The sequence below is a fragment of the Lygodium microphyllum genome, chromosome 2 (assembly GCF_053477565.2).
Source record: "Lygodium microphyllum isolate KBCC chromosome 2, Lygodium_microphyllum_v1.1.10, whole genome shotgun sequence".
NCBI classification, from domain to species: Eukaryota; Viridiplantae; Streptophyta; class Polypodiopsida; order Schizaeales; family Lygodiaceae; genus Lygodium; species Lygodium microphyllum.
In genome coordinates this window covers 78,321,401-78,393,489 of record NC_141136.1, presented here as the reverse complement: position 1 = coordinate 78,393,489, position 72,089 = coordinate 78,321,401, and the positions used below count along the sequence as shown (strand labels likewise).

Here is a 72,089-nt window from a genome sequence, read left to right as displayed (position 1 = left end):
GAGGCAGAGGTAGAGCAGGCCGATCTGGAGGCCGTGGTAGAAATCAGAATATGCAGCAAACTCAAGAAAACCAGTCCTATGGAGGAGGACGTGGTAACTCTAGAGGCAGGGGGAGCCAAAGAGATCGTGGTGGATGGCAAAGAGGCCAAAATGCAAACAGCAATGTTGAATGCTACTACTATGGTAAAATGGGTCATATGGCTAAAGACTGCTATAAAAAGCAGAATGACATCATGAATGAAAAATTGCAACAAGAGAATTATGCATCTTCTAGTAGACAGGGTGATGAGAGAAATGAGCATTTGTTTATGGTGCAGCACATGAACAATTCTGTGACAAGTGCAGAAGAAAGTAACGATGTATGGTATGTTGACTCAGGTGCATCAAACCACATGACAGGTCATGCAGAATGGATGGAGGATGTAAGGAAAATGGAAAAACCAAGATTTGTGGAGACTGGTAATGATACTGCACATCCTATTGTGCAGATTGGAAAAATTCATTTGTCTATGCAGGATGGGAAAAAGAAATACCTGTCCGATGTATTTCATGTCCCGAATATCACTAAGAATTTGGTTTCTGTTGGTCAAATGGTTGAGCAGGGCTTGTAGGTCAGATTTAATCCTCATGGATGCTTTGTTGAGGATATGAAAAATAAAGGTCACTTGATAGCAAAAGGAAAGAAGAAGGGCAGAATGTTTACATTGGATGCAGACATGCATGAATTGAGTGCAGCAATGTTTGCACATGGGACCGGTGTAGTTGCAGATATTGATATCTAGCATAAACGCATTGGTCATGTTAATGTACAGCGACTTAAATCAATGCAGGCCCAAAATATTGTTGCAGGATTGCCTAAATTCAAGGTTGCAGAAATGCATAAGGTATGTGAAGCCTGTCAATTTAGAAAACATGCAAGGAAACCATTTCCTAGACATGTTCAAGAGAGTAAGAAGCCATTGAAATTAATCCACTCTGATGTGTGCACTACTAAAGCTGCATCTCTTGGAGGCTGTCATTATTTTATCACTTTTATTGATGACTATAGCAGAAAAGTTTGGGTGTATTTTATGAAAAAGAAAAGTGAAGTTTTTGGGCATTTCAAAACTCTTAAAGCTATGGTTGAAAAAGAAACAGGCATGCAAATAAAATGCCTAAGGTCAGATGGAGGGGGAGAGTACCTCTCAAATGAGTTTGCAAGGTTCTTGCAGGAGCATGGCATAAAGCAGCAATATTCATGTAGTCATACCCCACAACAAAATGGAATTGCAGAAAGGAAAAACAGGCATATTGGAGAGGTATCTCGTGCCATGCTCAACGAAAAAGACTTGCCAAATTTTTACTGGGCTGAAGCAATTGCTATAGCAGTCTATATAATGAACAAGACTCCCACTGCAACAATACATGGGATGACTCCAGAGGAGAGGTATACTGGTAGGAAACCAGATATTTCTCATTTGAAGATTTTTTGTTGCATTGCCTATGTTCATATGCCAGATAAGTTGAGATCCAAGTTGGATCCAAAAGCTGAGAAGTGCATCTTTATTGGTTACTCTCTGTAACAGAAAGGGTATAGATGCTATAACCCTTCTACTCGTAAGTTTACAGTGAGCAGAGATGTTGTTTTTTATAAGATGAGTAGCTGGTATAGACCAGTAAATGTGATTGATGATGTAGATGCACAAAATGGTAATGTTGCACAAAATTCACGGCAACAGTCAAAAAGTATTAGTGGACTTGGAGTGTCCTCTAGCAGTGGTTCACATTCTTCGCCATAGACAGGTAGATCATAATCAAATCGAGTTTTTGCTCCATCGTTGGTTCCGGTAGATCACCTTCGGCCATAAAATCTTCCATGGTTTGATCGGACATCCTGCAAAATTCCAAAAGACCTCACACACTTGAAATCTTGTTAGCGGGATGAGCGTAGCTCAAAGTCGGGTATACAAGGTTTTTTTTTTTAAATGGCCTTTTGTAGTATTTCTTCTTTGCGGATGCTGAAATTGATGTCACGGTCTTCTTCCAAAAGAATATTCGTGCATGTAGTCTGCATGTAGCAATCTTGTTTGCTGGAATTGAACTCTGTCAGTCCACAGGTGTGAATAAGGGCTTCGATGGAAGTCAAAACCCGTTCAGGACTAACTATATATGAACAACCACTATGGGAGGGGTTGAATCTTGATCGTTGGTAACCTTAGTAGCTTTAGGAAATAGTTAAGCTTTATTAAAAAAGCTTTAACTATCTTAATCGTTGACGTCAGGACGAAAGGATGTTCTCAATGGATTCGGCGGCGATCTAAAGATGTTGCCGCCGCAGTCGACGGCTTTTTGGAGTTATAAGGCTTTCTTTAAGCCTTTTCAAGCTTAATAATGTTTTTAACTTATAAAAATTCTTCTCTCTATCTGAGAACTTAGAAAAGAAAACGTGTTGTTAAGAGAACTTCCCAGGTGGTCCTCCGCCTGTCTCCATATATACCTCTTCTTGCAAATCACCATGCAAGAAGGCATTCTTTACATCCATCTGATGTAAAGACCATTCCTTTGATGCAGCCATAGCAATGACTGCTCTTACAGTTGCCATCCTTGCAACCGAACTGAATGTTTCTTCATAATTAATGCCATATGTTTGTGCATACCCTTTGACTACTAATCTTGCCTTGTATCTGTTCACAGAACCATCTGCATTGTGCTTCACCTTATAAACCCACTTACAGCCAATTGCATTCTTACCTTTAGGCAAAGGTACCAATTCCCATGTAGCATTTGCTTCCAAGGCATCCATTTCTTCATCCATGGCTTTCTCCCATTTTTCTTTTCCCATGGCTTGCTCAAAAGAAGTGGGTTCTGGTTCTTGTATCACTTTGACCATGTATGCATAGTGAATGGCTGTAAATCCATCATATTTCAGCCTATCCACAGGATACCTAGCTCTGTAGACCTGCGCAAAGTAGGTCCACTCCCAGGTGCTCTCAAAACATCCCTGGTCTTCCTTACTCCAGGTGTAACAATAGAAGGAATACCCAACTCATCATCAATGCTCTGTTCTGAGCCACTGGATTCACCATCCACATAAGAGTGACCTGCATTCACATCAAACATGGGCTGATCTACCTTCTCTTTTCCTTTTCGTGATACCTGCATACCACTATCTGCATTGCTTTGAGGAGATTCTCCTGGCAGCTTCAAGAGGAACGAAGAAAGCACGTCAGACTTTGCAAGCTCAATTGGCCAATCTGCACAACGATCTACCGCCGACTAAGATGGACTGCAATCTGAAGATCTTATATGACATGCGATCGATGCGACACTTGAAGCGCAATCTATTCGGAAAGAAACAAAGATAAATTTAAAAAAATTCAAATTTCGTACTTTCAATGGGTCATGCGATGGAAAGACTGTACTTGCTTTTATCAGTTAATTTGATAATTATTTCCATGAAGAACAGTATGCTGAGAGAGACAAAATTAAGTATGTCACTAATCATCTAGTGGACAGAGCATCCCTATGGTGGACTGTTGTCTGCAAAAGCATTAATTGTCCCACTACTTGGGAGACTTTCCAAAAGAAATTTTTGCAGAATTTCCTTCCACCCCAATTCCACGAAAAAGCAATCAAACAATGGAATCTTCTACAACAGAGGGATCATGAGCCTATTTCACAATATATCAAGCGTTTTTGGAATGCTTTATTGCAACTTCGAATGCTCGAAGATGTACCTTAGGCAACCCATGCAAGTTTATGTCTGTCTTACTTGAACATTTTTATGTGGACGTGAACATGTTCAAGCCAATGACTCTCGAAGATGCAATTTCCTTGGCCCATGACACTGAAGAAAAAATTCGAGGACGAGAGAAGTGACCACAACAATTTCAAACTAATGGTAACTTTGGTTCAAAACAATTCAATTCAAATTTTCGAAGATTCAATCAAAATCGTTTTCTTCCATCTTCATTCCGTAAATCTTGGACACGACCCCTTGCTTTACCATCAAACACAAATCCAAATCCTAAGCCATTTTTCCAGCCAAATCCCAACATTCCTAAACTTCCAGCTATTACCAATAATGTGTCTAAGGCCAAACCTATAGTCTATTACAAATGTCATCAACCTGGACATCTAGCTATGAATTGTCAATCCAAAAAGCCAACTGTTCACATCAACTATTTGGGAGCAATAGAAGATGAAGAACATGAAGAAATGCCAGATTTCACGAAAGACGATGACGATATCGGTACTACTTCGAATACTTTACTAGATATGCCAAATCCCCATTCTTTATTAACGATGAAATGTCTTATGCATAGTAAAGAAAAGACTGTTTTACATGATGATGGGAGCACACACGACTTTATTTCTACAAAATTGGTCAAAGAATTGAATTCACATACTATTTCCGCTCATTATCGCATCAAGGCTACATTCTTAGGCACTAGATACAATGAAACACAAGAAGTGCATGACTTAGAAATTAAAATTGGTGACTATGTTGAACGTAGAAATTTCTTGGTTGTGTCTTTACAATCTAGTGACATTATCTTAGGAATGCCTTGGCGTCATCAGTATAATCCCGATATAGATTATTCCACACATTCAATGAAGGTCCATTCTAATGGGAAACAAATCACATTGCATGGTATGCACACTTTCGATAATTTTTCATTGCTTAGTCATACACATGCTAAACATGCATTACAAAAAGGTAGCAAATCCTACTTAATATGGGTGAATGAAATTCAAGCTAAAGAAAATCAGATGCATCCTAGGCACGCACAATTTCTTTCACAATTTAAAGGTTGTCTTGCTGCTAACTTACCACCCGGTTTACCACGCACGTCCTGAAAATCATAAAATAGACTTAATTCCAAGTTCTCAACCACCATGTAAAGCACCTTATCGACATAATCAAATTGAACAGAAAGAAATTCAAACTCAAGTTGAAGAATTGTTAACTCGATGACTCATTAGGCCCAATAGTTCTCCATTTGGTGCACCTATCCTATTAGTTAAAAAGAAAAACAACACCTATAGGATGTGCATTAATTATCGTGCCCTAAATAAAGTCACTATCAAGAATAGATATCTGATTCCTAGGGTAGACGACCTCATGGATAAACTACAAGGGACTGCAATATTTAGCAAAATAGATATTAAATCTAGATACCATCAAGTACGACGTGACACATCTGATATTTTCAAAACTGCATTTAGAACGCAATTTGGACACTATGAATTCCTTGTTATGCCTTTTGCTTTAACTAATTCACCAGCCACATTCAGTCGTATGATGAATCACATATTTTTGAAGCATCGGCATTGTGTCATTGTTTTCTTTGATGACATATTGGTTTTTAGTAAGAATGAGAACGAGCATTATGAACATTTATCTTTGGTTTTCAAATTATGGAAAGAAAATCAATTATATGCAAACCCGGAAAAGAGTGAATTTTTCCAAACCCAAATTGAATACCTAGGACATATTGTTTCATCTAAAGGTATTAAAGTTGACCCTAAAAATATAGAAGCAATTTTGAATTGGCCGATACCTAAAAATGTGCATGAATTACGTTCTTTCTTAGGTCTTGCTAGCTTTTATAGAAAATTTGTGAGAATTTTTTCATTGCTTGCATTACCTTTGATAAATTTTTTAAAGAAAGGTATTGCATATCATTGGTCTGAAAATCATCAAAAGTCTTTTGATTTACTAAAACATGCTTTAACACATGCTCCTATATTGCAACTCCCTGACTTTAATAGACCATTTTTCCTAGTAGTCACTAACATTAATGGATCTGGAATATGAGCTATCCTTATGCAAGATTCCCATCCCATAGCCTACTTTAGCTGCAAGCTTAAACCCTCTGAACTTAAGTATTCTACCTATGATAAGGAATTGCTAGCTGTAGTACAAGCTTTACGTCAATGAAAGCACTATTCAATGGGATCTGAATTCATGATTAAAACTGACCAACAAAGTATCAAACATCTACTTAGTCAGTGATAAATCTCTGACCATCATATTAAATGGGCTGCTTTTATTCAAAGTTTTCATCCACTTATCCAATATCAACTCGGAAAAGAAAATGTTGTTGTTGGTGCCTTGAGTAGAAGACCAACTATTCATAATATCTCTGTGATCTCTTTTAATTCCCTTATCCCTATGAAAGATACCTATGATCATGATGCCACGAGGCATATTCCACGGTGGATTTCGTAAGGTTTTGCGGTGGATTCCGTAAAATTATATTTGTTGCCAGGGCTCATACACAAGGTGGATTCCTTGTGCGAAAAGTCGATGGGGACGCCTGTCCTTTTCGGGCGTCTTGTTAATTTAATGTGCAAGTGGGTGATTACATAGCGGGTGATTCCGCAAAATACATATTTAAATTAATGGACATTTATAAGTTTAGAGTGCGCACTCGTAATAAATTAAGGTTAGGATTGAGTTCTAACCAATTTATTTATTTTGTAGCTAAAGACCGCTAGGTATTCACTTTTGTCAGTTTAATTTTATTATTTTCTAATAATTGTGAATGCTTCAGTTGATGTGTAGAGCAAGCAGCGGTGGCATTGGGAAGCACTGGGCGATAGCATACATTCAAGTTATTTAGAAGAAATTATCATTTTTTATGGGCGCGCATCTTAAGCATGGCGCCAATATTTATTTTGACGCACTTATTTATTGAAGTGCCTGATATTTATTTATGCGCATGGATGCATGATTTAAATATTTGTTATTGGACATTGTATTTGGACAGCTCAACTCTTTGGGCGCCCAATCACTTTAATTCTTAAGTGGGACAAAAGCAAACACAAAAGCTAAAGCATGCTAATTGTAAATTGGGCTATTTTTTGAGCTTCGAGATGAATAATATATCAAATACATGCTTTGTGGAGCGCTCACACAATTGGGGGGAGATTATACCCAATTAGCCTCTTGTTTCATATCGTACAAGTTTTCTCTCTTGTTTTTTGTGCAAAAGTAGAGTTCTTTTGTTCTTGGGGACCTTTCGGCGCTCGCTACGTACGCATACAGCGTCCGATCTGTGCAATAGTGGTATCAAAGCGAAGTTGAGATCAAGGGCTTCCAATCGCCTACCATCTCATGCAAAGGCGGAGCTCCTGGAACGATCGAGCTCTACGATCAGTCTCGCAGCAATCTGTCAATACCAGTGCGTTCCTGGCGGTGAAGAACCCCCTGCTACGCTGTTGGATCGCAAAGGAGCCTCTACAGGTGGAGGACCACCTGGGAAGTTCTCTTAAGAACACATTTTTTTTTCTAAGTTCTCAGACAGAGAGAAGAATTTTTATAAGTTAAAAACTTTATTAAGCTTGAAAAGGCTTAAAGAAAGCCTTACAACTCCAAAAAGTCGTCGACTGCGGCGGCAACATCTTAGATCGCCGCCGAATCCATTGAGAACATCCTTTCGTCCTGACGTCAACGATTAAGATAGTTAAAGCTTTTTTAATAAAGCTTAACTATTTCCTAAAGCTACTAAGGTTACCAACTATCAAGATTCAACCCCTCCCATAGTGGCTGTTTATATATAGTTAGTCCTGAACGGGTTTTGACTTCCATCGAAGCCCTTGTTCACACCTGTGGACTGACAGAGTTCAATTCCAGCAAACAAGATTGCTACACACAGACTACATGCACGAATATTCTTTTGGAAGAAGACCGTGACATCAATTTCAGCATCTACAAAGAAGAAATACTGCAAAAAGGTATTTAAAAAAAAAAGCCTTGTAAACACGACTTTGAGTTACGCTCATCTCGCTAACAAGATTTCAAGTGTGTGAGGTCTTTTGGAATTTTGCAGGATGTTTGATCAAACCATGGAAGATTTTATGGCCGAAGGTGATCTACCGGAATCAACGATGGAGCAAAAACTCGATTTGATTATAATGCAGCTTCAAGAGGAACGAAGAAAGCACGTCAGACTTTGCAAGCTCAATTGGCCAATTTGCACAACGATCTACCGCCGACTAAGATGGACTGCAATCTGAAGATCTTATATGACGTGCGATCGATGCGACACTTGAAGCGCAATCTATTCGGAAAGAAACAAAGATAAATTTAAAAAAATTCAAATTTCGTACTTTCAATGGGTCATGCGATGGAAAGACTGTACTTGCTTTTATCAATCAATTTCATAATTATTTCCATGAAGAACAGTATGCTGAGAAAGACAAAATTAAGTGTGTCATTAATCATCTAGTGGACAGAGCATCCCTATGGTGGACTGTTGTCCGCAAAAGCATTGATTGTCCTACTACTTGGGAGACTTTCCAAAAGAATTTTTTGCAGAATTTCCTTCCATCCCAATTCTACGAAAAAGCAATCAAACGATGGGATCTTCTGCAACAGAGGGATGGTGAGCCTATTTCACAATATACCAAGCGTTTTTGAAATGCTTTATTGCAACTTCGAATGCTCGAAGATATACCTGAGGCAACCCATGCAAGTTTATGTCTGTCTTACTTGAACATTTTTATGTGGACGTGAACATGTTCAAGCCAACGACTCTCAAATATGCAATTTCGTTGGCGCATGACACTGAAGACAAAATTCGAGGACGAGAGAAGCGACCACAACAATTTCAAACTAACGGTAACTTTGGTTCAAAACAATTCAATTCAAATTTTCGAAGATTCAATCAAAATCGTTTCCTTCCATCTTCATTCCGTAAATCTTGGACACGACCCCTTGCTTTACCATCAAACACAAATCCAAATCCTAAGCCATCTTTCCAGCCAAGTCCCAACATCCCTAAACTTCCAGCTATTACCAATAATGTGTCTAAGGCCAAACCTATAGTCTATTACAAATGTCATCAACCTGGACATCTAGCGGCGGTGAATTGTCAATCCAAAAAGCCAACTGTTCACATCAACTATTTGGGAGCAACAGAATATGAAGAACATGAAGAAATGCCAGATTTCACGAAAGACGATGACGATATCGGTACTAGTTCAGATACTTTACTAGATATGCCAAATCCCCATTATTTATTAACGATGAAATGTCTTATGCATAGTAAAGAAAAGACTGTTTTATATGATGATGGGAGCACACACGACTTTATTTCTGCAAAATTGGTCAAAGAATTGAATTTACATACTGTTTCCACTCATTATCGCATCAAGGCTACATTCTTAGGCACTAGATACAATGGAACACAAGAAGTGCATGACTTAGAAATTAAAATTGGTGACTATGTTGAACGTACAAATTTCTTAGTTGTGCCTTTACCATCTAGTTACATTATCTTAGGAATGCCTTGGCATCATCAGCATAATCCCGAGATAGATTATTCCACATCAGCATAAGCCTGATATAGATTATTCCACGCATTCAATGAAGGTCCATTCTAATGGGAAACAAATCACATTGCATGGTATGCACACTTTCGATAATTTTTCATTGCTTAGTCATACACATGCTAAACATGCATTACAAAAAGGTAGCAAATCCTACTTAATATGGGTGAATGAAATTCAAGCTAAAGAAAATCAGATGCATCCTAGGCATGCACAATTTCTTTCACAATTTAAAGGTTGTCTTGTTGCTAACTTACCACCCGGTTTACCACGCACGTCCTGAAAATCATAAAATAGACTTAATTCCAAGTTCTCAACCACCATGTAAAGCACCTTATCGACATAATCAAATTGAACAGAAAGAAATTCAAACTCAAGTTGAAGAATTGTTAACTCGATGACTCATTAGGCCCAATAGTTCTCCATTTTGTGCACCTATCCTATTAGTTAAAAAGAAAAACAACACCTATAGGATGTGCATTAATTATCGTGCCCTAAATAAAATCACTATCAAGAATAGATATCCGATTCCTAGGATAGACAATCTCATGGATAAACTACAAGGGGCTGCAATATTTAGCAAAATAGATCTTAAATCTAGATACCATCAAGTACGACTTGACACATCTGATATTTTCAAAACTGCATTTAGAACGCAATTTGGACACTATGAATTCCTTGTTATGCCTTTTGAGTTAACTAATTCACCAGCCACATTTAGTCGTATGATGAATCACATATTTTTGAAGCATCAGCATTGTGTCATTATTTTCTTTGATGACATATTGGTTTTTAGTAAGAATGAGAACGAGCATTATGAACATTTATCTTTGGTTTTCAAATTATTGAAAGAAAATCAATTATATGCAAACCCTGAAAAGAGTGAATTTTTCCAAACCCAAATTGAATACTTAGGACATATTGTTTCATCCAAAGGTATTAAAGTTGACCCTAAAAATATAGAAGCAATTTTGAATTGGCCGATACCTAAAAATGTGCATGAATTACGTTCTTTCTTAGGTCTTGCTAGCTTTTATAGAAAATTTGTGAGAATTTTTTCATTGCTTGCATTACCTTTGATAAATTTTTTAAAGAAAGGTATTGCATATCATTGGTCTGAAAATCAGCAAAAGTCTTTTGATTTACTAAAACACGCTTTAACACATGCTCCTATATTGCAACTCCCTGACTTTAATAGACCATTTTTCCTAGTAGTCACTGATATTAGTGGATCTGGAATATGAGCTAACCTTATGCAAGATTCCCATCCCATAGTCTTAGAAGCAATTTTGAATTGGTCGATACCTAAAAATGTGCACGAATTACGTTTTTTCTTAGGTCTTGCTAGCTTTTACAGAAAATTTGTGAGAAAATTTTCATTGCTTGCATTACCAATGACCAAATTATTAAATAAAGGTACTGTGTATCATTGGTCCGACAATCAACAAAAGTCCTTTGATTTACTGAAACATGTTGTAACTCATGCTCTTGTATTGCAATTACCTGACTTCAATAGACCATTTTTTCTAGTAGTCATTGACGCTAATGGATCTGGAATAGGAGCAGTCCTTATGCAAGATTCCCATCCCATAGTCTACTCTAGCTGCAAACTTAAACCCTCTAAACTTAAGTATTTTACTTATGATAAGGAATTGTTAGATGTAGTACAAGCGTTACGTCAATGGAAACATTATTTAATGGGATCTGAATTCATGATCAAAACTGATCAACAAAGCATTAAACATCTCCTTAGTCAACCACAAATATCTGACTGACACATTAAATGGGCTGCTTTTATTCAATGTTTCATGATGCTAGGAGGCATATTCCACGGTGGATTCCGTGAGGTTTTGCGGTGGATTTCGTAAAATTATATTTGTTGCCGGGGCTCATACACAAGGTGGATTCCTTGTGCGAAAAGTCGACGGGGACGCCTGTCATTTTCGGGCGTCTTGTTAATTTAATGTGCAAGAGGGTTCCATAGTGGGTGATTCCGCAAAATACATATTTAAATTAATGGACGTTTATGAGTTTAGGGTGCGCACTCGTAATAAATTAAGGTTAGGATTGAGTTCTAACCAATTTATTTATTTTGTAGCTGAAGACTGCTAGGTATTCACTTTTGTCAGTTTAATTTTATTAGTACATTCTAACAATTGTGAATGCTTCAATTGATGTGTAGAGCAGGCAGCAGTGGTGTTGGGAAGCACTAGGCGATAGCGTGTATTTAAGTTATTTAGAAGAAATTATCATTGTTTATGGGCGCGCATCTTAGGCGTGGCGCCAATATTTATTTTGATACACTTATTTATTGAAGTGCCTGATATTTATTTATGCGCATGGATGCATGATTTAAATATTTGTTATTGGACATTATATTTGGGCATAGCCCGACTCTTTGGGCACCCAATCACTTTAATTCTTTAGTGGGACAAAAGCAAACACAAAAGCTAAAGCGTGCTAATTGTAAATTGGGCTATTTTTTGAGCTTGGAGATGAATAATATATCAAATACATGCTTTGTGGAGCCTCACACAAGGCATGGGGGGAGATTGTACCCAATTAGTCTTTTGTTTCATATTGTCGTGCAAGTCTTCTCTCTTGTTTTTTGTGCAAAAATAGAGTTATTTTGTTCTTAGGGACCTTCCGACGCTCGCTACATACGCATACAATATCCAATCTGTGCACCGGATGACGACCCCAGTTTTCAAGCTGATTGGAATAAATTAATTGCCAATAACTGGATTTCAATTGATTCATTGTCTTATGCTAATGGATTTATGTTTTATGAAAAAAGGTTATGTGTAACTGTTCCATTTAGATCATTTGTGTTGCACGAAATTCATTGTCCCCCATATCAAGTCCATAGAGGTATTATTTCCACTTTACGTACATTGGTTGAAGATTTTTACTGGCCATAGATGGAATCTGATGTTTCTAACTTTGCATCTGAGTGTTTAATTTGTCAAAGAGTTAAGCGACACCATGGTAAGCAGTATGGTTTGTTAATGCCTTTACCAATTCCTGAAAGACCATGGGAACATATTTCAATGGATTTTATTACTGGTTTGCCTAACACTCAACTTAATCACGACATGATTTGGACTATTGTAGATTGGTTTAGCAAACATGCATATTTCATTCCATGCAAGAAAACATTAACTGCATCTCAAGCTACTCAATTGTTTTTGAAAACTGTTTTCATTAACCATGGTTTACCAAAATTTATTATTTCTGATCATGATTCTAAATTCTGCAATAATTTTTGGACTATTTTGTTTGCTAATTTAAGAACAAAGATTGATTTTTCATCTGCATTTCATCCTGAAACAAATGGGCAAACAGAAGCTATAAACAATACAATCTTGGATCTTTTACGTACATACACAATTTCAAAACCATAAACATAGGATATACACTTGCATTTACTTCAGTTTGCATATAATAACACTCCACATACAACTACACGAAAAGCACCTTTTGAAATCATTTATAGATATAGATTGCCTACATCCATTACTTCATTGTCAAACAAAGTTAAAGCTGCTGATGATATTGCCAATATGCATGCTACTATTTTTGATGAAGTTAAAGATATGATTGCGAAAGCCCAGCAATCATATACTAAACAAGCAAACAAGAAAAGAAAAGCTATGAATTTCACAATTGATGATTATATTTGGTTACGAATTGAAAAGCGAAGACTACAAAGTGTTGAGAAACACCCTGTTGTAAAGCTAGCTCCTAGATTTTATGGACCTTTTACACAAAATCAATGACAATGCCTTCAAATTAGAACTATCCCAACACTAGAAACTCCACAATACTTTTCATATTAGTTTGTTACGACCTTTTAAAGGCCAATTACCTATCCACCCTATCTATGAAAATCCTCATTTGTTAGAAGAAACTGAAATCCTCCTTTGTTAGAAGAATAAACTGAAATCCTTGAACCTGAGACTATTCTAGATATCGACTTTATGACCACTAGAACTGGCCGTAGATATTCTAGATATTTGGTGAAATTTAAAAATCATCATGTTGAAGAGGCCCAATGGATGTATGCTCACGACCTAAGTGCTTACCCCTCACTGCTTGCTCCACATTGAGCTAATAGCAATTGAGGACAATTGCTATCCCACCCTGCGGGTATGATGCTAGGAGGCATATTCCACGGTGGATTCCGTGATGTTTTGCAGTGGATTCCGTAAAATTATATTTATTTACCATGGCTCGTACACAAGGTGGATTCCTTGTGCGAAAAGTTGATGGGAACGCCTATCCTTTTCGGACGTCATGTTAATTTAATGTGCAAGTGGGTGATTCCATAGCAAGTGATTTCACAAAATACATATTTAAAGACGTTTATGAGTTTAGAATGCACACTCGTATTAAATTAAGGTTAGGACAGAGTTCTAACCTATTTACTTATTTTGTAGTTGAAGACTGTTAAGTATTCATTTTTATCGATTTAATTTTATTATTTTCTAACAATTGTGAATGCTTCAATTGATGTGTAGAGCAGGCGGCGATGGCGCTGGGAAGCACTGGGCGATAGCGTGTATTCACGTTATTTAGAAGAAATTATCATTTTTGATGGGCGCGCGTCTTAGGCGTGGCACCAATATTTATTTTGACATGCTTATTTATTGAAGTACTTGATATATATTTATTATTTTGTATGCACATGGGTGCACGATTTAAATATTCATTATTGGTCATTGTATTTGGGCACACATCTCAACTCGTGGGGCGTCCAACCACTTTATTCTTTATTTGGACAAAAGCAAATACAAAAGTTAAAGCATGTTAATTGTAAATTTGGCCAATTTTTGAGCTTGGAGATGAATAAAATATTAAATACATGCTTTGTGGAGCACTCACACAAGGCATGGGGGGAGATTGTACCCAATTGGTCTTTTTGCTTCATGTTGTGCAAGTCTATTCTCTTGGATTTTGAGCAAAAAGTAGAGTTCTTTGTTCTTGGGGACCTTCTGGTACTTGCTACGTATGCATATGACATCCGATTTGCACACCAGATGCACACAAATATGAAACTTTTGTGTTGTTATATTTGCTAGATCAATGATAATTATGCCGACAAGGTTACCAAAATGTGTGATTGAGGCAATTTTGGTTGAGATATACTGAGCCTTTTTGGTTTCTTCTTCCTTGTAATTTTTAAAGCTATCTCACTAAGCAACAAAAGTTCTTCTAGTTTTGCTCCACATTCCTTTTGATATGCTTGATCTACATGTGTTGGGAGACAACATATGTTGTGTGGTTGTAAGGTTGGCTTTAGTCTTTTTGTTTACATTCCTTTGTAATGATTTGAAGGGTGAGTACTAGTAGGCATGCTATAGACGTTCATTGCTACATCGCAATGCAAAGTAAAAAAAAAAGCGAGATGATAATATTTAATGATCAAAAGTGAGAATGTACAAGCATATGAAAATTTATTAGGTAGTACCTAATTTCCTCACAAACAGTTTGAATATCCATTGGGATTTCCCCAAATGCAATGAAAAGTTGACCAATTGTTTTTTGGACACACACATTCACTTGGCAAAGTTGATGGAGTGTGCAAATTGTAGATAGTCATTGTGATGAAAAGTGGAGAGCAAAGTCCATGAAGCCATTCATGTGTTCACTATTGAAACACCAAGGCAAGTGCAATTAACGAGGGTGTGTCATGACTTTAAGTTGCTTAGTAACTTGATTTAACATTTTCTAAAATGTGATGCCATTTTTAGGTTTAGAGGAGCTGTTAAGGCTTCTTTATTGGGTGGGTGAGAAACTAGGTTTGATTTCGAGGAATGAACGGTTGGATTTTAAGCTATATATGCATTATGGAACTCGATCAAACTAGGTTTGATTCCAAGGATGAACGGTTGGATTTTCGGCTCTATCAAGTATGGAACTTGATTGAACTTCTTTAGTGGGTGGGTGAGAAACTAGGTTTGATTCCTAGGGATGAAATGTTGGATTTCAAGCTCTATCCAGTATGGAACTTGATCGAACTTAGAGTAAACTAATCTAATCTACCTCAAAATACTTACAGAGATACATAGATTTTGATTTATGGATGGCAAGCATGACAAGAGTGTGTAACGATCGTATTATGAGTGATCGATAGCGGCCTTACGTTCCCATTTTGATGAACCTCCGGTCAGGCTGGCTATGGCGACGGAGGCACTGCGGCTCTCAAGCATCAGTAGTCTTCCTGGCTTCGCAGGAGGCTTCTTTTGGTCTCACAGAGCCTTCGCCTATTCCTCCCGCTTCCCATACCGCACTCTCCAGCGATTCCATGCTGCCCTGTCGGGATCCCCTGACTCCTGGAATACAGGCATGCCCCTCGATCCATACAAGGTCCGTGCCAAGGAAACTCCAGTGGTGAAGAAGAAGAAGAAGATTGCTGGCATCGATCAAGACGAGCTTGTTGATCCGTGGCTTCTCGCTGATCCGGATAGCCGTTTTGCGGAGTTCCACGGAGTCCAAATACATTACAAACGTGCCCAACCTGTGGATGAAGCAGAGGGACATGACGAAAAGCAGCCCAGGTGCGTTCTGTTTCCATCGCGGTGTTAAAAATCTCTCAACACTCATAACAAATGGCAAGCGCTATACTCATGTCTGTGCGGGAATGTCTGACAAAACACAGACTTCACAGCTGTTTTCCAGCGATGCTAGGGCATTCAGGTTGTGGAGCGTCCAACGAATGAGCTGCTTTACACCATGTTTGCGAGAAGTTTTAAGTTATGGTTTTACTGACATCACCCAATGAATTAGCTCCTTTATGCTATGTTTGTTGGAAGTTTGAACTAATTGTTTTACAGCTACGTGTTATGCTATTTCTTCTTTTTTTCACCGCGGTTCAGTCTGCACAACATGATTTGGAAAACTTGAGCACACTCGGCATGATCTAAATTTTTTAATTGATGCATTGGGGCTTTGGTAAAATGTTCATGGGATAGCGCTTGCTAGCACACACTAAATGGAGCCGTGAGAAAGTTGAAATACTTACTAATTTTTCTAGGCTTGTGTATTCTAATATAGTCTGTACTTGAACACAGGCCCCATGCTTCAGTCAAAATTCCTGCAATTCTTCTGCATGGGTTTGGAGCCTCATTATTTTCGTGGGAGAGAGTCATGAAGCACTTGGCCCAGATTCTCAAAGCAAAAGTTGTTGCTTTTGACCGTCCTGCATTCGGTCTAACTTCTCGAGTGAGGATACCCTCAGCAAATCCAAGCAACGGAGTGCTTCCGATTCATTCAAATCCTTATACCATTGGTTTTTCTGCTGCTGCCACTATAGCATTTATAGATTTTTTGCAATCCAACAAGGCTATACTAATTGGGTAAGCTGTGAATGTTTTTTGTCTATAACTAGTCCTTCAAAATCATTTTGACTAATTGGGTCCAGGTATGACAATGATCAAAGGAAGCAACACAACACAAGCAAGAAACACAACATTTCTTTTGCTGTATCTAGATCACTAGGTTGAAAGTTCTATAGCAAGGATTAACGTTGTTAGTGCTGCTTTGAATCCTAGAACAGCAATAGCCAAATAGGTCATACAAACAACATGTAAATAAATAATGCTTGAAAGTTGTTGGCAGACTGTAACACCACAATTATAACTTAGGGCAGGTTGCAAGATGCATTACATGCTTTTTGGGTTTAAGAGAAATTGATGACCTTTAATTGCATGATGTATGGTGCTTTAGAACAAGAACATGAAGAGCTTTTGAGCAAGTTTGGAAGTCAACAAGGTCTTCAAAGATATGTTCTTCATGATTTAGGTACATGGTTGGACTCTTAGATGGCTTCATGAAAGGGTACTAGCACATGGTATAGTGGATGGCTATGAGAGAAGGCTTCCCGGATGTTGACAATAGAAGTGTGGCATTTTTCTTGCATGAATGCACATGCATGGAGGCTAATCTTGGCCTAACACATGCCTTGTGGGATGACACCAATTTTGACGTGTGGCACTTTTGGACACGGTGGGCTATAATCACCTTTGCATCCATTCTTCATGGTGGGTTGCATTATGGGCATGTGTATCGAGGGAGTGATTGGGGTAAAGGCCTGCATGAGGCTTTCAAGGACATTGATTACTACTTGCATTTGAGAGTTGAAGTGACAAGTATAAAGAAACTCTCTAACACAAAACACAATACAATCGTACGACAAATGCACAAACTAATAAAGCAACATGGTTAGGGTTAGGGTAACTTGGAGACAATAAACATAGTGAATGACAATGAATGAATATTGAATATAATACTATGCGCAATGTAGCAAACACACTGCAATGAAAAATATTGAACCTCGAACTCCCCTGTCTCAAGGAGTGGGGTAGAGAGAATAAGTTGGAGAGTGGGTTGTATTGTGATGGAACTTGAAATTCAGCAAGTAGCCTTGAATGAGTTTGACAGCAACAAATGCAGTAGTATGATGTGTGGGATTAGTGTCAGATGGGTAGAGGAGGGTGTAGATCAGCAAAACTAGATCACGTTGATGATGTGGCAGCCGTGGGGATGGCTCTAGACTCCAACATGTCACGTTGGTGGTGTAATGATTAGATTACTAGCAAGTGCAATGATACTTTGGTTGTCGCAGTAGATGACAGTTGAGAAACGAGAATTGTGCCTAAAGAAAAGATGCAGGTTTTGTGGGAATGCTAGGGGTTGGGATCTTCTGCCCAGTCAGAATCAGTGTAACCTTGCAAACATAAAAACCACGACCATAAGTTAGTTCATAAGAATATTTATACCAAATATTTCTTAAAATATACAAACTTGTAGTCCAATATGACATTTTAGGTATAGTGAAATACTGACTAAGCAAGCTAAGTGAGTCTGTAAGATCTAGCCTAGTGTAAATCAACCAAAGAAGAGTATAATACTATTCTAGTAACTAAAGAGCGTATTTTTGATGTGACACAAAATTCTATCTCTAAATTGAACTATCTCCATCCCCCAAAAATAGGACAATGGACCAAGGTGAGTTATCTCAAATGTGAAACTAAGCTAGGTCTTAATATCTACTGTGGTAGAATTTGAGCCAATGATGAATAAATCATTGATATACAACAAAATGTAGTTAATTCCCTTTGAAGTAGTTTTTACATATATGTTCAGGTCACAAGGGGTAGAATGGTATCCATGAGTTTGAAGAAACTCATCTATCCTGTGGAACCAAGACCACAGTGCTTGCTTTAGTTCATAAAGAGCTTTCCATAAATGAAAGGCCTTGTTTTACAGTTTGTAGAAGGAAATCCGGGACGTTGCTCCACATAGACTTCCTCCTTCAAGTAACCATTCAAAAAGACACTTTTAATACCTGTCTGATAAAGCGGCCAATTGTGGCAAGCGGCTAGTGCAAGAAATATGCAAAATGATATCAGAATGGTGTAGTGGATGCAAAGATCTCTTCATAATCAATACCTTGCTTTTGTCGATATCCTTGCACTATAAGGCGAGCCTTGTATTTGTTGAAAGTTCCATTAGCTTTTAATTTGGTTCTAAAAATCCACTTGGTCTCGATGACTTTCTTGTGACTCAAATGATTCACGAAGATCCAAATCTCATTTTGGTCAATACTCTCAAGCTCCTTGTCCATGATCTCATGTCATTGGGGATGTTAAAGAGCCTCTTGTCAACTTTTTGGCTCAAAATGCACTATATAGGTTGCTACAAAGATAGATGTAAATGAAGCCTGAGGTGTAAGCTAGGAAGATCTTCTAGGGCCCTTCAGAGTGGAATGCGATGGAAGGATCCCTAAATCCTGCATGGTCTGTTGGTAGCAGTGAGGTAATGCATCTTGCAGAGGGAGCCTAGGAATGGAAAAGGTTGCAAGTGAGTTAGGAGTAGGGAGTAAACTTGGCTTTGACGGCACTATCTCTGATGAAGTATCTTGAGGAATTGACTAAGAGTCAGGTTCAAAAGATTGCATAATATCTCTCTCATCAAGAACGACATCTCTCTGAACAATGAGCTTGTTGATCCTAGGATCGAACAAGGGATAGACTTTTGCCTTCGAGAAAATGTTGACAAAAATTAGATCAACTCGGAAAGTAAGCTTTCCTATCTTATCATCAGGCATATGTAGGCACACACACCATCTGAAGACTCTAAAGTGGGACAATATAGGTCTAGATCCAAAAAATGCCTTGTACGAGGTCTTCTAAGAGTTTGTTGCAATTGGCGGGCATCGGTTGGGGATGTACATTGTAGTGTAAAAAGAACCCAAAGGCACTCAAGGAGTTTTGCTGCAAACAACATAAAGTGTACCGCATCATAGCCCAATTTCTATGCTCTTTTGAGAAGGGGAGTTGATAGAGATGAGTTGGTGAGAAATGTTGTGCTCCTATAGAAACTCGTTGAACTCGCGGGAGGTAAACTCACCATCACTATCACTCCTCATACATCCTACACGACGACCTGTTTGGTTATGCATAAGTAAAGTTAGATGTAAAGTTTCCATGTGTTTCTTGTTGAAGCTTCAACATTGTTTCACCTATAAAAGAAATGCAACTAGATGGAGAAAAGTCACGTGGCAGATTATCCTCAGTGATGCACTTTACTTTGATGTTTTTTTAGTTTGAGACGATTTTGGATGGTAGGCTCTTTTAGGCTCAACAAAGCATAGAAGGTTTAGAGTATTGCCTAATGCTCAAGCGGAAGGATGCACGTCTACTCCCTTAGTGATGGACAACTTGGTTATGTAGTGGATCTTAGATATACTTGGTTTGCATCCATTGTGATGAGGCCATACTAGTTATGCTCAGTTTATGCATTACTTTGCCTTTTTATTTAGAACTAGGCATATGGATGCATTCCTTATGGTTTTGACAGTGATTTTGATTTACGTGTATGGATTGTGATTGGTTTAAGTGATTGCAATTTCACATGTAGAGGGCGTGAGTATGGTTAAGCAATAAGTGTACATGTTTGACTACGATGCTAGCATGTATTTCCAATAGCGGCAATGGATGCTTTGGCACAATGCAATCGAGCATGGTTGCAAGGATTTCAAGGGGATGTCTATCACAAGGACGTGAAAGTTTATTGCTTTGCTTAGCATTTGATTAAAAGTTAGTCAAATGTGCTAATGTGACTTATACATGTGAGGTGTAAGTTAATTATTTCAAAGTGTGGGATCGAGAACCTTGAAATATTAGTTGGTACTAAAGACAAAAGTTTTAATAAGTTATGCTTGAGAGGTACTAGGTGGTACATGGTGTTATATTTTGGCCTAGACCAATTTATTAGGCACTAATGTTAGTGGTGACATTAGAGACAAGACATTAATTAATTTATCAATGCAAGTCTAAGGGCTAATAGTTGCTTAGGGATACTTGGAAGACAAATTAGCCTAGCCACTTTAATTATTGGCTAGTGAAATGATTTTTTTGAGTACTAAAATAATTATTAAATTAATTTTTGGAACTAATAATTTAAAAATTAATTTAATAAGTTGGATAATGCTAGAAAATGGGATTAGAAGGTTGCCATGTCGCAAAACTTGCCCATGCAAGTGGAAAAATGATATTTGAGGGTTAGTGGAAGTGTGTTCTAGCCATTGTGAGAGAGGAGGAGGCTGTTAGAGACTTGAGAGCATGGAGCTGTTGATGTGATTTGCAGCCACCAAGGACCAGTCCTACAACAAGCAACAGTAGTTTGGAGCCCTCCAGGTGTAGATGACATTAGCCCAAGATTTTTCTGGTGCAGGTGATAGCATACAAGAGGGGGCAAAAACTTTTTGATGGTTCTGAGCTATAGGTGACAACTTCCATGGCTATTTGAGCAAGGTAGCAAAAAATTTTCAGCCTTTCTTGTGATAGAACTCTAAAATTTCTCTCTCTATAGCATTCTCTCTCATCCTCCAACCATCTCTTAAGTTATCTCAACAAAATCCAGCCATTTGAGTCATTAGAGGTGGAGATATTGGGAATTCTCTGCTGTAAATTCTAATTTACAGCACTAATTAGGGTCTGACAACCCCCTCTAGATGCGTACTTAGAATTGAGGGACTAGGACTTGAGTTCCGATAGTTAAAATTAAAGAAGTTCTGGGAGATTCAAGAGGCCGGCAAATTGAAACCGGTCTATGACTTACATAAAGCGGTAGTCCCTTCAATTAATACTTGGTCTTTTCACATGCACTCAAATAGAGACCTCACTCCCTCGCTCAACACTAGATTGGCCCCAAAGACCGGCGCCCCTCTCGGCATTTCTTTATCAATTAAAAGATGGAAATTTACAAAAATGAAATGTTCCAAAATACAAAACTTGTGAACAGTTGGCTTTCATCTTTTCTGAGTAAATCTCAGCTGCATAAAAAGACAGTACAACATATCTAGAACAACATACCAAGTAGGAAAACACTTTTTGTGACCATAACTCAATAATTCAAGTGCAGAATTGCAATTTGCAAAACTCTGTATTTACTATTTTTACTGGCTACATATCTAGAACAACATCCCAAGTAGAAAAACACTTTTTGTGACCATAACTCAATAATTCAAGTGTAGAATTGCATTCTGCAGAATTCTGTAATTACTGTATTTACATGTTTCTTGACCTGTTCTTAGCCTTATTCCATTCTAGATCTGTTCCAAACCAATTGGACTACAAACCCTTTGACCTTGGCATCATTCCAACCGTAAAACAGTGCCATAAATAGCATTAAATTAGAGCCGAAAACCCTGTTCATGTGTGGCGTAGTCATCGCTTTCTTTAGTTCCTGATTGGAGAAGCAATCAGCTGCTGCCTCACAGAACAATAAAGAAAACACAAACTGTACATTCGATGGATTTAGCCCATCATGCAGAGCATTTTCTCTGAGAATAGAGAGAGAGAGTTGACTAGAGGGAGCAAGCTCTACCTCCATACATGAATTAGAGACGAAGTACTCTCCATGGCTGATGTACTTGTAGCAATCTGTCCTCAGCCCCTGAAAACTTTACTCTCAGATCTGCCCCTCTTGCCTATTACGTTTTTTTTAAATGCTCTCTCTCTCTCTTTGGAAATTTGTGCCCAAACTGTGACACATGGCATACATGTAACAATTTTTCCGTTTAAACCTTCCAGTCTAAAATTCTCCATGATCAGTGCAAAATTTGACATCGGCACAAATCAGAGAATTAATCCTCGTGCAAAAATGACGATAATGATATAAACAAATTCTGGGTTCCAAAAATAGTAACTCCCTAAATTAGGGATGGTGACCCTTGCATTCGTCAAGTTGTTCTAAGCAACTTTTGTCATTGCAACCACATCAAAAAGTGTAATGTGGCTCAGTTACGGTGACTTTTATTCCTTGAGCATTCTTACATGTGCATCTTCTGTCTTGGGTAGGCTCATTGTGCTGCACCATCTCCAGTGGCTAAGCACATAGTTCCAAACCACCGGCATTCTATTCCTCTGTGCCCATTCAATCCAGTTCCCAGGCTTAGACAAACCATTAGTCCAATTTGTTTCAATGGTTGCCTCTTTTGGCGATGCAAAGATCCCGGCTTAATCCAAGATAACTCTAGGGGTAAACAGCAACAACAACTAAAGAAAAGAAAAAGAAAATATTTATATAAGTAAATAAGGAAAGCAATTGCAAAAAGTATCACCACCTGGTAACATATCCCTCTCTTGAAAGAAGCAAGCAACCTCGATTGCATGCCACACATGCTAACGGATGACACAGGACGATTATAAGATTCTCCATGTTATTAGTACCATTGCATGTATCACTTGCTAACAGATGACACGGGGCGATGGTAGGAGTTTTCCCGCTACATTTGTGCCATTGCAAGTTCAAGTCTCACATAGCTGGAGGATCACATCTTGTGTCCAACTATGGTTACTACGAGCCTTTCTAATATATATGTTTCCGGATGCAACATAGGGCGATAGCACCTATCCCCGAACTATTAGTGTCACAACATGTATAATCATTTAACTGAAGCGTAACAAATACAACTTCAAAGCATTGAGATTTCATTCAATGATACACATGTTAATGCTAAGTGTAAACCATACATTGTGCATTATTCAATGAGATGCAATATTCAGCTGTACAATAAAGAATGTACATTGCTTCAAAAAGCATTCTAAGTCATTGTAGATTCCAGCAATAAAGCTTCTCGGTAAAGTTGCAATAACTGAGGTGAATCTGCCAATTTGGCCTCTTCCATCCATTTGGCATCCATTGGTGAATAGTTCTTGAACTTCACCAAAAATCTTCTCGTAACTCTACCTTTCACTTTCCTATCCTTATGTGCTAGGATTTGCTCAAGAACTAGAATCTCATCTAATTTCTCTACTTCAGGTTGTTCCTCTTGAACCATATCTTCTGGCACTTCACCAATAAAAGGCCTCAATAGGCTCACATGGAATGCATTATGAATTTTCCAATTCTTTGGCAATTTCAGCCTATATGCCATATCATTGATCTTCTCTGAGACTTGAAAAGGGCCATAGTAACACATACTCAGCTTTGGAAACAAAGGTTCCTTGCTCTTTTGTTTTCTCGAACATGCCTTTTCAAAATGCAATAAGACCCAATCATCCTTTTTGATCTGCAACTACATTCTTCTTACCTTCCATATGCACTATTTGAAAATGAAACATAGATAGGAAATTTGCCCAATGCATGTATTTCTTTGACAATTTAGCATGTGTGGGAAAGTATCTAAGTATTTGATGATCCATTTGCACTAAAAAATCAGCACCAAGCAAATAATGCTTCCAACTAGAAAGTGCATGGATCACAACCAATAACTCTTTCTCATAAATTTGGTAAGTCCTTTCAACGATAGAGAATACTCTACTCTCGTGTGCCACAACTCGGCCATTTTGCATTAATACAACACTAATGCTGTTTCCACATGCATCACACTACACTATGAATGGCTTAGACAGATGCAACAAAATAAGTATTGGATCTACTGTCATTTTCCCCTTCAAACATCTAAATGCTGATTTCTCTTTGTTAGTCCATTGCCATTTGACATCCTTCTTTTCAAGCGCACGTAAAGGAGAAGCAATATCTGCAAAGTCTTACAAATCTTTTGTAGTAAGAGCATAGGCCAAGGAAGCTGCGGACATCATTAATGGTTTTCAAGTCTGGCCAAGAGACAATTGCTTCTATCTTCGCAGGATCCATCTTCACACTATCTTTAGAAACTATGTGCCCAAGGAAGTGAATCTCTTCAAAAAATAATTCACTCTTCTTAACATTAATGAGCAATCTGTTATGCTTAAGCTCATTAAAGATTGTAACTAAGTGTTTCCTATGCTCCTCTTTATTCATTGAAAAGATAATTATATCATCAAAGAATGTACCATCAAAACTTTGATAAGGGTGGAAAATTCTATCCATCATCCTGTTAAACGTGGCAGGAGCATTGGTCAATCCAAATGGCATGACTAAAAATTCATAGAGACCAAATGTCGTTCTAAAAGCAGTCTTATGGATATCCTCTGGCCTGATTCTGATGTGATGGTATCCACTTTTCAAATCTATCCTACTAAACATTCTTGCTCCCTGTAATGATCAAGAATGTCATCTATCCTCGGAATTGGAAATCTATTCTTGATCGTGTTCTTATTCAAGGCTTTATAGTCAATACATAGTCGCCAAGAGCCATCCTTTTTCTGAACTAGCAACACAGGTGAACAAAATGCCTACTGGGTGCCGAATTAGTTCCTTCTCTAGGGGCACTGTCCTGTAAGAACTCACGGGCAAAAGGGCTTCCCAAAATTTCTTTTTGTACTCTTCTAAATCCGCACAATTTGTTGCATCCAATTTATGCCATGCAGTCATGACATCTACTTCAAACGTTTTAGTTAACCATGAGGTTGCAAACAACTGTTTAAAATGTACCCAAGTGGTAGGTGCATATCCTTGCATCAACAATATGTTCCACCACTACAAAGCATTACCTTTCAAAAAAGTTACAGCCTTCCGCACCTTAGAAGTCTCAGTAAATTTCCCTCTAGTGTAAGCTGCATCAAACTACTGTATAAATGTCAAAGCTTTCAGCTTATCTTGCATACCACTGAAGGTTTCAAACTTTAATGCCTAACCACCCTCTTTATAGTCTTTAGGCTTTGCACTTTTTGGTGTCAGGTTATCATAGACAAGTGACTGTAAAAAGGGGAGTCCCTTAGGTGCATTATCAACATTAATTTCACCTATCTTAGCTGCCATATGCCCACTAGGCTGAAAAAAAACCAGCCATTGCATTTTGTACTCCAGGCATCAAATAAGGACTTTGCAAAGTTTGATAATCGGGCTGTAGACCAATATTAGCATAGAGTGGATTCAGTGCCTCAATAGGCATCATTCCTGGTGGCCCTCTGGGCAAGTATCCTTTATAACCAATGGATAATCTAGCCATTGCTTGAAAAACTGACCCACCACCAAAGTAACCAAGATAAGTAGCAAATTGAGGAGGAATAGTCTGCTGTGCGACTTATGCATTATTGCCTTGACCATTCACTCCTTGGTTCTATGCTTGTGCTTCTTGTTGCATTGGACCGCTCCATGTTTGGTGTCTTTTCCACATGCTCATGCACATTAGAGGTTTGCCTTTTTGAGCGCTCCATGGTATGATGTGATGACTTAGCTTGAGAATCCTCATTATGTAACTTAAAAATTTATTGCATCTGAGGATTCTTTACAAGCCGTTCGAAAGAGCCAACCATACTGAGGAATTGTGCCATAAACAAGTCCCCCTGTTCTTGCTCCTCATCCTGTGGTTCAATCTCGTTTCTTGAAGGTGCTGACACCTGTGCACCAATACTCTCTCTTTGGTGTCTATGAGTAGAAGAAGAACTCTCTTCTTCATGAGGGAGTTTTCCTTTGCCTTTGTCCATGTCTACCATCTCTCTAGTCTTGTATCCAGCAAATATTGTATCCAAGAAAAATCTCATAGTTTTTCTCACTTGTAATCTCTGTAAAACTTGTGTGTATGGCCTTTTCACCCAAAATTGTCCGAGCTTAAATTCTTACAAAAAAGAATTCAAATTTTGGGGATGAAACCATGAAACCGGTCTATGACTCACATAAAGCGGCAGTCTCTTCAATTAATACTTGGTCTTTTCACATACACACAAATAGAGACCTCACTCCCTTGCTCAACACCAGATTGGTCTTGAAGACCGGTGCCCCCCTCGGTATTTCTTTATCGATTAAAAGATGGAAAGTTACAAAAATGAAATGTTCCAAAATACAAAACCTGTGAACAGTTGGCTTTTATCCTTTCTGAGTAAATCTTAGCTGCATAAGGACAATATAACATATCCAGAACAACATCCCAAGTAGGAAAACACTTTCTTGACCATAACTCAATAATTCAAGTGCAGAATTGCAATCTGTAGAACTCTTTATTTGCTATTTTTACTGTCCAACATATCCAGAACATCCCAAGTAGGAAAACACTTTTTGTGACCATAACTCAATAATTTAAGTGCAGAATTGCAATTTACAGAACTCTGTATTTACTGTTTTTACTGTCTACCATATCCACAACAACATCCAAAGTAGGAAAACACTTTTTGTGACTATAACTCAATAATTCAAGTGTAGAATTGGATTCTGCAGAACTCTGTATTTACTGTATTTACATGTTTCTTGACCTGTTCTTAGCCTTATTCCATTCTAGATCTATTCCAAACCAATTGGACTACAAACCCTTTGACCGTGGCATCATTCCAGTAGTAAAACAGAGTTCCACAAACAGCATTAAATCAGAGCTGAAAACCCTGTTCCTGTGTGGCGTAGTCATCACTTTCGATGGAGTCAGTCCATCATGTAGAGCATTTCCTCTGAGAATAGAGAGAGAGAGTTGACTAGAGGGAGCAAGCTCTACCTCCATACATGAGTTAGAGATGAAGAAGTACTCTCCATGGCTAATGTACTTGTAGCAATTTGTTCTCAGCCCTTGAAAACTTTACTCTCAAATCTGCCCCTCCTGCCTATTACGTTTTTTTAAAATGCTCTCTCTGTCTCTTTGGGAATTTGTGCCCAAATTGTGACACATGGCATACATGTAACAATTTTTCCGTTTAAACCTTCTAGTCTAAAATTCTCCATGATCGGTGCAAAATTTGACCTCGGTACAGATCGGAGAATTAATCCTCGTGCGAAAACGACCATAATGATGTAAACAAATTCTGGGTTCCAGAAAGAGTAACTCCCTAAATTTTAGGAATGGTGACCCTTGCATTCCTTAAGTTGTTCTGAGCAACTTTTATCATTGCAACCACATCAAAAAGTGTAATGTAGCTCAGTTATGGTTACTTTTATTCCTTGAGTATTTTTACATGTGCATCTTCTGTCTTAGCTAGGCTCATTGTCCTACACCATCTCCAATGGCTAAGCACACATTCCCAAACCACTGGCATTCTATTCCTCAGTGTCCATTCAATCCGGTCCCAAGGCTCAAACAAACCATTAGTCCGATTTGTTCCAATGCATCTTCTAGCCATGCAGAGATTCCAGCTTAATCCAAGAGAAATCTGGGGGTAAAAAGCAACAACAACTAAAGAAAAGAAAAATAAAATATTTATATAAGTAAATAAGGAAAGCAACTGCAAAAAGTATCACCACTTGGTGGCACCAACCAATGTTAATTTGGGGTTGAATTTGTTTGTAAAGGAGCAAGGTTAAGGCCAAACCAAGGGAGAAATTCCTTTGAAGGCTTGGTGGTTAGTTTTGATAGCAAAAGGCATTTGGATTAGCAGAGGAGATAATAGAATCTTAGTTGTACTCCATCCATTTTCAATAAAACCTAAAGGGGCACCAATTTTGGGGTTAATTAGCTGTCCAATTGTCCAAGATCAAAGTGATAAAGGATGCATTTCAATTTATGTGAATTAATTAATGTCAAATTAGGTTATTATTACCCTATTCAAGGAGGAAGGCTGGTTTTAGGATGCATAGTCTATGCACATATTCGGAAAGAGCTTCGTGGAAAGCTCAATGATAGAATGGTAAAATGCACTTTTATTGGCTAGAGTTTGGAGAGCAAGGGCTATCGATTGTATAATCCACGCACAAAGAAAGTATTTATCAGTCAAGATGTTATCTTCACTGAAATTGCAGCATTTTCGCATGATTAGTTTGAGATGCCAGCCACCCATGACATAGGTGATGTCTTAGAGGATCTTCTGCCACTTTCTTTGGGGTCTGCGCTTGCTGTAAATGGCTGGACAGATATATTACAGCAAGCTGTAGCTGCTCCACATGTAGGGTTGCATTCCGTTTGCGGACAGAACCATATAGTATGGATCCATCTAGTACCTCCCATGCCCGTGACTCCCCCCCTTTTCTTTTGGGTTTGAATTGTTGTTTTAAAAAAACCAAATTTTGGCTTTATCCTTTTCCCCTTTATCCTCACTGACCTCTACTTGTACCTCATTTACTTGTCAGAGACTAGTCATCCCCTAGACTAGCATTTCTCAGATTACCATGTAGTAGAAACTAAGGAGGTACATGATGCATCAGCTCTTTGCTCTTCGCAGTACTGTTCATCCCCAACACATCAGATGGGGTTTTTTTCTGTGGTACTGGTCACTTTGCACTTTGCTGTTTTGGCCATCTTATGCTGCCTAGACCTGCTTGACATGTACAAGTTGCCACATCGCATTTTTCAAGCATGTTCTCCCTCTGTAGGAACAGTCGGCTGCTTTTAACAGGTTTGACCTGCATTTAATGCAGGTCAGCAAGTCTGTTTATTAGGTCTATATATAGGCCTCTTCTTCATTTATGTCTCCTATCACATTCATAATCGTGATCACCTTTGCTGCTGTAGCCTGTTGCAGTTATCTCCTCCTTCCAGTGTTATGTGTGTATTTTTGCATTCTCTTTCCTCTTCTTCCTCGTCAGAACTCCTCCCTCGCCTCCATCTGGCACCTTCACTCATCCTACCTCCTTTGGCATTCATGCAGGGGCCCAGTCAGTCTTCAGCATCGTACGCACCATGTTTTTCATCATTATTTCTCAGGTTTTTCCATTCTGTCTGTTCGGTTTTTCTCTCTCAGTTGCACTGTTGATTCTGCATGTGCACTCATGCTAGGACCTCTAAGGTGTATGCCTCCTAGAATATAGCAGTTCTTGAGATACAAATTCCAATTGTGCAACTAGTGGCTGCCACAAGGGCATATTGAACTGGAGAATTGTGTTCTCCATGGCAACTGTTGAAGAGTGTGCAAGAGAAGGCCAAAATGCAAGGACAATCAAATTTGAAATCAAAACACTAATATTCTCAAGTTTAGCACAAATTAGGCAAGTTATAGCTTATGCGGAGGAGGAAAATGCGGAAAATGAAAAGCAACACATAAATGCATGATCAATGGTGAAGCAACATCTCACATAGGCATGACCGAAAGCATTGTCTTTGATGCCATGTTGGAAGTGTGGAGAGAGAGAGAGAGAGAGTTTACAAATAAATAAATAAATATTTGGTTTAGGGGGGGTGGAGTGTTTTGGGGGGGGGGGGGGGGGGGGCGCGGGCAGTGGCTTATGACATCACAGGATCATCCAATTAGACTGAGGAACGCATAATCAAGAAGCAACGAGAACAATGTTAAGCGACGATCACACAAGAGCCAAAGCAAACCATCAAGTATAATCATGAGAAGTAGGTCTCAAGACTGTAGGATCGAGTGACAATGAGTGAGTTGATGTGCATAGGGTTCCTTCATACTGGCTAAAAATATATTAGACTTGAGAGAGTTGGCATAGATGACACAGTTGCTCTTCTCGACCTTGTTTGAAGGTTATGATGATATATAAAACTTGAGGCAAGATTCAGCCACACAAGCAGGCTGCAAGCTGGCTTTTGTAATGATCCATTTCCTTTCTTTAATGAAGCAGCTTAAGTTGAAGGGGAAGCATTTGATTGTCTGCTAACACAGGCTGGTCATTTGACCTTGTGGACTTACAATTGTCTGATAAAGACCTTGACTGAGCACCTGGTTTTCCATTATTCAAGTAAGAATGAAAATTGAAGCAAAGAATAGAAAGATCATCCCATATCATCACACTTTGATGTATACTGAGTATATGAAACCAGAGGTTTTTATCTCGATTCCTACAAACGAAGCATATAGAGTGTATGCCTTTAATCAAAAGAGGAGGTAGAAATCTTGTTGAACCCTTAAGACTTAAAGTTCATTTTCCGCAGGGCATATATTTGTGTCTCGTGGCCTTTTTGCTTGGTTTCTGAAAAGTACAACATATCAATGCTTCTAATGCCAAGATCTGGAAATTATTTGTGAGCACATGGTTATAGAGCAAACAACCCTATATTTTGTTGTTTCTAACCATTTGCTTAAAAGGTCCAACTGACATAGTTGTTGTGTCTACGTTGGTGTAAGATGGACAATAGCCATTCTGCAGGCTGCCTTGTGGCACTTGATGCATATTTAAAGGCACCAGAAAGAATAGCTGCTATTGTGATGGTGGCTCCTGCAGTGATGGCTCCTCTTTTGTTGCCAAGCAAGGCTCAAGTATCAAATGATCAGGATCAGAAAAAGCATCAGCATCTTAAGCAGGCCAGACAAATATTACTGAAGTTCTGGAACATAGTCACACACATTTCTACAAAGGTTGTGCAAATTGTCTGGACTGTCTGCACATTTATGAAGAAGGTGTGGTTAGGAGTAATGGCTGCAATTCTGCGGTCATTTTTGGGAACATGGTTGGTAAGAGTTTGCATATTCCAGATTAAGTTTTGTTTGCTCTGTTCTCGTCAGTCTCAAACTTTATGGGTTGTTTATAGGTAAAGGCAGTCATGGACAAACTAAGCTTGCTGGCAGTGAGGAGTGCTTGGTATGACAGGGAGAGAGTTGATGACTATGTCTTAGCAGGCTACACTAAGGTGGAGACTGCTGTCCTGTTCCTTTCTTCAATTGGATAAAATTTGGCTAGCATTGGGAGACTGGTTATTAAGTGTAAATGTATTGCAAACTGTTCCATGGCTGGCAGACTCATCTATGTTATTTTTGAAATTTGCAGCCTTTAAGATGCAGGGATTGGGAGTATGCACTGCTTGAGTATGTTGTAGCTTTACTTGGAGATCCAACAAATGAGACTGCAGGGACCCCATTGATTGAATCTTTAGGAAAGATTCAATGCCCAGGTTTCTTTCAACGATCTGCTGTCATGTAGAATTGTGCTGCATTTGATCTGGATGAAGCCTAAATAGTTTTCTCTTTGTTGGTAGTGTTAATCATGACTGGAGATAGTGATGCTATTGTTCCTGCTTGGAATGCAAAGCGCCTGGCAAAGGTGATTCCAAGATCTCAGTTCTGTGTGATGGCGAAGTGTGGTCATCTTCCACATGAAGAGAAGCCAGAAGAGTTCTTATCAATAGTCCAAAATTTCATGGAATGGGTTCAGCAAGGTGCTGTTGTGGAAATGCCTTCAAATGATGCTGTTGTCTTCATGCCAGCCTAGTTTGGAATATGTGGGTCTTGTGGCTACACATTTCATCTTTTGCAGGTGTGTGAAGAAAGGTCTGTGTAAATATTGCAAAGATGAACCCTCTTGGTTGTCAAGATATTCTAAATTTTAAAACTATTTACATGCATGCAATTGTTCAAAAGACCATAGCTTCTCTGTACACTGGGCTCCAAGTGCAAAAGAACGGTGCACAATCATCAACGCTGAAGTTGAAGAATATGACACATGACAAGGGCAACAAAATTTGAGAGGAGCCATGGGCCTGGCTGCGTAGCCATTTCTGATGGCAATGAGTATTTTGATAGGAGAGCATGGATCATACAGGAACATATGGAGTGATGGATGTTTAAGTATGTTACCCTACCAATAGCTACCAAAATGGATCCATGTTTGATGATATTGGTGACGCTAAAAAGCACTAATCAGCTATGACTTAGAATTTTCAATGAAAAATGGAGTGTCTTTAAAGCACACAATGAAAAACTCCCCGAGTGTAAGGAAATGCATGTGCATTAATTTCTCTATGGGGTAAACAATGGTAATACCAAATATTCATACAAACTACATGCCTTAGATTTGCATATGTTGTGCATGTGCATTAATTTCTCTATGGGGTAAACAATGGTAATACCAAATATTCATACAAACTACATGCCTTAGATTTGCATATGTTGTATATGCTATCCGTTACAGATGGCAATGCTGTTTGATACACACGTATTAGACCAGTTACATATCAGATGATACTCCCTGTTTCAAGGATAAAGTTGAAGAACATGCAATGTGACAAGGGCAACAACATTTGGGAGGATATATGGGTCTTGCTGCACAGCCATTGCTAATGGTAATGAGTATTTTGATAAGGGAGCCTGGAGCATACGTGAACCTATGGAGTGATGGATGTGTAAGTATGCTCCTTTTCACAGAAGCCCATTAATGGCTACTAAGATGGAAACATGTTTGGTGATATTGGTAACACTTAAAAAGCACTAATCAGCTATGACTTGGATCAAGAACCTTGTGATGTGGTGTTAGATCTTTGCGATGGCACAAAACAAAATCACTACATTAATGTAAGCAATTGTCATGCATAACCTCTCCATGAAAACCAATGATAATACCACCAATGATAATACCAAGTATGCATATGAACCACATGCCTTAGACTTGCATATGTTGTGTATGCTTTTATTTTCATGTAGACACTTGTATTCATGGATAGGTTCTTTTGACTCATCCCTACAGGTATCAGTAGCATAATAATTTTGGAAATGACTAATACTTTTGTTGGAAATTATTACTTCTATATGGCTAAAATGTCTAGGGCATTTCTTTGTATGAATTGAAAGGACTAGATATCCCCTTGAGGCGAGTGCGCCATGTAAGCATGAAATATAATGAGGAACTTTGCTAATCCAAACATATATAAACTCTTGTGGCATTCCAATCACGTATGGATTTATTGACACCTTTGGAATGTAGAACTTGGAAGCTTGTAGGAATCCTTGAGGTTATGGATCAGTTGTTTTAACATGTTCTTAGCAAAAAATGTGTGCTACATGCAAAAATCATTGTATAGGAAGCTTGGTGGCATTTATGGATCAACTTTAGGCTTTCATTTTTGTATTCTCTTGTTAGCTCTAGTTTGGTATGATGTTTGCATTATCTTGGTTTAACATATTGTGGTTTTGGTTCACAAAAAGACATTATTGTGCGATATATGATTGAATAAATAACTAGTAGTCTATATTCATTGGTCAAGTTGTAAGCTAGCCATCATTCACCTTCTAAAGCCACATCTATCACCACTTCCCCATATTGGTGTCCATGTTGAAGAGTTGTGTAGGCAAAGGGCCTTACAGTCCATGTAAATTGTTAGGGTCTACAATACTCCACAATTTTATTAGCATTATAAAGGGGATGCTATGGACAGACCATCTCAATTAGCTTTTGTGAAATGCTTTTGTTAGTACCAATGGAGTGTCATCTAATGGTTCCCTATTATATATGTTTTTCCCTAGTGACTACTATATATGTATCTAGCTTTATAGATATCATATGGCACCCAAATAAAAGAATGTGGCATTTTCATATTTTGGTACAAGTAGGCCTAGTCTTAAACAATGGGTTCACCAAAGAATGATAAGTGCACTCTAATAGAGTGACATACAAGGATGCATTGCTTTAAGGTTTTACACAATTCAAATATTATGTAGAATGACAAAATAGGTTGCCATTCTTATGACTACAATGCTATGGTAGCATTTAATATTTATGCTTGCTTGATACTAGCTATTGATGCCATTTGGTACCCGAATCGTGCCCGGATGTTATGGGAAGCTATGCATATGATATGCCATTGATTTGATGCTGATTTTGATCCTATTTATGCTCAGTTTGACAATGAATTTACTGCTGTAATAGAGCCGGGTTGAAGCTATTTAACTCAGGTTATCTTATGTCTATTGGTCTCGGGTGCTTCCTAGATGCTTGTTATGACTATTTGGATGCAAATGGAGGTTGGCAAATGTCTTGGATGGTTTCAAAATGTATTTTGAGCCTTTTTTGAGCTCCGTATTAGTTGGCACTGACTTGACATTGGTCTACACTAGCATGCTTTCTGACAGAGGTTATACCTATGGTCTATGCATGACCCATTGGTACATGCTTTGAAGCATATGTCATTGATGCATGCTACCTATATTGTTTGAGCTTCTTTGCCACTTGGAGCTTCAATTGGGCTTGTACTTGGATTCTTTGGAACCTCTTTTGGGGATGTTTCTTGGCTTGTCAAAGATTGACTTGGATTCATATATGATGTACTTGGATGCTATTAGGTGCTTGACCGTTTACATGCTCTTGGTGCTCTCATGATGTACGGTCTTGGCTTTGAGATATCTTATGCATTTACATGCTATCTCTGAGCTTGATTGCTCATTTTCCATCGAATTTTGTGCAAGTGGAAGCTTTATGCTTATAGTCTTGGATTTACCCCCAAAGCTTGCGGGTTATGCATTTGAGCCATTACTTGAGATTTGAGATTGGGATCTCTTACACATCCTCGACTATGATATTTGCTTGGTAGATGCTTCCATGTCTTCTCTTCCATGTCTTCTCTTGGCTGCTTATGAGCTGATTTGATTTGTCTTAGTTAAGCATACACTATCATGTATTGCCAGTGGTGTGTACATCTTGCTTATTACTTAGGGGATGTATCGGTTGTACTAATGGACTCTCTTGACACATTTGGGTGTTTGGCTCATATTCATTGGCTGTCATAGTGCCTCTGTTATGCTTGCTTGATACATGATTGGACTTGGTAGTCACTGTTGTCATTGGATCTCTATTAGCTCAATGTTTGCTCTCATTTACTCATTGTTGTTATTTATAACAACAAGCCATTTCATGCGGATTGTGATGTATTTATTGAGAATCATGTCCTTTTGATGTACTTTTGGTACTATTTGGTGGACAACTCGTCATTCTAGCAGTTTCTCTTATTTTCAGCTTGTTTTGGCATGTTTATTGCTTATTATAGTAGGCTATTTTTTGCATAGTCTACCTGTGTTTGACTCATTATGGCTTGCCATTTCAAAGATATGACTTTTTTTAACATTGCCAAGTTGGATGGCACCAACTATGGCTATTGGAAATCTCAAATACGGCATGTTTTGGTACATAAATTGCAGATTAAGCCACTAAGAAACAAAGGTATTAAACCCAAGAATATGGATGATGATGACTGGGCTGATTTAGATGCACTATGCAAGTCCACTATCATTTTATCACTCTCTAAAGAGGTCCATAATAATGTTGTTGAAGGTGAAGATCAGAGTGCATGGAATCTATGGGAAAATATTCAAGAACTTTATGCAAACTAGAGCCCTCCTTCACAGATGTATTAGCTTAAATAGTTGATGGATCTTTGCATGGAGGGGAACCCATTGTCTACTCACTTTAGCCACTTTCATTCTATTATGAAGAATCTGCTTCAATAGGGTATTGAGTTTCAAGATAATTTGCATCCTTTGTCTCTGCTTGGTACTTTACTTGAGCCTTGAGATGTATTTTGCAATGCAATCTATACCAACAAACTTGATGGGCTAAAATTGCAAGATGTAGAGAGTGCTCTTTTGATTGAAGAAATTAATAGTAAAAATATGCTTCCCGCAGTTCACATGCTTTATCTGTTAGAGGTGGCAATAAAGATAATGATCATCATGGGAAGGACTCTCAGAAGTCCTGGTCTAAGTCACGTGGACACATCAAGTCCCGTGGATGTAAGTTTGATCTTACATGCCATTATTGTGGGAAAGTAGGACACATATGACCGCAATGCCATAAGATGCACGATGACAAGCACAAAGAAAAGGGGAAAGAAAAAGTGCAAGAGAAATCCAATGATTGTAGCATTATATCTGCAAAGTCGTGTAAAGATTGAGGAGATAAATGTCATGCAGCTTGAGGAGTCTGATGGTAACTACATCTTCGCAGCCTCTTCATGTGATGCCACTTAGCTGATCGAGGCTCAGTCTATTCATGCACAGTGTTGGCTCTTGGATTTGGGTGCATCTTTTCATGTGACCCCCTACTATGAGTGGTTTCATACTTATCACAGTGTATTTGGTAATGTGCGCTTAGGTGATGATCGGTCTCTTGCTATTCTTGGAATTGGTGATGTCACTATATAATTTTTCTTTGGTAGCACTTTTATTTTGCATATTGTACGTCATGTATCCGCATTGACTAAAAGCCTTATGTCTGCTGAGTAGCTTGATGATGCAGGTTATTATATATGCTTTGGTGATTCTGTATGGAAGATAACTCGTGGCGGGCTTGTTCTTGCAAGAGGTACCAAGTTTGGTAGCCTCTACCCCTTGGTTGTATCTGGTACTATTGACCATGTTTTGTCAATGGGTTCTATCCACATGTATCTCTCTGGCATGCTCGTCTTGGGAATATGTTACTTGAGGGAATGAAAATGCTTAGTGCTTTGCAATATCTTCCGTCGTCTTTTGACTACTTGCATTTTGAGTTGTGTAATCATTGTTTATATGGAAGGCAGACTAGGATTTCACATAAAAATTTTGGTATTCCACGCATGGGTGAGCTTTTGTCTCTTGTGCATTTAGATGTATGTGGACCCATGCCCTATTAGTCATTGGGGGGGTGAAGTACTTTGTCACATTTGTTGACGTTTATTCACGTAAGGTTTGGGCTTATCCCATAAAACAAAAATTCGATGACTTGGCTGTCTTTCAGTGTTGGCTTGCTTTGGCAGAGAATCAGTTTGCGCATAGGTTGAAATGCCTAAGGACCGATAACGGGGGTGAGTACGTCTCGCAAGCCTTTGAGCAGTTTTGTGACAATTGGGGTATTAAGCGGCGTCAGTTGACTGTCCCTTACATGGCTGAGCGTATGAATAGGACTATCCAGGAGAGGGTCCATAGTATGCATAGCCAAGCATGCTTATCACAACATTTTTGGGCCGAGGCACTCTCTATTGCCGTGTATCTCATTAACAAGTCACGTTGTAGTGGTATTGACTTCCAAGTTGCAAAGGAGGTATGGACATGAAAGCCTCCCTCATATGCTTATTTGTGTGTCTTTGGATGTGAGGCCTTTTGCCATGTGCACAAGGATAAACATAATAAGCTGGATCATAAGTGTGAAATGCATTTTCCTTGGCTATGGAGATGTAGGTGAGATGGGATATCGTCTTTAGATCCGTAGGCGCTAAAAGTGATCCACAGCCATGATGTTGTGTTCCATGAGGACAAAATGCATATGCAACCTGATAAAGTTGTTGAGATACATATGGTTATCTTTCAAGAGAAGCCCTCGCTCCCGCACAACTAGCTAGACAGCCTACAACAGCTGATCCTCATACATAGGATGTTAGACATGATATTGGACATGTAGCACAGCCTTCATTGAGGCATTCTACTAGAGATAGACGACCTCCTGTTCTCTATGAGCCCTCTATAAATTATGTCTTGGTTACAGATGTAGGAGAGTGTCTCACCTATGTTGAGGCTATGCGCATGGGTGACAATCACTCATGGGAGAGGGCTATGCAATTTGAGATTGACTCGTTGCATAAGAATCGTATGGTGGGATTTGGTTTCCTTGCCTAGTGGCAAGAGGGCTTTGCCTTGCAAGTGGGTGTACAAGTTGAAAAGTACCCCTATACACCCCAGGCTGACACACAAGGCCAAATTGGTAGCAAAGGGTTTTAAGCAAGAGCATGGTGTTGACTTTGATGAGGTCTTCTCTCATGTGGTTAAGGTGACCACCCTATGCTTAGTCTTGGCTTTGGCTACACAGCTTGACTTGGACTTGTATCAGTTGGATGTCAAGACAACTTTCTTACATGGAGACTTGCATGATGAGATTTACATGGAGCAACCTAAGGGCTTTGCAGAGCCTAGTAGGGGAACACCTAGTGTGCATATTGAGGAAAGGTCTTTATGGCTTGAAGTAGGCACCTAGGGAATGGTATCATAAGTTAGATGCATTTATGCAGTCACAAGGTTATAGCCGTAGTGCTATGGATCCGTGCTTGTACACGAAGAAAGCCCATGATGGATCTTTATTGATTTTAGTACTCTATGTGGATGACATACATGCTTTTGGCAGGGAAAACTCATGATGAGCTAGATGCTCTTAAGGTTCAGCTCAAGAAGAGCTTTGAGACGAAAGATCTAGGACATGCATCTCATATTCTTGGTATATGCGCATTACGCGTGATAGGCATCAAGGACTACTCTATCTATCATAGAGAAAGTACATTCATAAAGTCCTTGAGCACTTTTGTATGCCTTCTCATGTGAAGGTATCAAAGGCCGATTGTCCACATACAAATGAGCAGAGGGCCGAGATGGCCAAGATTCCCTATGCATCCGCAACATTTGGGGCAGTCTTATATATGCCATGATAGCCACCGGTCTAGATATTGCTTTTGCAGTTGGGGTTGTGGCATGTTATATGGCTACACCTGGCAAGAGGCATTGGGAGGCCATGAAGAGTGTCATGAGGTACCTCAAGGATACTATTGATATGTGTATATGTTATGGCAGCCATGATATAAGAGTCATGGGATACACTGACTCTAACTATGCAAGACATGCAGATAATAATAGGAAGTCCACATCTGGCTATGTGTTCACTTTTGTTGGAGGTGCTGTTTCATGGATGTCCAGGATGCAGAAATGCACGACCCTTTCTAATACAGAGGCCGAGTATGTGGTAGCCACTGAGGCTTTGGTTGGGTCCTTTGGTTGCTGACCTTGGTATTGCAGATGCTATCCCTACAACACTGCATTCGGATTCTACGAGTGCTATCCAATTAGCCAAGAATCTAGTCTTCCATGCAAAGACAAAGCACATTGAGGTGAGGTATCACTTCATTCGTGGGGTCTTTGAGGACAAGTCTATTGACCTTATCAAGATCTCAATTGACTAGAATCTTGCAGATTTTCTCACAAAAAGCCTCTTTATAGAGCGCTTTGCCTTCCTTAGGAAGTTGGTGGGAGTTGGATGAGACGATGTCTTTCCTCATCCTCTTGTATCTATGTACATGTTGTAGCATATTTTTTTCTTTTTTCTTCTCACTCCTCACTCCTCACCGAGGTAGATTCACCTTTAAGTGGGAGGTTGTTGGGGGATAAAGCCATCTCCGCATATCCGCTCATGTATTACTGCACTGACAGTTGCCACACTTGCACACTGCAGGTGTGGGTAGGTAGCGGGCGTCCATCACTGTTACTTCATTCTTTATTCTTTCAGTGACATTTGAATGAAGAGAAGACCGGCCACACATTGTGACTATTGGACTTCCCACATTTGGAGTCTCTCTCTTTCTTGCTCTTGCTCCATCCGCCATAGCTCTCACCTCTGTGCTCTTTTACTTGATCCTTCTCACCTTTCAATATCCACGAATTATCTGCATAATAACCATGTGCTTGTAGCAATGCCTTTGAGATCCATCCGATTGTTGGGGGTAAAGGCGCCTCTGCCTAGCTGCCCGTGTATTACTACACTGACAGTCACCGCCACTGCACACTACAGGTGGCGGGCGCCCGTCCTCACCGTCACTTTATTCTTTATTCTTTTAGTGACAGTTTGAATAAAGGAAGGCCACACATTGTGACTGTTGGAGTTCCCATTTCTTGTCTCTCTCTTTCTTGCTCTTGCTCTCCCGCTATAGCTCTCAAGTGCAAGCTTCGATCCTTCTCTCCTTTCAATTGGTATCAGAGCACGACTTTTCGACTCTTGAGCTTGGCTCGTGGCATTCTCAGCTTCCCATCGACTCCCCACTCTCATTGGGTCTCCTTCCCGGCAGCCATAGCTCATTCTCTGGAGCTCCCGTCACTCCCTGGCTTCCCGAGCTTCTTCCCGGCCTATTGAGGCACCATCAAGGCAGTGACATTGAGATATTGCTTCATTATTTCAGAGATTTATCTCAGTCCACAGGTCTAGGTAAACAGGGTTTTCACAGGTTGTGGGTAGCCATAGCTCACACCTCTTGGAGCTTCCTTCACCTGGATCTTGCTTCCAGCCTATCAAGGCTTGCTGAGGCTTGGTGTAGGACTTCTTTGGCCCCCATTTGTGCCCCCTTTGGGCCCCATTGTTGACACACGGGATAGCAGACCCCCCAGCCAGCTCACGTTTTTTTTACGCTTGTTTCAAAATCTGGCCCAAAAATCACTCTTTTTGTCATATCTCGGGCATTCGGAACCCGATTCAGGCAAGGTAAGAGTCTCAGTTGAGGTTTTGGCACGCTCCGGACACGATGGTGATATCGGATTTGCTAAATTCTGATGATAGAATATTCTGCAACAGATTTCAGGTCTGAGACAGTATACATTTGTATGCCTATGGCTTATGTGATGCTTCTATTGATGTCTATTGATACCGGATCACTTGTGGATGTTATGCCTCTTATGTGAGATGCATTTGGAGCTGATTTAGCTCAGCCATTGATTGTTTTGAATAATCCTAGATCTATCCAAAATAGGGCAGCCACCTGTTACTTCAATTTTATGCTTACAGGTCTTGGCATTTGATGCCCGATTATGCCCGGTTGGTGCCTATACATACGCGAATGTATGCCTATGGTTTGCCTATGAATTTGAGCTTGGATTGAGCACCGATTTGCTCAATTTACAGAGGTTATATGATGCTGGAAACTTTAGGGTTGAAGCTATTTATGCTTCAGTTAGGTTATGCCTATTGGTCACGGGGTGCTCTCGACTACTCGGTATGATGTCATGATGTATTTGGACTATGCCACATGTCTTGTTTATGCTTCGGAATGCTTTTGAGCTGAGATTAGAACTCGATTTGGGTTTGACTATATTACTTCTTTGCAGCTGGCATTTCATCTATGACATGGTTTATGCCTAGACTACCTAGTACGGGTTACGATGTCTTGGTGAATGCTTTATGTTTTGGCTGTGGATGGCAATTGTTTGAGCTCGTCTCGACATTCATTTGAGTATTCCCTTGAGCAGTTGGACATTGCCTTGGATTTTTCTGTTACGACTTGGCTTTTTCCATTAGACCTTGGATGCTATTGAGGCATTGTCTTGGTTACCTGTCTTTGGTACTTTGACTTGGTTTGCTTGAGTTGTTGAGCTCGTTTGTCCACCTTTTGAGCCAGTGGGAGCATCTTGTATGCTTGACCGACATTGAGAAGGAGGTTTATGCTATTTGAGCATTTTGCATATACTTGAGACGTTGGGATCTCTTACACTTACATGTTGCATGGTTCATGCATTGATATCTTGGAGTTTATTTTGACCTGAGCTTGGGCTTTGCACTCTTATGAGCATACACCTACTGGTGTCAGGTCTTGCGAGTGTTATGTATACTTTGTCCTATTGTCCGGGGGGTATGCCTACTCACACTGACGGATGATTTGGTGACATGTTTGGGTGTTTGTTCAGGGTCTTGATGACTGTTTGGTGCTGATTTATGCCCGTTTATGGCTGATCATGTCTTGGCTGTCATTTATTGACTTGGTGCAGTGATTTGGTCAGCAATTGACTCTCACAGTACCCTGTTGTCATTTATTACAATAAGCATATAACTCTGGACTGACACGGATTTTTCATGCTGAAATATTTTGAAATGATGTATTTCACTAGTACTTGGTAGGCCGCAGCTTTGGTTACACTTTACTCGCCATTTTCTCTCGATTTTGGTGATTTTTTTGGTCATTTTCTATAGTAAACAACAAGCAATTTTGAACTGTCTATAGTCTTCCAGCCTGTATTATGGCAAGTTCATCCATTGATCATGCTATTTTCAACATCACTAAGCTTGATGGTATGAATTACTCTTATTGGAAGAGCCAGATTTGGCAGGTATTGGTGCAGAAATCATAGATCAAACCATTGAGGTTTAGCGGGCAGCCGCCTACAACTATGTCATATGAGGAATGGTTTGAGCTTGATGAGTTATGCAAGTCTACTATTATATTATCTCTCACAGAACAGGTTCATTACAATGTATTTGAGGAAGAACAAAGTGCATGGCAGTTGTGGGATAAAATCAAGAATCTCTATGACAAGAAAAGTCCAGTGAGTCAGATGTATTGGCTGTAGCAGCTTATGGATCTGCGCATAAAGGAGAATGTGACCATGTCTGCTTACTTGAGCCAGTTCCATGCTATACTCAAGAACTTGACTTCGCAGGACATTACTTTTGTAGAGAATGTCACTCCTCTTTTCTTGCTTAGTACTCTTAATGAGTCATGGGATGTATTCTGCACTGCATTATGTGCCTTTATTGCTACCTTGAAATTATCTGATGTTGAGCGTGCTCTTCTGCAGGAAGAGGTTAACCGTAAGAATTTGGATGCCTCTCGTGTGTCGCATGCTATGACAGTTAGAGGCAGGAATGATGGATATGGAAAGCATGGCAGTGGTAGTGGCCGTGGACAGTATTTTCAGAAATCTCAGTCCAAGTCTTGTAGAAAGTCACGTAGCAAATCCCGTGGCAGGAATGCAGATGTTACTTGTCACCATTGTGGGAAAAAGGGCCATATTAGGCCACAATGCTATGAACTGCGCAATGAAAGGTGCAAATATAAGGGGAAAGACAAAGTGCAATATAAGTCTTTTGATTGCAGCATAGTACTTGCAAAGTCCAGTGTTAAAATTAAAGAGATCAATGTTATGCAGCCTGAGGATATTGATGATGATTATATCCTTGCAGCTTCTTCTAGTGCTTCGCAGATGATAGAGATACACTCTATGTATGTTGGCTCTTGGACTCAGGTGCGTCCTTTCATGTGACACCTTACCGAGAGTGGTTTCATTCATATCGTATTGTTTCGGGTTCTATGTGCTTAGGTGATGACAACTCTCTTGATATTGTGGGCATTGGTGATGTTAGGCTGCAGTTTCCTTCTGGCAGCAGTTTTGTTATGCAGGATGTACGTCATGTACCTGCTTTGACATGCAGTCTCATGTGATGACGCAGGTTATCATGTATCTTTTGGAGACTTTGCATGGAAGATCACTCGTGGCAGACTTGTGATTGCAAGAGGTGCCAAGGCCGGCAGCCTCTATCCCTTGATTATATCCACTTTTTCCCTTGATCATGTTTTGTCTGTGGGTTCTATCCCACATGTATCTCTTTGGCATGCCTGTTTGGGCCATATGTCTTTGAAGGGAATGAAAATGATTTTTGGTTTGCAATACTTACCGCCCCTTGATTATGCATGTTTTGATTCATGTGAGCATTGTCTTTATGGCAGGCAGACTAGGTCTACGCATAAGAAGTCTGGTAGGCCACGCATGAGTAAGCCCTTGGCATTGGTACATTCGGATGTCTGTGGGCCCATGCCTTGTCAGTCTATGGGTGGTGCCAAGTATTTTGTTACTTTCATAGATGATTTTTCACGAAAAGTTTGGGCTTATCCCATTAATCTAAAATCCGATGTCTTGGCTGTGTTTCAGAGATGGCTTGCATTGGTTGAGAACCAGTCTGGGTATAGGCTAAAATGCCTAAGGACAGATAATGGGGGTGAGTATATCTCATATGCTTTTGAGCAGTTATGTGATGAGAGGGATATTAAGCATCCATTGAATGTCCCCTACACCCCCCCATAATGGTTTGACTGAGCGGACGGATAGAACCATCCAGGAGTGTGTAAGTACGTAGTATGCTTATCCATGCAGGCTTACCACAGAGCTTTTGGGCTGAGGCAGTTAGTACAGCTGTGCATATCATAAACAGATCACCTTCTAGTGGTTTGGATTTCCAAGTTGCCGAGGACGTATGGACTGGAAAACCTCCCTCTTATGTGCATCTCCGTGTCTTTGGATGTGAGGCATTTTGCCATGTGCTCAGGGATAAGAGAAGTAAGGTGGATTCTAAGAGTGTCAAATGCATTTTCCTTGGTCATAGGGATGCAGGCGAAATGGGTTACCGTCTCTGAAATCCGTAGGCACGGAAAGTCATCCGTAGTCATGATGTAGTCTTCCATGAAGACAAGATGCATAGGCAGCCTGAGAGAGTTGTTGAGATCCGCAGGATCATATTTCAGGAGGAGCCGAGAGCTCCCGCACAGCCAGTTGGATAGCCTACAGCTGCAGTAGATGCTCATAGTCAGGGTATTGGACATGTAGCTAGGCAGGCAGCAGAGCCTGCCGTGAGATGGTCTACTAGAGACAGATGTCCACCTGATAGATTTCAGCCCTCGATGCATTATGTCTTGGTTACAGATGCAGAAGAGCCTTTCACTCATGATGAGGCTATACGCAGGGGTGACAATCACTCCTGGCAGAGGGCTATGCAGTCTGAGATAGACTCCTTGCATAAGAATAACACTTGGGATTTGGTTTCCTTGCCTACGGGCAAGAAGGCTTTGCCATGCAAGTGGGTATACAAGCTGAAAAGTACCCTTGGACACCCCAAGCTGGCATAGAAGGCTAGATTGGTAGCAAAGGGTTTTAAGAAGGAGCATGGTGTGGACTTTGATGAGGTCTTTTCTCCTATGGTTAAGATGACCACCCTGTGCTTAGTCTTGGCTTCGGTTGCTCAGCTTGACTTGGATTTATACTAGATGGATGTCAAGACGGCTTTCTTACATGGGGACTTGCATGATGAGATTTATATGGAGCATCCTAAGGGCTTTGTAGAACCTGACAGGGAGCACCTAGTGTGCAAATTGAAGAAAAGTCTTTATGGCTCGAAGCACGCATCTAGGGAGTAGTATCATAAGTTTGATGCCTTTGTGCAGTCACACGGCTACAGCAGGAGTGCTATGGATCCGTGTCTTTACACGAAGAAATCCCGTGATGGTTCTTTATTGATTTTGGTACTCTATGTGGATGATATGCTGATAGAGCAGGGAAAGCTCATGATGAGCTAGATGTTCTTAAGGTTCAGCTCAAGAAGAGCTTTGAGATGAAAGTTCTGAGACATGTTGCTCACATACTTGCTATGCGCATTAGACGCAACTGACATCAGGGATTCCTCTACTTGTCACAGAGGGAGTACATTTATAAAGTCCTTGAGCGCTTCCGCATGCAGGACATAAAGCCTATTGGTTGTCCATTGCCTTCTTATGTGAAGGTATCACAGACTGATTGTTTGTAGACAGATGAACAGGACATAAAGCCTATTGGCTGTCCATTGCCTTCTTATGTGAAGGTATCACAGGCTTATTGTTCGTAGACAGATGAGTAGAGGGCCGAGATGGACAAGATTCCCTATGCATCAGTAGTGGGCAATCTTATGTATGCCATGATCGCCACTCGTCTAGATATTGCCTTTGCAGTTGGTGTTGTGGCACGCTATAGGGCTACACCTAGCAAGAAGCATTGGAATGCCGTGAAGGGTATCATGAAGTACCTGAAGGGCACTGCAAATATGTGCATATGCTATGGCAGCCAGGATATAGGAGTCATGGGGTACACTGACTCTGATTATGCATGACATGCAAATAGTAGGAAGTCCACTTCCGGCTATGTCTTCACCTATGCTGGAGGTGCTGTTTCTTGGATGTCTAGGGTGCAGAAATGCACGGCCCTTTCTACTATAGAGGCCGAGTATGTTGCAGCCACCATTGAGGCTTGCAAGGAGGCCATTTGGTTGGGTCATTTGGTTGCTGACCTTGGTATTGATGCTATCCCTACACTGCATTCGGATTCTATGAGTGCTATTCAGTTAGCCAAGAATCTGGTCTTCCATGCGAAGACGAAACACATTGAGGTGAGGTATCACTTCATACGTGGGGTCATTGAGGGCAAGTCTGTTGACCTTGTCAAGATCTTGACTGACCAGAATCTTGCAGATCTGCTCACGAAAAGCCTCTCTACAGAGCTCTTTGCCTTCCTCAGGAGGTTGATGGGCATGGGATGAGATGATATCTTTCCTCATCCTCTTGTACATGTGTACATGTTGTACTACCTTTTTTTTCATTTTTCTTTTTCACTCCTCACTAGCGCAGATTCGCCTTTAAGTGGAAGGTTGTTGGGGGTAAAGGCACCTCCACCTAGCCGCCCGTGTATTACTACACTGATAGTCACCGCCACTGCACACTACAGGTGGTGGGCGCTCGTCACCGTCACTTTATTCTTTATTCTTTTAGTGATAGTTTGAATAAAGGAAGGCCCCATCACACATTGTGACTGTTGGAGTTCCCATTTCTTGTCTCTCTCTTTCTTGCTCTTGCTCTCCCACTATAGCTCTCGAGTGCAAGCTTCGATCCTTCTCTCCTTTCATTGATTTGGGTATGGTTGTGATGGCATTTTTGACTCCAATGATGGTAAGAAGATTTTTGTTGACTATTTAACATGAGGGTTGACCTCTATGTATTTGCATTTGGATTTGGGAATTTAGTTCTAATGGATCTTATTTGGGAATTCACTTTTGATGGTTTAGCTGTAATAGTCACTAGTATGTGCTTCCAAATTGAGAAAATAAGGGAAAGGAAGTCCCTTTTAGAATAAACTTTCAAGCATGTAACTAAATGGGATGTTGATTATGAAGCTGATCTCATATTTCTAAGTCTACTTGGCTTCAAGATCATCATAGCTTTTAGTAAAGGAAATCTAGCCTATCCTCATGGAAAAGGAAAGAAATCAATCGTGGAATCAATTAGAATACCTAGTGAATTTGTTCTCAGCTTTAGGAAGCAATCGTGTATGTCTTCCATCAAAACTTGGCTTCTCAAATGATATTAAGGCATGAGATTATGGATTTATTAGCATCATTGCTTTCAAGATCCATGAAATAGTCATACATTGTCTCAATCCAAGCTTTCATATTTTGTTTGAGCTTAGCTCCTTCAATGTTCAAGTTAGGTGGTTGATTAGCCTACAAGTCATGATTTAGAAATTTTAGGTGCTTTCTCACTCTCACACACACACACACACACACACACACACACACACACACACACACACACACACACACACACACACACACACACACACACACACACACACACACACACACACACACACACACACACACACACACACACACACACACACACACACACACACACACACACACACACACACACACACACACACACACACACACACACACACACACACACACGTTTGAAGAAAAATGGAATGGTTCCATTATTTATTGAGAATAGAATATAATTCAAGTATAGTAGGAACTTGTAAACTAGGTTCTATTCATGAACTTTGTGAAGTGGTGTTGGTACATATTTGGAAGGTCTTCACAATCCTTCTAAAGCCCTATATATTAGTGTTAAGATAGGAAATCCTTTGATGGCATAACCATTTTAAGAGTATTGACCATATATTTGAATTTGATTTGAGGGTATGACTTGGGTACCTTGGTTAGAGACCCAACATTGCAAAGGCATCATTTAGATGTTGATAGTCATAGTATTATTTGCCCATTCTCCTTTAAAAATGTAGCAGCAAACTAGCTCTATCTCCTCTATCCACCAGATCCATATAATATTACTTCTAAGATTTCAAGGATAGTTAGGATCGATCACTCCTGAGCAATCATTATGTTTGGCTAAAGTTCTATATTGAAGGATTGACACACTATTTCATAAATTATCTTGAATATTATAGATTATGAATAGGAATATTCAATATTTTGTAATACTGTCATGGTTCAATGATTGGATCATAAGAATAAGATAACATGTATAAATCAGTATACTTTTTAATTATGAAGCTATGTAACATGTTTGTTACAAAAGTAGGTGGATTAACTTTTGGGCCTAAGAACTGGTAACAATTTGGAAAATTAGGATAATCAAGGAGTCAATGATTTTGGGACTTTATTATTTTCAAAAGAGCAATCCTATCAAGAGTACTGACAGTAGAGTATTGGTCATAAGTCCCTTTGTTCCTTATAAAAAAATTCTCATGTTTATAGAGTCACTCATAAGAATACCTTTGGTATTTACATCAATGTGATAAGTATGTATAGGAATTTGTTCCATTAATCATTTTATAAGTTAATCTTATAATATCTATTTGAAAATATTTTCCCCCTAAATTTGATTAGGTGTGTCTATCCAAAGTTAAGCTTATAGTTTCTATCTAGAAATAGATTCCCCACAAATTTCTTTGGGAGTCATATCTGCATAAGTTGGGGGATTTTTGAGAGGAGGAAGATCCAAAATAGAAGGAAGTACTCAAATAGATTTCCAACACTAAATCTTGGTTGATGATGATTGATTAATAGAGCTGATTAAGACCTTTGAAGTCTAAAATGGAACTAGAGAATACTATCTAGGATGCTATTTCACTGAAGAGTAGGTTTTGGGAGATGTATTCCAAGAAGGGATAATCTTTACCTTCTATGCTTGCCTCCTAGAGATTGCAATGGAGAGAATGGAGCCTTGAAAGAGTAGTAAGAGCAAATCATGGTTCCAAGAGCTATCATACAACCTCATTTCAGCCCCGTTTAGCAGTGCAAATGTTTTTATTCAATAGTCACATTTTAGCAATCAAGCTTCCCCATAATGGTTATGAAATTGCTCCTTGTGTTGAGTAGAATAAACCTTTGGTAAGAATCCAAGTCCTTGATGCATAGTAGAGAAGATATTGGAGTAAATTCACCATGGGAGCTCAAGGAAGCTTGAAGAAGAAGAGGGAAAAGACAGTGCTTCAAAAATAACTGGTAGTTGTCTCTAGCCCTTGTGTATACCAATTTGTCCATTTGCTTCAAATATATCTTGTAAAGTGGCCATGACTTGCTACAGTTGTTGGATCTTCTCCATTATCCTCTAGTTCTTGGCCAAAAGTTTCAAGATAACCATGGTTTACTGTAGTAGAGCCTATTTAGTCATGGTTGAGTAAAATAAATAGATAGTGATGACTAGATCTTTAATTGCTGCAACCAATCTTCCATGCTTGGAACCAAATGAAAGCTTGACAATAAAATCTTGATTGGATCAAAGGCATGCTCTGATACCACTATAATGAAGCCAACCTCTAACCAAAAAAATATCTAACACTTACAAGAAATCAAGAAAATGAATAGCCATAGCCGTCACATTATGCATATGACTCAATGTAGCCATAGTCATGAGATATAAAGGTAGAAATGAATAGCAAGAAATACACCTCTTGTAGTGATGGAGCATCTAACTCATCGCATGCTATGGTGGAGCATGAAACATACCTCATGCAAAGATGTCAAAATGTTGCATCTTTCTCCTTATATACCTAGCCCTAGTTCTCACAACTTATGCTAATTTCTCAAACTAAGACTAAGGTAAATGTGCTATACAAAACTTATATTGATTTAAGCATATATATATATATATATATATATAAAGCAATTAGAATTAGGAGAGATGCATCCCTTGCCTTTGTGGATATTTAGGTGTGTTGAGATGGCAAGCTCAACACGTATTGATTTAAGCATACATACATACATACATACATACATACATACATACATACATATACATATACATATATATATATATATATATATATATATATATATATATATATATATATATATATATATATATATATATATATATATATATAAAGCAATTAGAATTAGGAGAGATGTATCCCTTGCCTTTGTGGATATTTAGGTGTGCTGAGATGGCAAGCTCAACACGTGCGGACATTAATGATGAACCGCCTGGCTAGATGGGTCTGCACGTCTATACTTAGCACGTTGGTGGTCATTATGATATTCACATGGCCACTGACCTATCACTTATTATATTTAGTTTGTTACACCTACCTACAACTGGCAAAGATATAGCGGTAGTCGATTAGTGTAGTCTATTGTGCATTCTTTGACTTAGTAGGACACTTTCCTTTATGTTGTATCTTATCTATACTTTGTGTACATTGTATAGTATGTGGAAGAAGAAAGAAGAAATTAGCACAAAAACGTTTTGGCCTCCATCTCTCTTCTTGTATTCTTGAGTGAGCTTTCTCTTGTGTATACAGTGTGTGTTTGGCATAGTAGCTCAAGCAAGTCCCCTCACCACACGATTCTTGACATGGTATTAGAGCTGTGCCACTGATAGAGGCTTCTTTTGAAGGTTGAAGTGAAGGAAAATAAGCAAGGTTCAAGCAAGCAAGCAAAAGGTAAGAAGCTCTCCCATTCTTCCAGGGAAGGGGATGTGGTAGATCCTCTTCGAGAGGCCATAGCATGTGACGTGCTGGCGATAACCAGCAAAACATGATCAATAAGCAATTTGGTGAAATGCAGGTTTTAGGAGGCCGAGAAAACTTTAGAGGCAAGGGGAGCTCTAAAAGAAGAGATGGATGGCATAACAATAGAGATTTTGAAAATTATGCTATTTTTTGCCATTATTGTGGAAAAACAAGTCATATTGCAACCCATTGTTATGCTAAGAAGGATGATATTCGTAGTGGTAAATTGTAACAAGGAAACTATGCATCGTCTTCATGAGAATGAAGACAAAAATGAGCGTTTGTTTGTTATGCAGCATATGATGAATGTAGTTACAGGAAAGGGGACACATGGTGATGTATGGTATGTCAATTGAGATGCATCTAATCATATGACCGGTCATGTTGAATGGATTGGAGAGATGCAGGACTTACAAAATCCAGGTTATGTGTAGATGGGTGATGATTCATGCCACCCAATTTTACACATTGGAAAGGTTCCCTTGTCCTTGCATGATGGCCGGACAAAGATTTTGTCAAATGTATTACATGTTCTATCAATGATAAAGAATCTAGTGTCTATTGCAAAATGGTAGAGCAAGGGTTGCAGGCCGATTCAATGCAAAATGTATTTTTGTAGAAGACTTTAATGATAAGTGTAGGTTGGTCACAAAAGGGAGTAGAGTTGGCCGCATGTTCACTTTAGATGCTAGAATTCCTGCAATGGATGCTGCTATGTATGCTAAAGGAAAATGAGTAGTTGCTACACACATTGAAATATGGCATAAATGTATTGGACATGCAAATATGCAAAGGCTGTCCAGAGGATTGGTTACAGGGCTGCCTTCTTTTAGAGTTGAAGAATTTCATAAAGTCAGTGAAGCATGCCAGTTTGGTAAGTAGGCGAGACAACCCTTCTCGCATGACAGAGAAGTGAGTAGAAATATACTTGATGTAGTGCATAAAAATGTTTGGGGGACCTATACAGAATATATCTCTTGGTGGGAGCAAATACATTGTCACATTTATTGATGACTGTTCAAGGAAGCTATGGATATATTTCATGAAGATGTTTTTGAGCACTTCAAATCTTTCAAGGCAGCTGTTGAAACAGAAACATGCTTGAAAGTGAAGTGCTTGAGATCAGATGGAGGGGGAGAGTACCTCTCTAATGAGTTTAGGGGCTTCTTAAGGACATGGGATAAAGAGGTAATTTACTTGTAGGTATACCCCACAACAAAATGAGGTTGTAGAAAGAAAAAATAAGCATATTGCAGAAGTTGCACAGGAATTAATGGCTGAAAAGAATATGCCGATTTTTTTTTGGTACTGTCCATATTGCTGTCTATATTATGAACAGAACTCCCACAATTGTAGTTCATGGGATGACTCTCGAAGAATGTTTTACTGGCAAGAAAACCGATGTATCACACTTGAAGGTATTTGGCTGTGTTGCATATGTTAATGTGCTAGATGAGCTATGAAAGAAGCTTGATTCAAAGGCTGAAAAATGTATTTTTATTCGATAATCATTAGAGCAGAAAGGGTATCATTGTTATAACCCTATCACAGGTGAGTTCAAAGTGAGCAGGGATGTTATTTTTGATGAGATGAGCAGTTGGTATGCACCTGCTGGTGATGTATTATATGATAATAATGATTATGATAGTTATGTGTAGAAAGAAAATCAAGAATCACAGAGTATTAGTGGACCAAAAAAATCATATGGTACTACACCTACAATGAGTCCTTGGTTTAGGAGATAAAGGAGTAGCCCCACATCTTCAGGTGGATCTATCAGTGTTGCATGCAAAGATAAAGGAAAGAAGAAACTGTTGGATGGTAATGATGCATCTACTAGTCATTTGGGATTTGATGGATATTCTAGTGGTTTAGAGAGTTTGGATGATGAGCTTGGTATTCCTTCAGTTAGGACACCAAGTGTATAGAGAGATTATAGTAATGTAAAGGCTCCATTGAGTGATCCAGTGGTACATAGGTTTAGCAGGGTTAGATACCCTGTTAAAAGATTTGGGTTTGAAGGTTATGCAACTCACCATGATGCTTATATGGTGAAACTAGTTGAGGATGCTGAGCCCACTTGTTTTGAGGATGTTGTTGGTCATGCTCATTGGGATGCAACAATGGATATCCCAAAGGTTAGAGTTTGCAGCAAATGGATGTCAAGAATGCCTTCTTGCATGGTGAATTGCAAGAAGAAGTGTATATGGAGCAGCCGGCAGGTTATGAGGATTTAGAGCATCCCACATATGTGTGTAGGTTAAAGAAGGCACTCTATGGGATGAAGCAAGCACTTAGAGCATGGTCTGACAAGATTGGAGAGTATCTTGTCAATATTGGATTTTGTATTTATGATGTTGATCACTCACTTTATTGAGAAGGGGAGATGCAGGTTTGGTCATCATAGTCATTTATGTGGATGACTTGATTATTACAGGTGACAGTGACAGTGGGATTGCTAAAGTTGGCTTCTTGAAGAAGAAGTTTGAGATGAAGGATTTGGGTCCATTGAGATATTTTCTTGGTATTGAGGTGATCAGATGTGATGATGGTATATGGCTATCCCAAAGGCAGCATGGCTTGGATATGTTATCCAAGTATGGTATGAAAACATCTAAGCCTCTTTCAATACCATTGGAGCAAAATATGAAGTTGAATGCTCGCGTTGGGGATGAGATAGAAGACCCTACTAAGTTTAGGAGGATAATAGAGAGTTTGATTTACATGACTATCACAAGGCCAGACTTGAGCCATGCTGTTGGCCTTGCTAGTCACTTTATGCAGATGCCTAAAAAGCCTCATTTGGATGGAGTTAGACATATATTGAGCTATGTGAAGTCCACTTTCCATTATGGAAATTTTTATGAGGCAGTAAGGATGTACATGTCTTTGGATACAAAGATGCAGATTGGGTTGTAGCATGTAAGATGGAAGATCTACTAGTGGATTCATGTTTTCCCTTGGTAGTGCAACAGTTACACGGAGTAGCAAAAAGCAACCTACAATTGCTTTATCGAGTACAGAGGATGAGTGTAGAGGCGCTGCTATGGCAGCATGTGAGGTGGTATGGCTACAAAATTTATTAAGTGATTTGGATGTGTAGGGAGATGGTCCAGTTGTCTTTTATTGTGACAACATGATAGCATACAACTAGCTAGGAAACCAATGTTCCATGCTAGGACAAAACACATTGAGGTGCACTGCCACTTTTTGAGAGAGAAGATACTTGCAGGAGAGATTGACTTGGTATATGTTAGCACACATGATTAGATAGCTGACATTTTCACAAAGGCATTGGGTGGAGAGAAACTTTGAAAGTTCCAAAGCTTGGAGTTACAGAGATAGAGTTGATCTTGAGGGGGAGTGTTGAGAGATGGCAAGCTCAACACATGTGGACATTGATGATGGACCGCTTGGCTAGATGGGTTTGCACGTCTACACTTAGCACGTTGGTGGTCATTATGATACTCACATGGCCATTCACTTATCACCTATTATATTTAGTTTGTTACACCTACCTATAATAGCTGGCAAAGATATAGCGCTAGTCGATTAGTATAGTCTATTATGCACTATTTGACTTAGTAGGCAACTTTCCTTTATGTTGTTTCTTATCTATACTTTGTGTACATTGTATAGTGTGTGGAAGAAGAAAGAAGAGATAAGCAAGAAAACATTTTGGCTTCCATCTCTCTTCTTGTGTTCTTGAGTGAGCTTCCTCTTGTGTATACAGTGTGTTTGGCACAGCAGCTCAAGCAAGTCCCCCCACCATGTGATTCTTGACAAGGTGCATGTGCCTTTTCACAAAAATTAAAATGGACACACACATGTTTAAGTTTTTTTGAATGAAGTGCATGAAAATATTACAAATGAAAAAATAATAAAAAGTTAGAAGATTACATACTTAGGATATTGTAAAGTAGTTGTATTCTAGCTAAAAATCTAAAATTTATAAGCTTTGGAAATTACAACTTGTAGAGTTAGAATATTTAAGGAGACTCTAACTTCTATAATGTATGGACGCAAACACTTTGCACTCATAAACTATACTTGACTAAAATTCAAATATTCCTACCATCTAATTTGAGATAGATATTAGGAGATGGATATTCCATTAACATTGCAATTTCTTGACACATTATACTTAAGGGCCAATCATCATGGATCTAGAATGGTTAGGGCTCACAACCTTCACAAATGACAATAGTAACCATAGATCTATAATATCATGTGTGACTTGAGGAAGGCATAACCATTTACCCTTGAGCATTCTCTATTTGTGATACTTGAATGCTAAGCATAAAGGCTATCATGCAGAAAATTATTTATAATAAAAAAGAAAAGTTAGCTAAGCAACCCAAAAAATGATAATGTATTTAGCTTTAGTCTAAAATATTACTCGAAAGCTATATCCCTTGTTGTGACAAGACATTCTACTTTGTCAAGATTATGAACGACTTTTTATATCCAAGTTTACTTATAATTCTTATTTAAAAATACTTTAATGCAATTTTTACTACATGTATATTCTTTTAGTGCATCTCAAACCATCACGTTCTTTGAATATACATATAAAAATTACAATTGGTATATTAATTTAGGTATATATTCTTTGAGAAAGTGATTAGCTTTATAGAGCTCAATATGTATGTTGACATTTTTGTGCTACATGTGCAAAATCTTACTATTGCACAATGTTTTTCTATAAATAATGAGATCCATATATGCATATGCTCAAGCGTTCTATATTCTCAACTATCCTTGGGAAATATATACTTGGAATTGTAGATAAAAACAAGTTCCATACATGTATACACTCAAGGGTTTCATGTTCTTGACCAACCTTGGGCATGTACTTGGAATCATAGATACAAATAAGGTCATATGCAAGCTATTTAGGCATACACCTCTCCAAAATCACTTGACCAATTTTGACACGGTAGCATGAAAGAAGTTGTAAAGCTCTTTGACATTTTGTAATCAAAGTAGCAATGTGAAGGGTATACTTTTGTAACACAAGAAATTCGTCATGTAGATATAATCAAATTTCTTATTTTCAATGTATTCGAAAGACTTACTGTTTGAAATGTTTCATTGAACACTTACTAAGGATGTGATGCATTTATTTGCGCATAAATACATATTGGCCTGATATCTCTTTAGAGATGAGAATCAACCTTCATTTATTTAAGAGCTAATATTCTATCCTTTTAATGCTTTGATACATCTTTAACTATAGATGCTTTTAACTTGAAATCTCTTTTTATACTTGGATGAATGTGCACCCAAGATGTATAATTATACGTATCAATGATCCACTTCCCTTTCTCATATTTCCTATCATACACTTTTATTGAGAGAATGCTCATTCTTCTCTCCGATACTATGATCTAGGCAATAGATATAAATATTTATATGTTAAACCCTAAAAATTGAATAGAGTCTAAATTGACTCAATACATTGCATGAATACATGAGTAATATACAGTAGTAGTTAGAAGAATGCAACCAAATGGCTTGTAGATCCAAATGGGAACTTTTGATCGATACTTGAGATGTTCTATGACTTAGTACATTGTGTAATATATGGACAATATGCCATAGGAGTTACATGGATGGTAACCAAATGGCATATACATATAAATAGGCACATAGGTCTAACACTTTAGAGGATTCCTAAACCTTGACTTCTGGTACACATAATTAAAATCTATTGAATGCAATAATTAACTCTCAACTTATGATTATCAAAATCTATTGAAAATGATTGATATGAGAAAATGATACATCAATCCCTCTTATCATAGGGATCTAAATCAATTAAAGAATTGGTACAATTGTGATATAAGGGAAAGTTTGGTCTTATCATAAATAACAATAAAACTCACCTGAACACAAAGCCAAGTAATAGCCTCCTTGCAACATTCTATAGTACTTGCACATTGAATAGTCAAATGCAGTAGTATAATCCTAAAACATGGTGACCAAACCTTAAAGTTGTAGCATTATAAAGTGTAAAAACTTATGTATAAAAGGTTTTATAGAAAAGAAGGCACATGATTTGCTCAAAGATTGATCTGTGCAAGAATATAAAAGCAAGAGTTAGAATTGATAAAGGCTTCCTTCTTCTGATGTTACCATGGTCAATTGATGCAAAGAAAAAAGGACCTTGGCATTTTGAGCTTATAGTTTGTATGAGCTAAACTTTAAGTGAAGACTATAAACATAGAATAGGAGACATGTTGAGTCAAAAGGCGACAAAAGGAGCAACATAGAGAAACCCTAACCCTAAATTCTATGTATAAATATGATGGAATCTAATGGAAGAAGCTATTCATGTGCGTACAAACTTTACTCTCTTCATTTCTTGTAGCCTTGTGCCTTGAGGGAGAGTGAAGGAGGGGGGGTGTGAGAGCATTTGAAGTGAGGAGCATAGTAGTGCGAAGCTCTTGTGTGCTATCTTCTTTTTCTCCATCCCATCATGGTGAGTGCCTTTGTGACGCGTAAGCACATGTGAGTTGAGAGTGTGAGGGAGGGGCCTGTCCGAACGAACCCACTCGGCCCAAAGTTCACTCGGCCATATCGAAACTCGGCCCTTGGCCCGCATGCCTTGGCCCACCCAAATAGACCCCCTTGGCCCGTCCAAGTGAATGTCCTCGGCCCGCGTCCGAATCACCCCATCTGAGTCACCCTGTCCGAGCTTCCCATTTGTCCCTCAACCATGACAACTCGGCCCATTTGAGCGACACACTCGACCCATAACTTCCATTCGGCCCTCGGCCTGTCCGAATCCATCACTTGGCCCCTACTATTTGGACGAGTTGGGCCGAGTCAATAATTTTCCAAATTTTCAAGAAATTAGACCAGACCCGTCGACCACTAAACCTTCGTGAGTCCTCCCAATGCACAGAACTCGATCCTAGCGTAGGGAAGAGGCAAATTCGTAGGACGTAGCCACTTTGCAGCTCGAGTAGGCTATTGCGAGACCCAGAGTGCTAGCGACAACCAGCTGAGCCAAAGACCCTGAACAAACCTAAAATGGGTAAGACAATGCAGCGAGAAACCCTAAAACCTGACAAGATGACCATAAGTGGGTCAACAAGCCTATTAGGGCTAAAACAAAGCAAAAGTGTGTAAGCCCCTTAGATACCTGTTTTTCGCACTCACCGTGAACTTCTGCACTTGAAGTACGCTTAAGGACAGTTGAAAGCCTAATTGAGCACAAGTGCATGGGAAAGAACACACACACACAGAGTAAAGATAAATTGAGGATTGGATGCAATAAGTCAAGAAACTCACCCAGATAAACAACTTAAGGAACCCACCAACAAGAGAAGATCCCAAGACATAGACGTACAACCAAAGCACAAAAGTAGGACCAAGCAAGCGATACAAGAGAAGTGGATGTGACCCACTTGCTCAACCTGATTGACAGCTTGGTGGAGCATGAGAACGTGATCATGACAGAGGAAAGCTCAGATCGCAGGCCGAACGAGGAACTCAACTTAGGAGTTTTTCCAGAGGCAATTCAGCAGCTAGTGAGCAGCTACGATGAGCACGCTTGATATGAGCACCGCGACACAACTGCCTTCAGAAGGGGATCTCCATCGGCACTTCTTGTGCTTAATGATGTTAAACCAGCTATTCCTAGAATGGACATAAACCCTACAGGCATACCTAGACTTCCTGGTCCCTACGTGACCCATCCACCGAGTGATGTTCCAGTCCACTACGTGGAGGAGTCAAATAGAGACTTACGTATACCCATACGTCTCACATGATGACGAGGGCAATGTAGTCCTTATGGACTATCGACTAGTACCCGGTGATGGCGTTAGGAAGAGACTGAGGTAGAGGCCTAGGAGGGCAGACACAGGATTCAATCATGTGTTGGACTTGCGGTCATCCAGGGCATGTCTCATCACGTTGTCCTGAAAGAGAGCAACCAAATAGAGACAAGGCAGACCTAAGGTGCTTTGAGTGTGGAATCACTCATCTCTTCATTGACTGTCCCAAGCAAAAACCATCCTCAAGTTCAGCCAACGTGCCATATGTCCTATTGGGGCTATTCGGTGTCGAGAACCTCGATGGGGAGGCTACACCTATCCCATTGTGTATCATGACCCGAGCACATACGAAGCAGGCCGGCATATCATTGCCGGGTCCTAGCAACCTCGATGTAGCCTCGATCAGGAAGAAGAGTCGGAGACAGAGAAAGAAGAAACCCGAAGCTAAGATCACACTGAAAATTGAGAGTGCCACGACTCTGCCTGCTGGAAAGAAGGTCACTGATACAGAGGCAGAAACCTCAGCTCCTAAGATGGCTGAAAAGGGAAGTGTTGAGATAGGGGGAACATCCGCATCCAAAGCACCAACTAGAGGCTAAAAGAGGTCTAAGAGCACCTAAAAGATGCTGAGCCCATCCTAGAGGATGAGATCGAAGATCTCTCCAGCATAAGCATGCCAATCTCACCCCCTCGACCAAAATCGAGAGATGGGACTGTGCCGCAACGATACAGCTTAAGCAAAGCCTTGATGCTATAGGCCAGCAAATCTAGAATAGGAGAAAGATTGTGTATAGCAAAGCCATTGGCCAAGACAATCTAGAATAGGAGAAAGATGAGCAGCCAATGACCTCCTTACCACACTAGTGACCATCCCTGTGACGCTGAGCGTGGGAGACTTTCTTAGGCAGCATTCCACCCTATGGCAAGACCTGAAGGAGTGGGTTGAAGGATCACGAGAGCAAGCTACTGCAGACCTGCATGACCATGATGCAGAGACAAAAAGTCTGACGCTGCACTCTGTGCCTAAGTCTTTGCACGTTAATGCTTTTTGGGAAGGCACCGAGATGCATGCGGTCTTACCTGTCTTAGCCCTACGCGACACAATGAGAAAGGGGATTGTAGACATAGGAGCGGGGGTTAGTGTATTGAGCCATGCAGTGCTTTAGACTTGGGGAAACCCGCCTGTCGAGACCACCAGGTTTAATGTCACACTAGCAAACGATATGAGAGTGAAACCATTCGGGGTACTTAAAAGCTGGCCAGTGAAAATCGCAGGTGTCCAGTTCTTGGTTGACTTTATAGTCATGAAGGGAGTGGACTACAATATCTTATTAGACCGAACCTGGATGCGCAATGCTAGAGTCATCAAAGATTGGGGCAACAGCTTAATCTTCCTTGGAAATAGAATGGAAGCTGTGAGGGTAGAGATGGACACTTGGAAGACCTCACCAGTCAACTTGGATGCCATCTCCGTGATGCTTAAAGGTAACACTCAAGTCAACAAGTCCTATGGGCCCTTGACCAAGTATATCCCATGCCCAGAGGATGAGCGAGAGTGGATGCATGCCCTTGCTATGATTGACTTGCTATTCTCGGATCATGAGGCATATGAGCAAGCCATCAAGACAGTTGGCAAGTCAAAAGACACACCCTCCATACCAGTTTGCATGATGGCAGGAACCCTTCATGGGTGACCTAAACTTGTCACATTCCAAGTGCCAAATAACAAGAGGAAACTCCAAGAGATTCTAGAGTATTTGATTGGCAAGCTAGCTGGCAATCCAGTAGCAAACTTCAAGACACTCCAAGATTTGTTATTTGTCACATTCCAAGTGCCAAATAACAAGAGGAAACTCCAAGAGATTTTGGAGTATTTGATTGGCAAGCTAGCTGACAACCCAGTAGCAAACTTCAAGCCACTCCAAGATCTGTTAGATGAACCAAGGTGGAAATGGACCAGGGTGCATGACTTAAACCTCATGTACAATTGGGCCCTAGTCCCCGATCAGAGACAAGAGATATACCAAAACCTAGGAGACAATGAGCAGTTGGACGAAGATGACTCCAATGACGAGTACGAAAACTATTGTTCTTTCAGTGTGGCAAAAGTGAGGGTGAGATAGACACGGTGGAATATGACACTGAGGGACAAGAAATAGAACAGATACAAGTAGAATCCAAGCTGCATAAAAAGGGTTTTTTTAAGATAGAGAGAGGGGTCATGCACATGGATTGTGACTGCGCTTGGTTGGAACACATAGGAGCCATAGATTTCGAACAAGCAGGCCTAACCCAACCAGGTAAGACACCAGTGCTTAGAACAGAGTCACCCTCTGAGCTGTGATAGCCAAGAGAAACCACCTCTTCTAGCAAAAACGACGAGTTTGATTCTGAGTTGGAAGTAAGCTCAGATAGTGATCTAGAAATACCTAGATCATCCAAGACCAGACGCACCAAGGGGGACCTACCCGTCTACCTGAGGTGTAGACAGTTGAAGGAAGAAAGGGAAAAATAGCCTAGGGACATGCAAATGGAAGAACAAAGAAAGCCGTAGGATCTCCAGAAGAGATTTATGAAATTCAAGAAGGGTGACAGGGTAGTAATCTTGTTGGGTGCCAAACGCCAAGGGAAAACAAGTGAACCCATCGAGGGACCCAGCCAAGGTCAAGGAGGTGAACCTAGCACAAGAAGGGGAGACACCTTGACCGATCTTTATTGCCAATGACTTGATTGAGGAAGAGGAGACGAGTCTTGTTTCTCTCTTGTGAGAGTATATAGACATGTTCGCTTGGTCCTTAAAAGAGCTTAAGGGGGTAGATCCAAGTGTAGTGACTCATAACATACCCATGATGCCAGACGTAGCACCAGTTAAGCAGCGATCATACCCGATGAATCCAAAACATGCTCATGCAATCAAAGAGGAGATTGACAAGCTGATGAGAGCAGGATTCATTTACAAAATTGAGCACACAGTCTGGGTGTTGCCCATAGTCATAGTGATGAAGAAAAATGGAAAGATTAGAGTGTGCGTCAATTATAAGAAGGTGAACACTGCCGCTAAGAGAGAGAACTACACATTTCCATACACCGAGCACATGCTCGAAAGAGTGGCGGGAAAGGAGGCCTACAGATTTCTAGATGGCTTCTCTGGATACAATTAGGTGCAAGTGCATCCTGTTGAGACAGGCATAAGACTGCCTTCTCCACTGAGTGGGGCGTCTTTGTTTACATGGATGCATCCTAGGGCACGTGGTGTCGAAGAACGGCATTGCCATTGACTTCTCAAAAGTTAGGGTGATTGTTGATCTTCCGCCCCCAATCAACTATAAGGGAGTTCAATGCTTCTTAGGCCATACGGGATACTATCGATGGTTTGTGCTGAACTATGCATTGATTGCCAGACCTTTCTACAAGCTGTTGATTGTCTTCGAGTGGACTGAAGCATGCCAATGAGTGTATGAGGAATTGAAAAAGGCTCTGACTATTGCATTGATTTTAGGAGCCCCAGATTGGACCATTACCTTCTACGTGCATATCAATGCTTTGAAATTCGTCGTGGGGGCAATGCTGTGCCAACCTGGCGAACACAACCTCAACTATCCAGTGAGCTTTGCTAGCAGACAACTCACTGAAACTGAAATGAATTACTCGATGACTGAGAGAGAGGGTTTAGCCATAGTATTTGCTGTAAAGAAGTTTCAGCATTATCTATTGGCTACGCCTTTTACTTTCTTTGTGGACCATTAAGCCTTACTATATCTAGTAAACAAACCTTGCACTACAGGACGCATAGCTCGATGGCTCCTCCTACTTTTAGAATTTGACTTCTCTGTGGTTGTACGAAAGGAAAAATAGCACTACATGGCTGATCACATGTCACGTATCCCCACGAGAGAGGCTGTGGGACAAGGCATTGTTGATAAATTGCCAGACGCCCATATGTTTAACCTTTACAACGAGAGAGATTTATTCAAGGATGATCTAACACCATATTGGGCAAGTGACATTGTCCAAGTGCTGGAGCATAGGTGACCGATAGAAAAAGCCCGACTTAGGCAACTTATCCTCAAAATCCAACCCTATCAGTTGATAGTAGCAGGCCAACTATATAGGATAGGGCAAGATGGATTGTTGCATAGATGCGTATGCAAATATGAGATGCACGATGTGCTCTCACAGAGATGCACAACGGAATTGCTGGAGGGTACTTTAGTGGAGACACGATAGCCCGCAAGGTGTTGCAGTCTCAAAGGTGGTGGCCCACGCTTTTTCGTGACGCAGCACGATTCGTCAAGCATTGTGATGAGTGTTAGTGGACAAAGGTTGTGATTCGCAAGAATCAAATGGAGTTGATCCCAATAATTACACGAAAACCCTTCGAAAAATGGGAGATCGACTTCAGAGGACCCATTAGTCCCGCAACATCGTATTTGCAGGCCAAATATATCATTGTGGCCACAGACTATCTAGCAAAATGGGCAGAAGTGAGAGCGACACGAAAGAATGATGCTAAAACGAGTGCCAAGTTCTTATGGGAGCAGGTGATCTCATGATTCGGCTGCCCCATCGAACTAGTCGATGATGACCAGGGCATGCACTTCATCAATGAAGTGATAGTGTACCTTTTATCCACCTCCTTTCTCATTATCCATCACAAATCCTCTCCATACTACGCTCAGGTAAACGGGCAAGCAGAATCCAAAAATAATATCCTTGTAAACGTCTTGACCAAAGTAGTCTCTGCTTTGCACAGTGACTGGGATAACAAGCTGATGGTAGCCTTGTGGGCTTACCGTATAGCTTATAAAATGGCTGTTGGTTAAACTCCCTTTAGGTTGACCTATGGGACTGAGGCAATTCTACCAGTAGAGTTCTTCATTCCTAGCCAGAGAATAGCGCTTCAAGAACGATGGGAAGGGAAGGGCATGGATGCAACATCTGGTTGAACTTGACCACCTCTCAAAAACTTGCCTTCTAGCCACTCATGTACTCATATATGAGAGGGCATAACACAAGAGCTGGTTTGACAAGCACATCAAGCAGTGCAACTTTGAACAGGGTGACTTAGTGCTCCTGTACTCAATTAAAGGACACAAGCAGAAAATGAAGTTTAGAGGTCTTGGGCCTTTCAAAGTTCATGCAATCAATCGAACTAGCAACGTTGAGCTTGAGACTCTAGACGGCAAGGGCATAGGCTTCTTCAATGGCAGTCGCATTAAGAAGTACTACCCTCCCACGCATTCACTGCATGAGCCACCAATATTAGAACCCCCTGTCAAAGTATGAGTCGCCACAATCATGAAAATTGATGATGAGGATGAGGAAGCCGTAGGACCCGCATACCTCCACATTATGGTCACTGCCAAGGAAACATGCGCTTTCAATGCCTTGATTGACGAGGGAGTAGACTTCAATGTCTTGACTCATGATCATTGGACCCAACTTAGTAAACCACCAGTACAACCCACTAATGCCAAATTAAGCCCATATGGGGGCCGCTCATATGCACTTCTTGGCAAGTGCAAGGCCGCTATTGCTATCGAGTCTGAGACTATACCAATGATATTTTACGTGTTGCCAAACACTAAAGACGCAGACACAGAGTCACTGCTAGGGCGACGAACCTTCAAGAAGAAAAATCACTGCAATGTCGATTATGAGTCACAACGCATCCACCTCGTCATAGCCAATGCCCACATTGTTACAGCCTTCAGCAACAAGGGCTGCATGACCTCATCAAAGTTCGCAGGGCCATCGGTAGAAATACCTGTAGCCAAGTCTACGGAGGGGGGTAGTGCTCGACCACCATCCACCGAATCTCATGAGCCACTACTCTCACAGTAGCAAAAGCTAAGGCCCAACAGCCTAAGTTTCAATGGAGACCTAAACAACCGCAACCGCTGCCTAGGAGTAGACGCTCATGTCCTCGTACCACAGGAAACTCTAAACCTAGGAGGTAGAGACACAATTACAGAAATCGAAGCATGATCAAGCCAAGATGGGGTCCTAAATCCCTCTTGCATGCGCAAGGCTACTATGAGGGAAATGCCTAGATATGGATCCCTAATAAGGCCTGAATGGCCCAAGGCACTACTCACATGCCGCCCTCGAGCTTGATCACCCCGAGCCCCATAGAACCTCAGAACCAGAAGCCACATCACTTCTAGGACGATTCACCTTCTACAAACTCACCCACACATAATCCTAGAAGAGTTGAGCAAGCCTATCGGTCCAAACCATAAATGCCTTTACATACTTCAACCCTTGCGAGTGCCGATAAGACCTGCCAAACCCAATCCGAGTGTAGCAGCCCATCCGTAGTAGCTACTACTCTGACACTTATCCCCATGAGGCTCAACCACCGCTTCATGGGCAACTGCCACCATCTACTGCCAAGCCTTCTAGCCCCATTAAACCCTAGCCACCTATAGGCCTTAAACCCTCCTACGAGCAAAAATCATTTTTAACTCTGGTCGCATACCTAGTTCAAGACATAGGGGATGATGTTATTGCTTGTCTTCGACACTTAGATGCCACGTTCATGTCGCTGGCTCTAAGTTATGACCGCTTGGACTTAGGCCTGTTGCAAGAGCCTTTAGCAACTAAAGTTTGCACAATGCCTTATTCTTGGGAAACGTTCGAATTTGCATTTGTCAAAAAACCCCATTTAGCTCTGCCGAGTTGCTATGCATTGAGATATCAAGAGAACAAGCCATCAAACAATGCCTCATTATGTCCTACGATAAGCGCGTGACTTCTTCCATCAATGACAAAGAAGTCGAGGAGTTGAAATTGTCTGACACCGACTTCCCATTTTAACAAAACTGGTACACTCTGCAATTGTAGTGGGAACTTGAAGGATGTCAAATCATGACCAATGCTGAGCAACGCCACACAATTAAGACATCGGAGTATGACCCAACCTATGTTGCACCCACCTCATATAGAGTGTTAACCACTCTTTGTGGCTGACCCATGGAAGAGCATGTCAAAGGACACCCATATCTTGATTGTCTCCTGACCAAAGAAGAGCTACACAAGGCTAGTTGTGTCGATTTTGGCAATTTCCTAACGGATATCCTCACTTACATCACACATGTAAGTACTCGCGACCCTTTGTTCTGGACCACAAGGCTCAGTTGGAGTATAATCCAGAATTCTATACTTGGCTCACGCGCAAGTAACCCTTATATCTGAATGTTGAATGCCCTTGACCTCCTAACCTTCAATCCTAGGAAGGATTCTTCTCAATCTGGAAGGGGAGGGGGTAAGATGAATCAAATTAAAACCAATCAAGATCAAGCAAACACATAAACACATAAGAAACTAGTGATGTAGGAGGAATGTCACAAAAGCTTTGAAATAAAAGGCAAAAAGTCTAAAGGGAAGAATCTATGTTGGATCTTAATGCTTTCATTTAACAAACATAAAGTCTTTCTTTTCAATAAATTATTATTTTTAAAAGCACTAATGGGAATTATGGTTTATGATAGGAATGAAAGATGTCGCAACAAGATCGTGCCCACACTGACTCCCCTTCACGGAAGAGGAGAGGACCCAATACGACATCTCCTTGGCAAGCCGTGCCTACAACAAACTAAAATTTTGAACCATCCATAACATCGAGGAAGTAGTGGCCAAGGAGGAAGCATCTAAGAGGGTCATAGAGCAGTGCAACCTCGCCAAGTACCTCAAGAAGTTTGCACAAGAGCCTGACCACACGAAGTGTGTAGAATTCCTCATAACTTACAACCCAGATCACGAATGTGGAATTGTAATAGTGGGAAGGGGGGAGAAGGCCAAACAGGCACATGTACCCTTGAACCTAACCTTGGTGGAAGGCACTGGGGTTAGAGCCTAAGGTGGAGAAGAAGCAAAAAAGAGATTTCTATGCCATGCTTAAGATGAATAGGGAAGAGGTGCTGACCAACGATGGCATCAACATCCAGGATATCCTTGATGCTGAAGCCCACATGCAAGAAAAACTGGTACACGCACTGTTCTCTAGCCAACACTACAATTCCCTCATGCACCAAATCAGTGTGCATGTGCTGGAGAATGTGGAAACTCGCACCTTAGATGAGGTTGACTGGAATGGCTATGTGCGCAAGACCATAGACCAGGTAGCAAAAGCACTAGCCTTGGGGAGCAAGCCAGCAGGTGGGGAGTCCCTAGCTGCCAAAAGCATTGAGAGGAAGAAATCCTCATCCAAAGCATCTTTCATCAGCTATGGAAGTGTTTTGACTGCCCTCATCTAGGAGGCATTAAAAGAGGCATAAGATGCAGAGGAAGGAGAGGGAGAAACACCCATGACAGATCGCCCCCTCACCAGGACCAAGAGTTGTCTAGTGACAGGACCAAAAGTGACAAAGAAGGGGGAGAATAGAAGGAATTGTCAAGCAAAAAGAAAGCAAAGAAACCTAAGAAGAGGACGATACAAAAGAAGAAGCATGACGAAGGCCACAAAAAGGAGTACTTAGAGAGAGAAAAAAGGGAATCCCTCAAAGAGGCGGAAGAGAGGGAGAAGAAGGAGAAATATGAAGCAAAAAAGTCGAAGGAAGAAGCCAAGAAAGCCAAGAAGGTGTCAAAACAGGAGGCCGAAGAGAGGAAGAAGAAAGAAAAGAAGAAGCAGATAAATTGGAGGAAGAATCTAGAAAAGCAGAAGAAGAGAGGGAGAGAAGGGCTGCTGAGGAAGAGCAAGAGTTGAGAAGGAAGGTGGAGGAAGACATGGCCAAAGCCACACGTTGGTCCATAGAGAAACAAAGCAGGGTAGATGACCTAGGAGCTTTGAGCCCGCCCAGGGAGCAGAGGCCAGGCTCAAGCACTCAGGTGCGGGAGATCATACCACCAGCCATCACTGAAGGCAAGGGTAAAGCCCCCATCCATCCTATCCCAACCCTCCTCATGCCTACCACCGAAGCAACCTCCCTCACCCCAAGCATCCCCACTAGTGCCGACGTCTCAAACTTTGTGGCTTGGATGCAATATTTCATCAATAAAGAATTAGCCCAAGGGAAGAGCATGGAAACCATGGCCACGAGGCAGAAGAGGCCAGCCACAGACATTGAATCTAGAAAAGATCCAAAATACCAAAAAGTGGAGGCCTCAACCACTCCAATCCACACGACGATGACGCCACCAACTAGCTATGATGAATACGTTGCTGAATTGCTCTCTCAACTAGAGAAAGATAAAGAGGAGAGGAAGATATCTGTGGTTGAGTTAGCTGTGGAAAAAGAGTCAGTAGTTGCTTTTCAGCTTGAAAAGACCCGACAGATAGCCATGCAACAAAAGAAGATCTTTGATCTCAAACAGGAGCTAAAGGCTAAGGACAACAGGGAGGAAAGTTGGAGGGAGCAGCTGGAAGATGAGAATCAGGAGTTGGTAAAAATGCAGAGGACTGATCAAATCAAACGAGGCATGGAGGAGTTTGTCTCCAAAGAACAAGAAAGGAAGCAAGAGAAAGAACAACATCACAAGGAGATGGAGACCATGATTGAGAAGCTGAACTTAGAAAGAAAAGAGAGGAGAGAATGAGCAAAGAATTGAAAGACCAGGAGCAAAGTCTCATAGCTCTAGTGCAAAGACAAGGGGAAGGCATGGAAGAAATGAAGAAGAGAGCCGAAGAATGGGCGGGACAAAATGAATGGAGGATGAAGACCTTGGCACATTGCCTGGCTCTCGTGGAAAAAGAGAAAATCCTCGCAGAGAGTAGAGCAGAGGCCGCCCAAGTAGCCTTCAACACAACAGAAATCCGTCTTGAATACACTAATGGATACCACCCACTTGGAAAAAGGGGAGTCCCGGAAAAGGAGAAATTAAGCATAGCCCGCAGGGGAAAAAAAAACGAAATTTCTGAGCTTTACAATTCAACTCCTTGCAAGTAGGACTGCACATGCCACCCCAACCCAATGTCGTGGGGCCAAATCTTGATGATCAACAAAAGTACTTATCGAATGCCAGCCTAACCACCCAAGAGGTCAATGCCCTAGGCTTTGAAGAGGAAAGACAGCAAGTAGACCGACAGAGGGATGAAGCTAAACTCCAATTTGATATGGGCAAATTTAAAGAAGAGGTGATTCCACAACCCCCCTCACCACATTCCCAAGAACAGCCATCGATTGACACATTTGTGGAAAGACAAGCCAAGCCGCCCTTAGGGAAAAGAGAAAGAAATTGGTGGAAGAAACTAGGAAACAAATGAGAGCCAAGCCGGTTGTGCAACCATCCGCACCCCTACCACCATGCCCAGATGACCTCCCAGCAGGTTTCCACATTGAATTAATAGTTTGGGAGCGACAGGAAAGGGACAAAAAACCCTTCTCTTTTAGCTTCCTTCTGCCCAACAGCCTGAGGAGAATCATGCCACTTAAAGTAGTGGAGGAAGTGATCGCGATTGGAAGCTGACTAGGCCAGCAATGACTGGAAGAGAGAGATAAGAATCCCACTCTTTAGGGGACTGAAGAGGCAGACTTTTGGCAGAATAAGGTCTTTGAAGTGCCATGTTTTGTACAAGGCTATAACTACTAACCCATATGGAGGAGACGGGTGTGGGACATTAGCATGCTTGCCTGGATGGCCTTTTGCAACACCTTACCCTACGAGAGGAACAACCCTACATTTATGGCGCACCTTCGTAGGGTAGGAGTGGATTTTGACGCTACCCTCCATGGACGTTATGACTTCCCCATTATCTATAATCCTAAATGTGCCTCTTTTGAACAAGCTGTCACCTTCACCTTTGAAAGCCTAGACATTTCCATGACTCGCTTCCTCGCCAACTTTTCCTCTTGCCCCAATCGAGCCTTTATAACCACCTATAACTACCTTAGGCTTCTTAAACTCTTACTTAAGTAGGATCTTATCCCACAAGAACGTGACCTTCCACTCCTCTTTTTTGATCCTAACGCCATCGATAGCTGCGCCATGATGCACTTGATGATGAGAGCTAGCCTTCTATCTTATTTTTGCCTAGGTCTTCTTGAAGATATGAATGATAGCGAATTCACCCGATGTAACCACCCCTTCCTCTCCACCACTTCACTCCATGTTCGCATGAATCTCAAGGGATACATGTAGAGCTGGCAGTTTTTGAGCAAATCTATCCGGCCCCCTTCTCCACCTCACTTTGACGATGAAAGTTAGAAACTGGGTGTCATCCTGGCTTAATAAAAATTATTGAAAAAAAGAGAGAAAAAGAAAAAAAAGAAAAGAAAAATAAAATAAAGAAAGGAAGGCAAAAAAACACATCACAAAAAGAAAAAGACATGGAAAGAAAGACTCACATGAAGACAAAACTAGGCCCACACAGGACACGATCATTGCACTTAGGGGTCCTCAAGTTAGGTGTGTCTGGTGGCTTTGATCGGCCAGGTCCACTCCTAACCCCCTAGCCCCTTTTTGACCCCCCACTTTATCAAGATTATGGGAGAGAAGGAAGGAGTCTCACTTGTAGCTTTCTTGCTTGCACAATGGGGGAATACACACAAAGGTGGAGGCTGAAAACAATTTTCCTCTTCTTAGTTGTGTAAGCAAAAAGAACTCTAGTACAAAGAAATAGAAGAACCCTATATATGGGTCTCAAACCAAACTCAACTAACTAAGGTGGCATACTAACTAAGCCACGAACTAGAGTAGATAAGGATAGCTGTCATCTAGCTATTATTCATGGGTGGTGTATCAACCGCATCTGCAACTGACAAGTCGGTGACATAAATGCACAACGGTCACCCTGGCATATCACGAGTGGAGCTCGATATCTCAACACTCCCCCTCGAGCTCAATCCCAATTCCTGCACACCAAGCAGGTCTTTGAACTTGCGCAGCTTCTCTGCGCCCAATGCCTTCGTAAATATGTCAGCTACCTGATCCTCTGTGCTGACGTAAACTAGATCAATAAGACCTAGTAAAACCCTCTCCCGCACATAGTGATAATGCACCTCAATGTGCTTTGTTCTAGAATGATAGACTGGGTTATTTGCCAAGTGTATACTACTCATGTTGTCACAATAAATGACAACTGGCCCATCTGTAGGCTGATGCATATCATAAAGTAGCTTATGCAACCAAGCTACCTCACATGCAGCCATTGCTGCGCCCCTGTACTCAGCCTCTGTGCTCGACAAGGAAACTGTAGGTTGTTTCTTGCTGCTCCAAGTGACTGCATCACTCCCAAAAGAGAACACATATCCACTGGTAGATCGTCTATCAGAAATACTACCAGCCCAATCAGCATCACTGTATCCATGCAACTGTATCTGAACCCCAGTCTCATAAAATAGTCCATACTGCAATGTGGACTTCACATACCTGAGTATGCATCTAGCCGCATCCAAATACGGTTTCCTTGGAGCTTGCATAAACTGACTTACCAATCCAACAACATAGCTCAAATCTGGTCTGGTAATAGTCATATAAATCAAACTTCCTACTATGCGTCTGTACATAGTAGGGTCTTTGAGAAGCTCACCTGCATCTGTGCTCAACTTCACATTCTGCTCCAAAGGAACTGAAATAGGCTTACAGCCTGTCATCCCATATTTGGACAGCATGTCCAATCCATACTGCCTCTGCAAGAGCCGTATCCCACTTGGTGATCTAATCACCTCAATGCCGAAGAAATAACACAGCTCTCTCAAATCCTTCATCTCAAACTTCTGCTTCAATAGCATTTTCACATGAAGGATATCTTCATCACTGTCACCTGTCATAATCAAATCATCAACATAAATGACAAGTAGCATAATACCTTTCTCTGTTTTTCTCACATAAAGTGAGAAATCTGCCTTGGAAATCTGAAAGCCAATAGTGACAAGATACTGTCCTATCTTGTCAGACCATGCTCTAGGTGCTTGCTTCAAGCCATACAAGGCTTTCTTCAACCTGCAAACAAACTCAGGATGAACAGCATGCACATAACCTGGTGGCTGCTCCATATAGACCTCTTCTTGCAAATCACCATGCAAGAAGGCATTCTTTACATCCATCTGATGTAAAGACCATCCCTTTGATGCAGCCATAGCAATGACTGCTCTTACAGTTGCCATCCTTGCAACCAGACTGGACGTTTCTTCATAATCAATGCCATATGTTTGTGCATACCCCTTGACTACTAATCTTGCCTTATATCTATTCACAGAACCATCTGCATTGTGTTTCACCTTATAAACCCACTTACAACCAATTGCATTCTTATCTTTAGGCAAAGGTACCAATTCCCATGTAGCATTTCCTTCCAAGGCATCCATTTCTTCATCCATGGCTTTCTCCCATTTTTCTTTTCCCATGGCTTGCTCAAAAGAAGTAGGTTCTGGTTCCTGTATCACTTTGACCATATATGCATAGTGAATGGCTGTAAATCCATCATATTTCAGCCTATCCACAGGATACCTAACTCTAGTAGACCTGCGCAAAGTAGGTTCACTCCTAGGTGCTCTCAAAACATCCCTGGTCTTCCTTACTCCAGGTGTAACAATAGAAGGAATACCCAACTCATCATCAATGCTCTGTTCTGAGCCACTGGATTCACCATCCACATAAGAGTGGCCTGCATTCACATCAAACATGGGCTGATCTACCTTCTCTTTTCCTTTTCGTGATATCTGCATACCACTATCTGCATTGCTTTGAGAAGATTCTCCTGATCTCAATCTGCCTGTCCATGGCGAAGAATGTGAACCACTACTAGAGGACGCTTCAGGTCCACTAATATCTTGTGTGACTGCTGCTGTGAATTCTGAGCAGCATTACCATTTTGTGCATCTACATTATCAATCACATTTACTGGTTTATACCAGCTACTCATCTCATAAAAAACAACATCTCTGCTCACTATAAACTTATGAGTAGAAGGGTT

At 40.4% G+C, this 72,089-nt stretch overlaps 1 protein-coding gene across 1 annotated transcript; it reads left to right on the top strand.

Moving 5' to 3' along the window:
- The first annotated feature begins 15,389 nt into the window (after positions 1–15,389).
- Positions 15,390–32,318, top strand: LOC148039921 (alpha/beta-Hydrolases superfamily protein). Its single transcript, XM_087695254.1, has 6 exons — positions 15,390–15,878; positions 16,392–16,676; positions 30,719–31,034; positions 31,112–31,210; positions 31,348–31,471; positions 31,556–32,318. Exons 1-6 carry the CDS (start codon positions 15,499–15,501, stop codon positions 31,786–31,788), a joined length of 1,437 nt encoding a protein of 478 aa, XP_087551380.1. The 5' UTR covers positions 15,390–15,498; the 3' UTR covers positions 31,789–32,318.
- Positions 32,319–72,089: the final 39,771 nt, after the last annotated feature.

Excerpts from the sequence above, each read along its gene's own strand:
- LOC148039921 (XM_087695254.1), top strand. The coding sequence starts at position 15,499 with ATGGCGACGGAGGCACTGCGGCTCTCAAGCATCAGTAGTCTTCCTGGC. Across the intron at positions 16,677-30,718 it reads AACAAGGCTATACTAATTGG|CCATTCTGCAGGCTGCCTTG; the intron begins GTAAGCTGTGAA and ends GATGGACAATAG. Across the intron at positions 31,211-31,347 it reads TCTTAGCAGGCTACACTAAG|CCTTTAAGATGCAGGGATTG; the intron begins GTGGAGACTGCT and ends TGAAATTTGCAG.